Here is a 72,089-nt window from a genome sequence, read left to right on the forward strand (position 1 = left end):
AAAGTAATTGTTGGTAGATATGTATTTATTGCCATTTTATCATTCATATTTTTTATCTTTTTCTTAAAGGAGACCCTTTAACATTTCTTATAATACTAGTTTGGTGGTGATGAACTCCTTTAGCTTTTTCTTGTCTGGGAAGTTCTTTATCTGTCTTTCAATTCTAAAGTATAGCTTTTCTGGGTAATCTTGGTATAGGGCCTAGCTATTTATCACTTTGAATATTTCATGCCAATCCCTTCTGACCTGCATTGTTTCTGTTGAGAAATCCGCTGACAAGTCTTATGGGAGGTAACTAACTGATTTTTTTCTCACTGCTTTAAATATTCTCTCCTTGTCTTTAACATTTGGCATTTTAATTATATAATGTCTTGGTATGAGCCTTTTGGGTTCATCTTGTTTGGAACTCTCTGCATTTTTTGGACTTGTGTTCATCTTTGGACTTGTGTGTCTTTTTCCTTTGTTAGGTTAGGAAAATTTTCAGTCATTTTTTTTTTTTTTTTATCCTCACCCAAGGACATTTTTGCATTCATCTTTCAGATAGAGCTGGAGGGAAAGAGGAAGAGAGAGAGAGAAACATTGACATAGAGAGACACATCAACTGGCTGCCACCCACACAATCCCAACCAGGGCTAGGAACAAACTGCAACCGAGGTACGTACCCTTAGTGGGTCTCTCTAGTCTATAGGCTGATGCTCTACCTGCTGAGCCAAATCGGCCAGGGCAGTCACTATTTTTTAAAATAGGTTTTCAATTCCTTGCTCTCTGTCTTCTCCTCTGGAAGCCCCATAATGCAAATGCTGGTACACTTGATGTCCCACTTGCCCTTTAGACTATCCTTCGTTTTTGGATTCTTTTTCATTTTTGCTGTTCTGATTGTGTGTTATCTGCTACCTTACCTTCCAAATGGTTGATTTGATTTTCTGCTTCATCTAATCTACTAACGATTCCTTCTCGTGTATTCTTCATTTCAGGTATTGTTTTCTTTATTTCTGATTGGTTCATTTTTATGTTTCCTATCTTTTTCTCAAGTTCTCATGAGTTGATATATTCTTCTGCTAAGTTTGTTGAGCATTCTCATAACCAGGGTTTTGAACTCTGCAGCTGATAGGTTGATTTATTTAGTTCTTTTTATGGAATTTTGTCCTGTTTTTTTCATTTGGGACATGTTTCTCCATCTCTTCATTTTAGTTCCCTCCTGTGTTGCTTTCTATGTATGAGGTAGAACTGCTATGTCTCCTGGTCTTGGTAGAGTAGCCTTATGTAGTAGATGTCCTCTGGGGCCCAGTGGCTCAGCCAGTCACCTGATCTAGACACTTCAGGTGTGCCACCCATGTGGGCTGTGTGCACTGTCCTGTTGTTGAGCCTTGATTGCTGTTGGCACATCAGTGGAAGGAATTGACCTCCAATCCAATCAGCTGCCAGAACCCATCTTGACTACAACAAAGGAGATGCTGTGCAAGGGCCCACCCTACAGAGCAGCACTTGCTTCAGCAGGGCTCTGGTGCCCACCGAGTATGCCCCTTGAATGTGTTTCTTATAGAGGTGGTTGGTTGGTGCTCTGGCATGGTCTGAAGCTGTCCTTTGGGTACACTTACTCTGGGGCCTCCTAGGAGGTGCAGGCCAAGGTCAGCCACTGCATGTGCCCTACCTGGAGCCACCTGGCATGAAGTACGAAGTGATCTATTGATGGCTTCTACCTGTGCTGGGCTTGTAGGTACCTGGGAGAGGCCAACCTGCCAACTGAGGTTGCTGCTTGTTTAGGGTTTATGAACCTTTGAGAGATTTTAGGAAAGTCCACAGCATGAGCAAAGACAGGCCATTTATAAAGAAAAGCTGCTGAAATAAGCTTGGATGGGCCAGAAAATTAGATGGGAGGGGGTCTCAGAGAATCACCAGGGCAAGGTGCAGGTGTTAGCCAGGTTGATGGATACTCAGGTATGGTACCCACATGTGCCTATGGGGGAAGGCCCAGTAAAGGAGCAATGTCCTCTACTAGCATTTCTGTCTGGAAGAAAGCTGCCTGTCCAACCTCCCCCTGAAACCAGGTAATTCCATTCCTCTCCATATGTCTGGTACCTTTTTAGCTGCTGACACAGTGTTGGAGCTCAGAGTCAGCAAGACTGAGTAAGTCTGTGGGCAAGCCCTTTCAGAGGAATGCCTGAGATTCCTGTAGCCCTGCATCACACTTCAGCCATCAACCCTGATGCTTTTTACAGCCCTGAGTTATGGGGACTTCTCTTCCCAGCACTGGAACCCTGAGCTGGGGAGCCTGGTGTGGGGTTGAGACCCCTTGCTTCTCGGGGAGACCTCTACAGCTAAGATATGCTTCTAGATTTTTAATAACCACACATGGGTGTGGGACCAGTCCATTCCACGTGTCCACCCCTTCTATAAGTCTCTACATGGCTTCTTTTGTATATCCTTAATTTATAGGACTTCTGTTCAGCTAGACTCTAGATGTTCATCAATGATGGTTGTTTTGTAGCTTAGCTGTAATTCTGAAGTATTTGTGGGAGTTTCCTGTTTACATACACTGCCATCTTGACTGGAAACCCTTGAATGTTATTTTTAATAGATAGTGCAAGAATGTTGCTCTAATGTACAGAGATAAAATAATTTTGAAATAATGTATTTATGACCTACCAATAAAATTAAAGCAATTTGTCAGCTAATAAATATTATAAAGTACACAATTTAAATTATTTTAATGTACTCTTTCCCTCTCAAAATTAATTGATAAATTATATTGTTATTCTATTTATTGCATATTATATTAAAAAGCAACTATATTTATATCCTAGTTAAATCTTTCATGTTACAGTAAAAAATAATTATATAACAGATTCAATGTATCTCAGACTATTAAAAGAGCCAGTATAAAACATGTTCTCTCTTCATTTCAAGTTCAATTTTTTAAATTTGTTTTTATTTTTTTAATTATACAACTTGGGGTAGAGATAGTTTATTTTCAGCCTAGGTAAACCAAAATGATTCTCATTACATAAAAGTGGGTATGAAGGAAGGATAATTTATAAAAAATTTTCAGTAATATCAAATTGAATATTAAGTCCTCATCTCATTAGGCTGGCAGAAGATGAAATCTCAGTCATTATTTGAGTTCGCTCTCTATTTATATTTTTTAGCCTTATCAATTCATTTTATGAAAATATCCCATTGTTCTATCTTATTTCATATGGATGCCTATTGAGATGCTCATGGTCCAAGTCCATATGATTTTTGAAGTTTAAATGGTTCTGTGGCTTTCAAAGTACTCAGAGAATAAGAATATTTTCAAATTTCTCTATGCCTCTAGCTATATTCTTGAATATTTTAAAAGAATAAGTGGTAAGATCTACATCTTGAAGAATCTGTGTACCTCAAATTCCTCTTCAGAGTTGGAGAAAATTCTCTTCCTTTCTCTCTTCCTGACTATATCTTTTCAAATACCCTATCTTACCCTCCTTCTCTTCTAGAATACCAAGTATAATTTCTTCAGCTTGTATATTTATAATGCTGGGGAGAGGGGTTTTCTTCAGTTCTCTATGGTAACTTTACAATTTACCTAGACGCTGAGGAACACATACGAGGTGAGCAAAAATAGGTTAAATTACTTACCAGTATTACCTAAAAGATAAACAATAAGAATACAAAATAACAATAGTAAGAAAAAGACAAATAATACAAATAAATAATACAATAATTAATGAACAATTAATTATACAAGAATAAACTCTGTGTTTCACATACTCACAACTACAAACATTCTTTTGCTCATCACTATATAGTTTGGCAACCTTGTGAACTCAGTTAGTAGGAGCAGAGCAGAAACAGTGATGTAAATACATTTTTCTACCACAGCTGTGTATGTCTTCCTCTACCATTTTATTCAGGGCTGACATGGTTCTCTTTCTCTACTGCTCACTGAGAAGAGTATACTTTTCCTCCTGATTAGGATCACATAACAGAATTTAGGTAGGAACCAAGGTTTAGAGGAAAAAAATGGTGTTAAAATCATATATACTGTTTGAATTTTCAGCGTCTGCATCTATTAGCTGTGTAAGCTTTGATACAAAACTTAAATGATCCTTAGTTCCTCATTTGTACAACAATGTAACAATTTCAGAAATATAGGTGTTTATTTATTTATTTTATTTTTTTGTGAGAAACCTGTTGAGCATTCAGTGTTTTCTGTCTGCTTTATTTCTTCCTCCTCTACCTCAGATTTGAGGTGATTTGTAGTGATGGATATAGCATAATAGATTAGGACCAAAAACACTTGTAACTTATTATTATTGTTGTTGCTTTATTATTTTTTTGTTCCAAATATATCTGGTGTTAAACCTCCTAGTTAAAAACAGCAGCAACAAAATGATGAAATCTGGACCTCGCTTATTAAAAAATTAAAACTAAAGGTCTCACTTTCCTAGTGCTAATGCTCCAGGTGTTGCTTAAGCCAAGTTTAAAAGATGTGAAACTTATCTTTTAAGTTACAAAAATTGTTTCTTCAAGCTTAGGTCAGAATTTCTGTGAAATAAAATTGGAACATATTTGTACTTTTCCACTCTTCTCAATAAACCATTAGAGCTGTGTATTGGCTATCTTGTAAAATTTATGTGTTTCTTAAATTCCCTAACACATTTATTATAAGACTATAAGGTCAAGGATGCCTGTTCACAATGGGCCTCCCCAGATTTATATTTTCAGTGTGAGGGGTAAGAGAAAATCTTCTCACTATTTTCTTAATTGGGCTTTTTCCAGATTTCCCAACAACGTATTTCTTTGCCTCTACTTCTACAATGGAAACAATCCTACCACATTCGATTGTGTTTTCTCCAGGTATTGACACACTCCCCCTACATTTAATAGTCGTATTTGGAGTATTACAGCTATGCATCCATTCTTTCTGAATTGTCTGCACTCATTTAACTCATTGGTGATATTTCCACAACATTATTACCCAGAAATGCTAAGGCAGTCAGAAAAATAGAACTGATGTGGTGTGCATTATCCCCAGAGAGCAGGGAGGAGAACAGACAGTAGATAACAACCCTCAGTGGGGTAATTGAGCTGTTTGTGGTAGATCTGGAATTTATTATTTTTCTAACCACAGATAGATGGTATTTACTCTGGGTCTTGAGTGCTTGAATGGTTGCATTATTATCCTGATATTAAGTCCAACATTGCTAATGGTTGGACCTTTACTTATAGGTATCCCTTTAAAACAAACACACAGGCCTAGCCAATGTGGCTCAGTGGATTGTGCGTGCTCCTGTGGACTGAGAGGTCAGGGCAAATGCCCGGGTTGCAGGCTCGATCCTCAGTAGGGGGTGTACAGGAGGCAGTGGGTATTCTCTCTCTAAAAAATTGATAAAAACATATTATAAATAAATCAATAAATAAAACACATGCCTGTGACAAATAATTAGTTTGACATGACTCAGAGGATGATCTTTCTTTTTCTGAAAAATAATTCTGTAGCAGCTGTTTGCTGGAGGCAATCCCGCCCAAATGCTGACCGAGCTTGACCCTGGAGGTCCTTTTCAGAAACACAGTTTTAGAGATAGTTTTGTTTTGTTTTTTTTTAGCAAATGAACTTTATTAATGTCCAGTAAGTATTTCCATACAATAGTGAAACTTAGCTGTTTTGCATCACTCTGCTTTTTAACTTTTATTCATTTAATCATAAGGGTGAAATTACCTATATTGCAATAGGTAAAATTTTAATAAATGTGTGATTATTGCTTAGTCTTTTAAGGCACTAATGAGAGGTGTGCTTTTATTGTGTCCCTCCCAAAATACCAAGGAAATTGGCATCGCTAGACTGTTTGGCCATATTTAAAAACAAACAAAAATGGGTAGTGGCTTTCAACAAGTAGAGATCTCAACAGCTGGCCCATGATCCCTGTTAGAGGCCCTTCTTGTGAACCCAGGTAGCCAGACTACCCACGGATCCCACCAACCAGCCCACCCAGAGACCCTGCCTGGCCTTACTGGTGAAGAGCTTTCCTTGCCAAAGCCATTCTGTAAGGACTGGAAGACATGACTGCTTTTTCAAATGCATAGACAGCGACACAGGGCTACAGGATCATGAAGAAGCAAGGAAATGTAGTACTACCAGAGATAAAAATTTAAGCTCCAGGAATAGATCCTAAAGAAATGGAGATCTACAGTAGCCAATGTATAAAAAGTCTCTCTTTCTCTCTCTCTCTCCCTCCCCCACCCCCCGTATGTATGTACGTTTGTGTGTGTATGTGTGTATATATAGTGTAAAACTATTATTTAGCCCTAAAATAATTGTTATATGTGACAACAGGAATGAACCTGAAGGCCTTTTGTTAAGTGAAATAGACTAGGCACATAAAGACAAATATTGGATAATCTTACTTTTACAGATAACCTACAAGAGTTGAACTCATAAGAAGCAAAAGTAAAATGGTGGGGATGGTGAGGACTGAGATAAAAAGCAGAAAATTGCAATTATGCAGGATGGATAAGTCTAAGGATGAAATTTATGGCATGATGCCTATAGTTACTAATACTGTATTAAATACTAGAATTATGCTAAGAGAGTAGACTTCAGGTGTTTCATCACACAAAAAAATGGTAACTGTAAGAAAGTTATAGTTAATTGATTGTAGTAATAATTTTTACTATGTACAGTTGATCCTTAAAGAACATGGGTTTTAAGGGTGCCAAACTCCCATGGACTCAAACATCTGCATGTAATTTAAAACCTATCTATAGTCATGTCATGGTATTCACAGTGAATTGGTTTCAGGAACTCCCTGAATACTAAAATATATGGATGCTTAAGTCCCTTATGTAAAATGACATAGAACATTGCATACAGTTGGGCTTCTGCCTCTAGAGATTCCCAAACACAGATGCGAAACCTGGAGATATAAAGGGGCACCTGTATATTTATTGAAAAAGATCTGCATCTATGTGAACACATAAAGCTCAAACCTGTGTTGTTCAAAAGTCAACTGTGTATGTGTATATATATATAAAATCATCATGTCAATACCTCAAATGTATACAATTTTTATTTTCTTAAATGGAGGTTTATGAATTTCTTGACAAAGAATTAAAATAATCATCTTGAAACTTAGTGAACTACAAGTGAACACAAGTAGACAACTACTGTAAAACATATTTAAAAAATACATGAACAAAATGAGAAGTTCAACAAAGAGAAACTCTAAAAAAAGAATGAAATAGAAATTCTGGAGCTAATACATATAATAACTGAGCTGAAAAATTTAATAGAGAGTTTCAACATCATACTTAATCAGACACCACAAGAAATGCATGAACTCACACAGATCATTTGAAATTATCCAGTCAGAGAAACAACAACAAAAAGAGTATAATAAATACTATTTTATTATTAATATAATCATATACAATGTAAATGCAAGTCATACAATGATTGTCAATAAAATGGAGAAGTTTTTTACCAAGTTAAATGTAGTTCCATATACTGAATCATGGCTCAAATGGTAATATTTGGGTATTGATTGCTGTGTCCAAAATTATCATCCAAACAACTGATAAAATTAATAATTTGCAAAATATCCAATTGATTTCATGGATGATTTACAGTGCATATATAAAATTATGCAGTATCTGTAGAGATTATCAGGAGATTAGACCAACAACAAAGTTAGAAGGCAGAATCCGTAGAATTGCCTCATCTGACAACTATACATTCAAGTGGTTCCCAAAACCACCCTCAGTTTTGATAATTCAGCAAAGACACTCACAGAACTCATTGAAAGCTGATAGACTCATTGCTAAAGTTTATTATAGGCAAAGGTTTCTTATTGATTAACATCAGCTAAAATAAGAGATTCTTTGTTTTGTTTTTTTAAATAAAGTTTTTTTTAATTAATTTATTTTTGATACAGATGTTTCTCCTTTTATTCCCCATTGACACTCTCCTCCCCGTTGCCCCCACCTCATCCCCAGCTTTGTTCTTCATGTCCATTGATTATGCGTACATGCATATAAGTTCTGTGGTTTATATTTTCCCTCCCCCTACCACTCCTTCTTCTGAGGGTTGTCAGTCTTTACCCTAGTTCCATGTCTCTGGGACTACTCTGTTCCTCAGACTGTTAAGTTCATTATGTTCTACAAATAAGTGAGATCATGTGATATTTGTCTTTCTCTGTTTGGCTTGTTTCACTTAGGATAATACTTTCCAGGTACCACCATGTCGTCTCAAAGGATAAGAGATCTTTCTTTCTTACAGCTGCATAGTACTCCACTGTGTACTATGCTTTTTCATCCATTCATCTACTGATGGACAATTGGGCTGTTTTCAGATCTTAGCAATTGTAAATAGTGCTGCTACAAACATGGGGGTACATATATTCTTTCTGATTGGTGTTTCAGGCTTCTTAGGGTATATTCCTAGAAGTGGGAACACTGGGTCAAATGGCAATTCAATTTTTAATTTTTTGAGGTAACACCATTGTGTTTTCCATAGTGGCTGCACCAGTCTGCATTCCCACCAGCAGTGTACTAGAGTCCCCTTTTCTCTACACCCTTGCAAACACTTGTTTGATGATTTGTTGATGGTGGCCATTCTGACAGGTGTGAGATGATACCTCATTGTTGTTTTAATTTGCATCTCTCTGATGAATAGTGATGAACATTTCTTCATATGTCTCTTGGCCATATGTATGTCCTGTTTGGAGAGGTGTCTATTTAGGTCCTCTGCCAATTTGTAAATTCGGTTCTTTGTCTTCCTTCTGTTGAGTTGTATGAGTTCTTTATATATTTTGGAAATTAACCCCTTATCTGATGTATCATTGGCAATTATGCTCTCCCATACAGTGGGTTGCCTTTTCATTTTGGTGGGTCTTTCTTTTGCTGTGCAGGAGCTATTGAGTTTGATGTAGTCCTGTGTGTTCATTTTCTCCTTTGTTTCTGTTGCCTTAGGTGATGTATCAGTGAAAATTCTGCTGTGTATGATGTCCAAAATTTTGTTGCCCACATTTTCTTGTAGGTTTTTTATGGATTCATGTGTCACATTTAAGTCTTTTACCCATTTTGAGTTTATTCTTGTGTATGGTGTAAGTTGATGGTCTAGCTTCATGTTTTTTGCATGTAGCTGTCCAATTTTCCCAACACCATTTATTAAAGAGGCTGTCTTTACTCCATTGTATGCTCTTGCCACCATCGTCAAATATTAATTGACGATGGATTAATAATGTTTTGGATCCATTTCTGGGTTCTCTGTTTCATTCCACTGGTTTATCTGCCTGTTCTTGTACCAGTAACAGGCTGTTTTGATTACAGTAGCTTTGTAGTATAATCTGATATCTGGTATTGTGATCCCACCTACTTTGTTCTTCTTCTTCAAGATTTCCATGGCTATTCAGGGTCTATTTTGGTTTCATATGAACTTTTGAAATATTTGCTCTAGTTCTATGAAGTATGTCATTGGTATTTTGATGGGGATTGCATTGAACCTATAGATTGCTTTGGGTAATATGGACATGTTAATGATGTTAATTCTTCCAATCCATGAAAAAGGTATGTGCTTCCACTTTTTTATATCTTCCTGTATTTTTTTTTTCCAATGTCTTGTAGTTCTCTGTAAATAGGTATTTTACTTCTTTGGTTAAGTTTATTCCTAGGTATCTTAATTTTTTTGCCACGATGGTAAATGGCATTTTTTTTTTTTTTTAGTTTCTCTTTCTTTGACTTTGTTATAGGTATATAAGAATGCCATTGATTTTGTGACGTTAATTTTGTATCCTGGTACTTTGCCAAATTCATTTATTAAGTCTAGTAGATTTTTGATGGAGTCTTTAGGGTTTTCTATATATAATATCATGTCATCTAAAAATAATGACAGTTTCACTTCTGCTTTTCCAATTTGGATCTCTTTTATTTTTTTCTTTATGTCTGATTGCTGTAGCTAAGACTTCCAGTACTATGTTAAATAAGAGAGGCAAAAGTGTGCATCGCGGTCTTGTTCCAGTTCTTTTGGTTTTTGCCCATTGAGTATAATGTTGGCTGTAGGTCTTTCATATATGGCCTTTATTGAGATATGATCCCTTTATTCCCACATTGCTTAGCGTTTTTAACAGGAATGGGTACTGGATTTTGTTGAATGCTTTTTCAGCCTCATTTTGTTTATGTGGTGTATCATATTTATTGATTTGCAAATATTGTACCACCCTTGCATCCCTGAGATGAATCCCACTTGGTAATGGTGAATAAATTATTTTGATGTATTGCTGGATCCGATTTTCTAGTATTTTGTTCAGGATTATATCTGTGTTCATGACGGATGTTGGCCTGTAGTTTTCTTTCTTTGTAGTGTCTTTTTCTGGTTTTGGAATTTGAATTAGGCTGGCCTCATAAAACAAGTTTAGAAGTCTTTCTTCTTCTTGAATTTTTTGAAATAATTTGAGGAGAATGGGTGTAAGTTCTTCTTGGAATGTTCGGTAAAACCCCCTGTGAAGCCATCTGGGCCTGGGCTTTTGTTGTCTGGGGAGAGTCTTGACTACCTCTTCAATTTCCTTAGTTGGTATTGGTCTGTTCAAGTTTTCTATCTCTTCCTGGTCCAGTTTTGGGAGACTATGTGTTTCTAGAAATTTTCCATTTCACTTAGATTGTCAAATTTGTTGGCATATAATTGTTCAGAGTATTTTTTAATGGATCCTTTGTATTTCTGTGGTGTCAGTTGTTTCTTCTCCTCTTTCATTTCTGATTTTGTATATTTAGGTGGTCTCTCTTTGTTTCTTGGTGAGTCTAGCTAAGGGTCCATCAATCTTGTTTATCTTTTCAGAGAACTTGCTCTTTGTTTCATTGATCCTTTGAATTGTTGTTGTTGTTGTTTTTTGTCTCTATGTCATTTATTTCTGCTCTAATCTTTACTATTTCCTTCCTTCTGCTTGCTCTCGGATTTTGTTTTTGTTTGCTTTCTAGTTCTTTAAGTTGTGTGGTTAGATAGTCTATTAGAGATTTTTCTTCTTTTTTGAGGTAGGCCTGTAGTGCTATGAACTTCCCTCTCAGAACTGCTTTCGCTGCATCCCATAGATTTAGTGTTGTTGTGTGTTCATTTTCATTGGTTTCAAGGAAGTTTTTAATTTCTTCCTTGATCTTCTTGGTAACCCATTCATTTCTATTTAGCCTCCATTTGTTCAAATGTCTTTGCATGTTCTTGTTGCAATTGATTTCTAGTTTCATGCCATTGTGATCTGAGAAGATCCTTGATATTATTTCAATGTTCTTAAACTTGTAGAGGTTTAGTTTTTATACTAACATATGGTCTGTCTTTGAGAATGTCCCATGTGCCCTTGAGAGGAATATGAATCCTGCAGTTTTGGGGTGTAATTCTCTGTACATATCTATTAAATATGTTAGGTCTAGCGCTTCATTTAGAGTCTGTGTTTTCTTGTTAAAATTTTGTCTAGAGGATCTATCCAGTGATGTCAGCAGTGTGTTGAAGTCCCCTGCTAAAATTTTATTGCTGTCGATTTCTCCTTTGAAGTCCTCCAGAATATTTTAAATATATGTTGGTGCTCCTATATTGGGTGCATATATGTTTACCAAGATTATATCTTCCTATTAGATAGATCCTTTTAATATTATATAGTGGGCTTCTTTGTCTCTAGTTAATTTTTAAATCTATTTTATCAGAAATGAGTATTGCTAGCCTAGCTTTATTTTTCTTTTTGTTTGCTAGAAAGATTTTTTTCCCTCCCTTCATTTTCAAACTATGTGAGTCTTTTGTTGTGAGGTGGGTCTCTTATAAACAGCATATATGTGAGTCATGCTTTCTTATCCAATCAGCTACTCTGTCCTTTTATCAGAATATTCAGACCATTCACATTTAAGGTGATAATTGATATGTACTTATTTATTGCCATTTTTGTTTAGTGTGGTTCTATTTTTCTTCCTATTTCTTCTTCTAATTACAGCAGTCCTTTTAACATTTCCCGCAGTGCTGGTTTGATGCTAATGTATTCCCTTAGCCTTTTTTTTTTAAATCTGAGAAGCTCTTTATTTGATCTTCTATTTTGCGTGGTATCCTTGCTGGGTAGTCTTGGATTCAGATCCTTGTTTCTCATAAACTTGATTACTTCATGCCATTCCCTTCTATCCTGTAGTGTTTCTGTTGAGAAGTAGGCTGAGAGCTTTATACGGGTTTCTTTGTAGGTCATCTGTTGCTTATCTCTTCCTGCCTGTAGGATTTTCTCTTTGTCTTTAATTTTTTGGCATTTTAATTACTATGTGTCTTGGTGTGGGCCTGTTTGGGTTCTTCTTACTTGGGGCTCTCTGTGCTTCTTGAACTTGAATGCCTTCTTCCTTCACCAAATTCTGGATGTTTTCTGTCACAATTTCTTCAAATATATTCTCTAACCCTTGCTCATTTTCTTCTGCTTTGAGGACTCCTATGATGCAAATATTATGTTTCCAGTTGTCCCACAGTTCTCTTAAGCTGTCTTCGTGTTTTATTTTTATTTTTTCTGTTGGCAGTTCAGTTTTTTTTTAAAATTAATTTATTTGTTTTTCTTACAGATGTTTCTCATTTTTCCCCATTGACACCCTCCTCCCCTTTCTACCCCCCATGCCCCATTCTCAGCTTTGTTGTCTATTTTCACTGGTTATGCATACATGCATGCAAGGTCTGTGGTTTATCTCTTCCCTCACATAACCCCCTCCTCTGAGGCTTCTCAGTCTATACACCACCCCTATGTCTCTGGGTCTATTTTGTTCATTATATTTCACAAATAAGTGAGATCATGTGGTATATGTCTTTCACTGATTGGCTTGTTTAGCTTAGCATAATACTTTCCAGGTCCCTCCATATTGTCTTTAAGGATACAAGATCTTTCTTTCTTACAGATGCATAGTTTTCCATGGTGTACATGTACCACAGTATTTTTATCCACTCATTTACTCTTGGACACTTGAGTTGTTTCCTGATGTTAGCTATTGTAAATAGTGCTGCTATGAACATGGGGGTACATATATTCTTTCTGATTGTTGTTTCTGGTTTCTTAGGGTATATTCCTAGAAGTGGGTTCACTGGATCAAATGGCAGTTCAATTTTTAACTTTTTGAGGTAACACCATAGTGTTTTCCACAGTGCCTGCACCAGTCTGCATTCCCACCAGCAGTGTCCTAGAGTCTTCTTTAATCCACACCCTAGCAAAAACTTGTTGTTTGATGATTTATTGATAGTGGCCATTCTGATAGGTGTGAGGTGATACCTCATTGTTGTTTTAATTTGCATCTCTGTGATGATTAGTGATGTTGAGCATTTCTTCATTTGTCTCTTGGCCATTGTATGTCCTGTTTGGAGAAATGTCTATTTAGGTCTTCTGCCCATTTTTTAATCAGTTTATCTGTCTTCCTTCTGTTGATTTGTATGAGTTCTCTATATATTTTGGAAATTAATTCCTCATCTGATCCATCATTGGTGATTATGGTCTCTCGTATAGTGGAATCTCTTTCCGTCTTGATGGTTGTTTCTTTTGCTGTGCAGAAGCTTTTTAGTTTGATGTAGTCCTATGTGTTGATTTTTTTTTTCCTTTGTTTCTGTTGCATTAAGTATTATATCAGTGAAAATTCTGCTGCATATGATGTCTGAGATTTTGTTGCCTACATTTTATTCTAGAATTTTTATGGATTCACAAGTTACATTTAAGTCTTTTATCTATTTTGAGTTCATTCTCACGTATAGTGTAAGTTAGTGTTCTAGCTTCATTTTTTTGCAAGGAGCTGTCTAATTTTATGAACACCATTTATTGAAGAGTCTGTTTTGACTCCACTGTCTGCTCTTGCCATTTTTGTCATATATTATTTATATTATTTGAGCATATTGTCTTGGGTCAATTCCTGGGTTCTGTATTCTGTTCCATTGATCTGTCTGCCTGTTCTTATGCCGGTATCAGGCTGTTTTGATTACAGTGGCTTTGTAGTATAACCTGAAATCTGGTAATGTGATCCCTCCTACTTTATTCTTCTTTTTTAAGATTGCTGTGGCTATTCAGGGTCTTTTTTGGTTCCATATAAATCTTTGGAGTATTTGTTCTAGTTCTGTGAAGTATGTGATTGGTATTTTGATGGGGATTGCATTGAATGTATAGATTGCTTTGGGTAGTATGGACATTTTAATAATGTTAATTCTTCCAACCCATGAACAAAGTATATGCTTCCACTTTTTTATATCTTCCTCTATGTTTTTTGTTGTGTTTTTTTTTTTTCAGTGACATATAGTTTTATGTGAAGACGTTATTTACTTCTTTGGTTAAGTTTATTCCTAGGTATCTTAATTTTTTTGCTGCAATGCTAAATGGGATTCTCTTTTTAGTTTCTCTTTCTGTGATTTCATCATTTGTATATAAGAGTGCCATCGATTTCTTGACAATAATTTTGTATCATGCTACTTTGCCAAATTCATTTATTAAGTCTAGTAGATTTTTGATGGAGTCTTTAGAGTTTTCTAGGTATAATATTATGCCATCTGAGAATAATGACAGTTTCACTTTCTCCTTTCCAATTTGGATCCCCCTTTTTTTTTTTCAGGTCTAATTGTTGTGACTGAGACTTCTAGTACTATGTTAAATAAGAGTGACAAAAGTGGGCATCCTTGTCTTGTTCCCATTGTTAAGGGGAATGCTTTTTTTTTTTTTTCTGTTACAGATTTTTTACCTTTTTCACCCCATTGGCAGCCCCCTCCCCACCCCACTCCCGCCCCATCCCCGGCTTAGTTGTCCATGTCCATTGGTCATGCATACAGGCATGTAAGTTCTGTGGTTTATCTCTTCCCACCTCCCCACCCCCTCTTCTGAGGGATGTCAGTCTGTGCCCTACTTCCATGTTTCTGGGTCTACTGTATTCCTCAGACTCTTATGTTCATTATATTCCATATATAAGTGAGATAATGTGGTATTTGTCTTTTTCTGCTTGGCTTCTTTCACTTAGGATAATACTTTCCAGGTCCCTCCATGTCGTCTCAAAGGATAAGAGATCTTTCATTCTTACCGCTGCATAGTACTCCATTGTGTATATGTACCACAGCTTTCTTATCCACTCGTCTACTGATGGACACTTGGGCTGTTTCCAGATCTTGGCTATTGTAAATAGTGCTGCTACGAACATGGGGGTACATATATTCTTCCTGATTGTTGTTTAAGGCTTTTTAGAGTATATTCCTAGAAGTGGGATCACTGGGTCAAATGGCAGTTCAATTTTAAAATTTTTGAGGTAACACCATATTCGTTTCCACAGCGGCTGCACCAGTCTGCATTCCCACCAGCAGTGTATTAGAGTCCCCTTTTCTCCACACCCTCGCCAACACTTGTTGTTTGATGATTTGTTGATGGCGGCCATTCTGACAGGTGTGAGGTGATACCTCATTGTTGTTTTAATTTGCATCTCTCTGATGATTAGAGATTTTGAGCATTTCTTCATATTTCTCTTGGCCATTTGTATGTCCTGTTTGGAGAAGTGTCTATTCAGCTCCTCTGCCCATTTTTTAATTGGGTTCTTTGTTTTCCTTTTGTGGAGTTGTATGAGCACTCTATATATATTGGAAATTAACCCCTTATCTGATGTATCATTGGCAATGATGTTCTCCCATACAGTGGGTTGCCTTTCCATTTTGATGATTGTTTCTTTTGCTGTGCAGAAGCTTTTTAGATTGATGTAGTCCCATGTGTTCATTTTTTCTTTTGTTTCTGTTGCCTTAGGTGATGTATCAGTGAAAATTCTGCTCCGTATGATGTCTGAAATTTTGTTGCCTACATTTTCTTCTAGAATTTTTATGGATTCATGGGTCACATTTAAGTCTTTTATCCATTTTGAGTTTTTTTTGTGTATGGTGTAAATTGATGTTCTAGTTTAATTTTTTTGCATGTAGCTGTCCAATTTTCCCAACACCATTTATTAAAGGGGCTGTCTTTACTCGACTGTATGCTCTTGCCACCTTTGTCAAATATTAATTGAGTGTATTGCCTTGGGTCCATTTCTTGGTTTTCAGTTCTGTTCCACTGGTCTATATACCTGTTCTTATGCCAGTACCAGGCAGTTTTGGTTACAGTCGCTTTATAGTATAACCTGATATCTGGTATTGTGATCCCACCTACTTTGTTCTTCTTTCTCAAGATTGCTATCGCTATTTGGGGTCTTTTTTGGTTTCATATGAACTTTTGAAGTATTTGTTCTAGTTTTATGAAATATGTGGTTGGTATTTTGATGGGGATTGCATTGAATCTATAGATTGCTTTGGGTAGTATGGACATTTTAATGATGTTAATTCTTCCAATCCATGAACAGGGTATTTGCTTCCACTTTTTTATATCTTCCTCTATTTCTTTTTTCAATGACCTGTAGTTTTCTGCATATAGTTCCTTTACTTCTTTGGTTAAGTTTATTCCTAGGTATCTTAATTTTTTTGGCGCGATGGTAAATGGGATTGTTTTTTCAGTTTCTCTTTCTGTGAGTTCATCATTGGTGTACAAGAATTCCGTCGATTTCTTGATGTTAATTTTGTATCCTGCTACTTTTCCAAATTCATTTATTAAGTCTAGTAGGTTTTTGATGGAATCTTTAGGGTTTTCTATGTATAATATCATGTCATCTGCAAATAATGACAGTTTCACTTCTGCCTTTCCAATTTGGATCCCTTTTATTTTTTCTTCATGTCTGATTTCTGTGGCTAAGACTTCCAGTACAATGTTAAATAAGAGTGGCGAAAGTGGACATGCCTGTCTTGTTCCTGTTCTTAATGGAAATGTTTTTAGTTTCTGTCTATTGAGTATGATGTTGGCTGTAGGTCTTTCATATATGGCCTTTATTATGTCGAGATATGATCCCTCTATTCCTACATTGCTGAGCGTTTTTATCAGAAATGGATGCTGGATTTTTTCGAAAGATTTTTCAGCATCTATTGATATGATCATGTGGTTTTTATTCTTCATTTTGTTTATGTGGTGTATCACGTTTATTGATTTGTGAATATTGTACCAACCTTGCATCCCTGGAATGGATCCCTCTTGGTCATGGTGAATAATTTTTTTGATGCATTTTTGGATCCGATTTGCTAATATGTTGTTCAGGATTTTGGCGCCTATGTTCATCAGGGATATTGGCCTGTAGTTTTCTTTCTTCGTAGTGTCTTTTTCTGGTTTTGGAATTAGAGTTATGCTGGCCTCATAGAACGTGTTTTGAAGTCTTCCATCTTCTTGAATTTTTTGAAATAGTTTGAAGAGAATGGGTGTTAGTTCTTTTTTGAATGTTTGGTAAAACTCTCCGGTGAAGCCATTTCGGCCTGGGCTTTTGTTTGCTGGGAGAGTCTTGATTACCTCTTCAATTTCCTTACTTGTTATTGGTCTGTTCAAGTTTTCTATCTCTTCCCGGTCCAGTTTTGGGAGACTGTGTGTTTCTAGAAATTTGTCCATTTCGCTTAGATTGTCGAATTTGTTGCTATATAGTTGTTCATAGTAGTTGTTAACAATCTTTTGTATTTCCGTGGTGTTGGTTGTTACTTCTCCTCTTTCATTTCTGATTTTGTGCATTTGGGTTCTCTCTCTTTGTTTCTTGGTGAGTCTAGCTAAGGGTCCATCAATCTTGTTTATCTTTCGAAAAACCAGCTCTTTGTTTCATTGATCCCTTGAATTGTTTTTTTGATCTCTATGTCATTTATTTCTGCTCTGATCTTTACTATTTCCTTCCTTCTACTTGCTCTGGGGTTTTCTTTTTGTTTGCTTTCTAATTCTTTAAGTTGTGAGGTCAGACATTCAATTAGAAATTTTTCTTGTTTTTTGAGGTAGGCCTGTAGTGCTATGAACTTCCCTCTCAGAACTGCTTTCACTGCATCCCATAGATTTTGTGTTGTTGTGTCTTCATTTTCATTGGTTTCCAGGAACTTTTTAATTTCTTCCTTGATCTTCTCGGTGACCCATTCATTGTTTAATAATGCTATTTAGCCTCCATGTGTTGAAATGTCTTTGCATGTTCTTGTTGCAATTGATTTCTAGTTTCATGCCATTGTGATCTGAGAAGATGCTTGATATGATTTCAATCTTCTTGAACTTGTAGAGACTTAGTTTGTGTCCTATCATGTGATCTATCTTTGAGAATGTCCCATGTGCACTTGAGAAGAATGTGTATTCTGTAGTTTGGGGTGTAATTCTCTGTAGAAATATATTAAATCCATTTGGTCTAGTGCTTCATTTAGAGTCTCTGTTTCCTTGCTAATTTTTTGCCTAGAGGATCTATCCAGTGCTGTCAACGAGGTGTTGAAGTCCCCTGCTATGATTGTATTGTTGTCGATTTCTCCTTGGAAGTCCTCCAGAAGATTTTTAATATATGTTGGTGCTCCTATATTGGGTTCATATATGTTTATCAAGGTTATATCTTCCTGTCAGATAGATCCTTTCAATATTATGTAGTGGCCGTCTTTGTCTCCAGTTATGGTCTTCATTTTGAAATCTGTTTTATCAGATATGAGAATTGCTACCCCAGCTTTTTTTTGCTTTCCATTTGCTTGGAAAATTTTTTTCCATCCCTTCACTTTCAACCTATGTGAGTCTTTTGTTGTGAGGTGCGTCTCTTGGAAACAACATATAGATGAGTCATGCTTTCTTATCCAATCAGCTACTCTGTGTCTTTTTATGGGAACATTCAATCCATTTACATTTAAGGTGATTATTGATATGTACTTATTTATTGCCATTTTTGTTTAGTGTGGCTCTGTTTTTCTTCCCGTTTCTACTGCTAATTACAGCAGTCCTTTTAACATTTCTTGCAGTGCTGGTTTGGTGCTAGTGTATTCCCTTAGGCTTTTTTGTCTGGGAAGCTCTTTATTTGACCTTCTATTTTGAATGATAGCCTTGCTGGGTAGAGTAGTCTTGGATTCAGATTCTTGTTTTTCATGACTTTGATTACTTCATGCCATTCCCTTCTGGCCTGTAGTGTTTCTTGTGAGAAGTCAGCTGAGAGCCTTATCTGGTTTCCTTTGTAGGTAACCTGTTGTTTATCTCTTGCTGCTTTTAGGATTCTCTCTTTGTCTTTAATTTGTGGCATTTTAATTACTATGTGTCTTGGTGTGGGCTTGTTTGGGTTCTTCTTACTTGGGACTCTCTGTGCTTCTAGAACTTGAATGCCTTCTTCCTTCACCAAATTAGGGAAGTTTTCTGTCACTATTTTTGTAAATATATTCTCTATCCCTTGCTCATTTTCTTCTTATTCAGGGACTCCTATGATGTGAATATTATTATGTTTCCAGTTGTCCCACAGTTCTCTTAAGCTGTCTTTCTGTTTTTTAATAGTTTTTTCCTTTTGGTTTTCTGATTGTTTGATTTTTTTCTACCCTGTCTTCTAATTCACTGATCTGGTCCTCAGCTTCCTCCACTCTGCTTTTTAAACCTTCCAATGTGTTGTTCATTTGTGATATGTCATTTTTTTATCTCTTCTTGATGGTTTTTAATTTCCAATTGGCTTATTTTCAGTGTCTCTGTCCTTCCTCATGCTGTTCAGCTTCCTCAAGATCATGGCTCTGAATTCTAGCTCTGTTAACATGCCTAATTGCTCCACATTGATCTCATCTTCAGTGGAGGTCTCTTGCTCTTTCATTTGGCTTCTGTTTCTGTGTTTCACCATTTTGGCTATCACAGTGGGCTTTGGATCCTGTCAAGTTTTCCCTTGGGTGTTGGTGTTCTGCTGTTTGTGGCTCCCTCTCCTGGGTTTAGATGAGTGAGGGAGGACCCACTTTAAACTGCACTGTCAAGTATTACTTTCCTGGTTAAAGTTGGCAGCCCAGGAAAGGTACTGTTATTCTCTAGCTTTTTGCCTGGAGGATAGCAGTCGAGGTTACTTGATGAGTTTTGGGTTGTAAGTTGATTGAAAAACTCCCTCTGGTGCTCAGCCAAGGGGCTTTCACGAGGGTGGGGCAGATACTGGTTGTTAGTGAGCCTCAATTAGCACTTCAATGGCTCACAGGGTGGGGTTGGATCTCTGAGGGAGGTGCTGCTGCCTCTCCCCAGAGCCCTGGGAAGGAGCAATCAGGCCACTGTCCTGTGTGGCTGCACTCAGCAAAAGCTCTGAGAGCCCTCCAAATCTCGAGTGTTCCAACACAGTTCCAGTCCAGTCCGCCCACCCTCTGCCGGAGCCCAAGGTGAGTGGCTGTGGCTGTTTTAGCCTCTGTCCAGGCTCTGCGCTGTGGAGCCACTTGGGAGTGTAACCCGAGGGGCCGCTCCCAGCTAAGGCCGCTGCCGAGCTGCCGACAATGGGCTCTCAGCCCCCGTTTCGTGCCTTCGCAATTCTACCAGGATCGAGTCGGTGTCCCTCATTATATGGTCCTCGCAAGCTGCTTTTCTGTTGCTTTTCCCCATCAATTTGTCTGTGTTATATTTGTAATTCCAGTTTGGTTCTGGGAGACGGTCTGTGTAGCTTTCGTTCACTCCGCCGCCATTTTTCTGGTCCAAGGGGAATGCTTTTAATTTTTGACCATTGAGTATGATGTTGGCTGTAGGTTTTTCATATATGGCCTTTATTATGTTGAGATATGATCTCTGTATTCCTACATTGCTGAGCGTTTTTATCAAAAATGGGTGCTGGATTTTGTTAAATGCTTTTTCAGCATCTATTAATATAATCATATGGTTTTTATTTTTCCTTTTTTCTATGTGGTGTATCATATTTATTGATTTGCGAATATTGTACTAGCCTTGCATGTCTGGGATGAAACCCACTTAGTCATGATGAATAATTTTTTTTGATGTATTGCTGGATCTGATTTGGTAATATTTTGTTAAGGATTTTGGCATCTTTATTCATCAGGGATATTGGCCTGTAGTTTTCTTTCTTTATAGTGTCTTTATCCAGTTTTGGAATTTGTATTCTGCTGGCCTCATAAAATGAGTTTGGACATGTTCCATCTTTTTGGTTTTTTTGGAATAGTTTGAGAAGAATTGGGTATTAGATCTTCTTTGAATGTTTGGTAGAACTCCCCCATGAAGCCATCTGTGCTTGGGCTTTTGTTTGCTGGGAGATTCTTGATTACATATTCAATTTTTTGTTGTTGTTATTGGTCTGTTCAAGTTTTTTATCTCTTCCTTGTTCAGTTGTGGGAGGCTGTGTGTTTCTAGAAATCTGTAATTTCTCCTAGATTGTCCAATTTGTTGGTGTATAATTGTTCATAGTATGTTTTGATGATCCTTTGTATTTCTGTGGTGCCAGTTGTTACTTCTCCTCTTTCATTTTTTATTTTGTTTATTTGGTTTCTCTCTTTTTGTTTCTTGGTGAGTCTGGCTAAAGTTTCATCAATCTTGTTTATTTTTTTAAAGAAACAGCTTTTTGTTTCATTGATCTTTTGAATTTTTTTTTTTTTAGTCTTTATGTCATTTATTTCTGCTCTGACCTCTATTATTTCCTTCCTCATACTAGCTCTGGGTTTTCCTTTTTGTTTACCTTCTAGTTCTTTAAGTTGTAGGGGTAGAAATTCAATTAGGAATTATTCTTGTTTCTTGGGGTAGGCCTGTAGTGCTATGAACTTCCCTCTCAGGACTGCTTTTGTTGTGTCCCATAGATTTTGTGTTGTTGTGTTTTCATTTTTATTGGTTTTGAATTTCTTTCTTAATCTCATTAGTAGCACATTTGTTGCTTAATAACATGCTATTTAGCCTCCAAGTGTTTGAATGTTTTTGTGTGTTTTTATTGTAATTGAGTCCTAGTTTTATGCTACTGTGATCTGAGAAGATGTTTGATATGATTTCAATGTTCTTGAATTTGGAGAGACTTGCTTTGTGTCCTAAAATGTGGTCTATCTTTGAGAATGACCTATGTGCACTTGAAAAGAATGTATATTTTGCAGCTTTCTGGTGAAATGTTGTGTAAATATCAATGAAGTCCAACTGATCTAGTTTGTCTTGTAGGACTCCATATCCTTGTTAATTTTTTTGTCTAGAAGATCTATCCAATGGTGTGAGTGGCATGTTAAAGTTACCCACTATTATCGTGTTGCTATTGATCTCTCCCTTGAAGTCCTCCAGAAGTTTTAAAATATATTTTAGTGCTCTGTATTTGGTACATATATGTTTACCAGGGTTATATCCTCTTGTTGGATTGCTCCTTTTAATATTATGTAGTGACCTTCTTTGCCTCTTATTATGGCCCTTGTTTTGAAGTCTATCTTGTCAGATATGAGTATTGCTACACCAGCTTTTTTTTCATTTCCATTTGCTTGGAAAATTTTTTCCATCCCTTCATTTTCGTCCTGTGTGAGTCTTTTGTTGTGAAGTGGGTCTCTTGTAGACAGCATATATGTGGGTCATGTTTTCTTATCCAATCAATTACCCCATATCTTTTGATTGGAGCATTTAAGCCATTTACATTTATGGCAATTATTGATAGATAGTTATTAATTGCCATTTTAATTTATGCCTATGTACCCACCCCCCCTTCTCTCTCCTCTCTCTCTGTTTCTTCTTCTTCTTAAACAGTCCCTTTAGCATTTCCTGCAGTGCTGGTTTGGTGGTGGTAAATTTCTTTAGCTTTTTTTTTTCCCATGAAACTCTTTATTTCTCCTTCAATTTTGAATATTAGCCTTGCTGGATAAAGTAGCCTTGGATTCAGACACTTGCCTTGCATTACTTTGTACACTCCATGCCACTCCCTTCTGGCTTGCTTCGTTTCCATTGAGAAATCAGCTGATGGTCTAATGTGAGCTCCTGTGTAGATAACTTTCTGTCTCTCTCTTGCTTCCTTTAAGATTCTTTCTTTGTCTTTAATGTTTGCCATTTTTATTATGATGTATTTAGCTGTGGGTCTTCTGGGGTTCCTCTTGCTTGGGACTCTCTGTTTCCTGGACTTGTGTGACTTTTTCCTTCAAACAAGGAAGGAAAGTTTAGGGAAGTTTTCTGTCATTATTTCTTCAAACAGGTTCTCTATTCCTTTCTTTAATTCTTCTCCTTCCAGTATCCCTACAATGCGAACGTTGTTACATTTTTCATTGTCCCACAGCTCCCTTAAACTTTCCTCCTGCTTTAATTTTTTTTTTCCATTTGCTGCTTTATTTAGTGTTTTTCTCTATCTTGTCTTCTGAGTCGCTGATTTGATCTTCAGCTTCTTCTAATCTACTATTAAACCCTTCTAAGATATTTTTCATAACAGCTATGTCATTCTTTATTTCCTCTTGATTTTTATGTATAGCTTCTACCTCTTTTTTAAGCTGAAGTAGTTCTCAGTGAGCTCTTCATAATTCTTATTAAGTTGCTTATAGTTCTCACCAAATTGTTTGAGCACTCTTAAAATCATTGCTTTGAATTCTTTATCTGACAAGTTGCTGTGTTTCATTTTCTGTAGTTCCTTTTCTGGTGATTCCTCTTTTTCTTTCCTTTGGGTGTTGTTTCTTTGTCTCCCCATTTTAGCCGTCTGGTAGCTGTGTACCTGCTGAGGGATGTTTGGATGTGTATGCAGTTCACTGTATATCAAATAAGGCTACTGTGCCTCCCAGACTGTTTTGTCACGTGTCGCCTCTTGCCTGCTGTGGATCCTGGAGGATTGACTACTGGGGGCTGGTATTGGTGTGTTCTGGTAGGTGTTGCTGTTGGATCATGTGGGCCCCTGTGGAGCTGTGTTCCCAGCTGGTATATGGTGCCACCTGTAGCTGTATAGCTCAGGCCCTGTTGGAGCCACACTCCCTGCCCGTACTGTGGGCAGCTGGATTACACAGTCCCTTTGGAGACCCAACTCCACACCTATCTTGTGGGCAGCTGGGTCGCACAGGCCTCTCTGGTGCCCCAGCACCCCACAGGTCCCATGGGCAGCTTAATTGCACAGTCCCTTTGGAAACCTGGCTCTATGCCTATCTTGTGGGCTGCTGGGTCACATAGGCCTCTCTGGTGCCTCAGCACCCCGCTGGTCCTGCGGGTAACTAGATCGCAAAGTCCCTTTGGTGACCTGGCTCTAGGCTTATCTTGTGGGCTGCTGGGTCGCACAGACCTCTCTGGTGCTCCCATCTTCTGCAGGCCCCTCAGGGGGGCAGCTGGATCGCACCAGTCCCTCTCCGTCTCCGGTTTCCCACCACTCTTGTGTGCTGCTGGTTCACACAGGCCTCTGTGGAGCCCTAGGTCCCGCTGCTGGTGGCTGCAGAATGCTGCTGTCCCATGTTGCTCAACTTCTGCTCAGCCTTTACTGTAGAATTTGCGGGTGGGTCTCAGCTGCAGGTCTGTGCTTCTGTTGCCTGAGGATGGATGTCTGCTCCCCAGCCTCTGTTGCTGGGGGTATATCTAGACTCTGATCAGTCTGCTACTCTGGGGAATGGTGCTGGGCTTCCAGCTGTCTGTGGCTTCCACGATTGGTACCTTGACAACTCCACTACTGTGCACTGGTCTGTGTTGACACAGGGTGTCCACTGGCCCGATGGTGCCAGGTGCACTGGTGGGCTCAGGTTGCTGGGCCCTAGCCGCTCCCACTGCCTCCACCCAGGGAATACCCAGATCTTCCAAAATTGTGAGACCTCCCTGCAGTGCACAGAAACTTTCTGCTCCATGTCTTTGCACTGCTCAAGTTTGGTCATCCACCTTCACATTCACTCATACTCTCTCACACACTAATTTTCTCCCTCACACACTCACCCTCCCTCTGGTCCTGCCTGCCACCATCTTTTTGCAATTCCTGTCTTCCTGTTTTTTAATAGTTTTTTTCCTTTTGGTATTCTGATTGGTTGATTTTTTCTACCCTGTCTTCTAATTCACTGATCCAGTCCTCAGCTTTATCTACTCTGCTGTTTATTCCTTCCAGTGTGTTCTTTATTCCTGCTATGTCATTCTTCAATTCTTCTGGGTGGATTTTCATTTTCAATCAGTTTATTTTTAGTATTTTTATGTCTTTACTCATGGTGTTGATGTCCTTAATCATGCTGTTGAGCTTCCTCAAGATCATGGCTCTGAATTCTAGCTCTATTAACCTGCTTAACTACATTTTAGCTATCTCATCTTCAGTAGACGTCTCTTGGTCTTTCATTTGGGATTTGTTTCTTTCTTTCACCATTTTGGCTATCTCAGTGAGTTTTGGAGCTTGCCAAATTTTCCCTGTGGGTGTTGGTGTTCTGCTGTTTGTGGCTCCTTTTTCTAGGTTTGGATGAGCATGGGAGGACCCACGTTAAACACCCCTGTCAAGTCTTACTTTCCTGAGTAGAGTTGCAAGCCCAGGGATGGTTCAGTTATCCTCTAGCTTTTTGCCTGGGGGCTATTAGTTGTGGTTACTTGAAGAGCCTTGGTTTCTCAGTTGAATGAAAAACTCCCTCAGGTGTTTCGTGTAAGGGGATTTCCAGAGGCTGGGGCAGATGCTGGTTGTTAATGAGCCTCAGTTTGCATTTCAATGGCCCACCAGGTGGGGTTGAATGTTTGAGTGAGGGGCTGCAGACTCTCCCCAAAGCCCTGGAAAGGAGTAAGGTGGCCACTGTCCTGCATGGCTGCAACTCAGCAAAAGCTCTGAGCACCTTCAAATCCTGAGTGTCCCCACACAGTTCCAGTCCAGTCCACCCTCCCTCTGCTGGAGCCCAAGGTGAGTGGCTGTGGCTATTTTAGCGCTCTGTCCCGCTCTCTGCGCTGTGGAGTGGGCTTGGGAGTTTAACCCCGAGGGCGCTGCTCATAGCTAAAACCACTGCTGGCTGCTGTGCATGGGCTCCCAGCCCCCCTCTCACGCCTCCGCAATTCTACCAGGATTAATTCAGTGTCCCTGGTTATATGGTCCTCGCAAGCTGCTTTTCTTTTGCTTTTTCCCGATGATTTGTCTTTATTTTAGTTGTAATTCCAGTTTGGTCCTCTGAGATGGTCTGTGTAGCTTCCATTCACTCTGCCACCATTTTTCAAAGTAAGAGATTCTTAAATAGGAATCTAGAAATGTTCAAACGTGAACCTTCAGTTGTCCTGTACCCCTGGAGTCAGCACACATTATTACTCTTCTAGCATTGATTTGTAACAATATTTGTGGATTATTTATGAGAGCAGCTCAGACAAGATTCAGTGTCTAGAGTTTTTATTAAGGTTTCATATGTAGGTATAATTGATTGATAGTCCTCTAGGATGATTTCAGTCTGTAGGTTCATTCATACTTCATGAACCAAAATCTCTACCCAAAGTAAAATTAAAGCTGTCTAGGATAATCCATAGGGCTCAAGTAAACAAGGGATGCCTATCATGCATAACATTTTAGGAGCCCAGAGACTAGAAAGTGAAAGCAAAGCTAGAACTCTCTTAGTATAATGCCAAACACTTTATTATACAAATAACATATAATTTTATATATTTTAATTATATTAACCCACTAGTATTAATATATTGAATAGCAATTTTGTTTATATCCATGTAAAACAAAAGATTGTGGGTTTTAATTTTATCCTTTGTAGTAATTTGCTAAGTTTCTATCACGTGATATATATCATTCATAATTAAAAGTAAACAGAATATGTGTGTGTGTGTGTGTGTGTGTGTGTGTGTGTGTGTGTAGGTAGGTAGGTAGGTAGGTAGATAGATAGATAGCCTGGCTGGTATGGCTCAGTAGGTTGAGCTTTGCCCATGAACTGAGAGGTCACAGTTCCATTCCTAGTCAGAGAACATGCCTGGGTTGCAGGCTCGATCCCTGGTAGAGGGTGGCATGCAGGAGGCAGCTGATTGATGTTTCTCTTTCACATCGATGTTTCTATCTCTATCTCCCTTCCTCTCTAAAAAATCAATAAAAACATTTTTAAAAAGAATATATATAAATAATATTGTCAGAATATTTCATTCTTCCTACTAAAACAAAATGCATCAAAAATAATCTAAACCCTCTACCTACAGGTTGGGGCAAAAGTAGTTTTGCAGATGTTAATATGGAAAATAGTGCAATAATTAATGAATAATAATACAAGAATAAACTCTGTGTTTTGTGTAATCACAACTGTAAATCTACTTTTGCCCATACCTTTATTCACAGTATTTATTCATTTAATAGATTTAAATGACAGGTATGATATATGTTGATAAAAATATAGCTGTATTTTGTTTAAATTTTTATTATTAAATCTATGGTGTTAAAAATTGAATTTTCTTTTATAATAGATTACTGAGATTTAATTATGACATTAGTTTTTATTTTTTGTTTGTTTTGTTTTGGTTATTGATTAAAATTGTTTTCAAGGATAGAAAAGACATCTTCTATTTGTTTGCATGATTCAGAATTCTGGAATACTCTTTTATTATACTCCTAAATCATAAAGTATTTCTACGTTTTATCTGAAGTACTTCTCTTATTCTTTATAAAGTCAATCTTCTTAGATTTGCTGGTCTTCTTTCTTGAAGTAGTACCCCTGACACACATTTCTGAGGTGGAGGCTGAAATACTCCACTATAATATCTTGTTTATCTCATTTGCAAGGCTGCCAAGAAAATACGAGATGGCTTTCTGTGACATTTGCCATCAATTAAATGGGTTAAGCTGAAGAATCTACTGCTTGGGCATCTGTTTATTTTCTCCAAGTTAATGTTTTCTGAAATCAGTTTATTTTGTCACCAGCTATGAGATTGTTCCTTATAAAAAAAAAATCCTCATAAGAAAAACAGACAAATTTCCCCTCAGATGTAGCTAAGAAAGTGAGATTGTTATATTCTCTCCCATTCAAATTTCCTTGTTTCATTAACATATAAACTACTTAAGCAAGTCAAATATAAATTCCTATTCCTCTTTTCAAATCAGAACATTTCCATGGCCCCATTGCATGGCAAGACTCATACACTTTGCCACAGAAGCAGTTTTATATAGGTGGGGGGCTGAGTTTTCTTCTCTCTGAGCTTTATTAGGTAAAAACTATGGCTATTACTGAAATATCCTTGCAGAGTTCTTTATTTCCTCAGGATTGAAGTACTATTTTCTTCTAGTTTTTCTTAATAAAGCCTTATTAAGCAATTGAGACTTAAGGATTCTAATGAGGGCAGGGCTTTTATTACTGTCCATATTAATGTTTTGCAACTGATTTGAACTAAACCGCAACATACACTTCCTAAATTAATTATTTCAATCTAGTAAGAAATGACTGTTCAGAGGTCAGTCAATAAAGTAGTCAGTGATCCATTAAAATGGTGGCTATTATTAGGACTGGTGAGTTTGTAGGAGGTAAAAAAAAACAGAGTGAATGTCAGTGGCTGACTGCCAAGTTCAATTGTTGATACTTTTTAACAATTAAAAAAAAAATTAAAGTTAATTTAGGACATTTTATTGGATTCATCTTGAAGCCCTGGCAAAACTGAATACATTAATCCATACTGAGTTCATGAGTTTTTTCGTAAGGAAAAAAGTGATTTATTCACAGCAAGCTGATCATTTCAGTTTAGCTTGCAGACACAGTTCTTCACCAAGTCCCTATTTTACTTTTCAGCTAAAAAAATAAAAAAATAAAAAGTGATTTGATCAGTTTGCGATTTCATACTGCCTGCACTGAAGTACATTCACCTGGTGGCAAAACCCACTTTATAATTGGCGGCTTGCTCGCTCACTGGAGCTTCTGACATGCACAAGTAACCACTAATTGTTTGGTCTTTGACTGGATTACTTGGTCTCTGACTAGTTCCCTTCAGGCACTGAGAATACAAGGTCCCTGCCTATTAGCATCCTATTTACCTGGACAATTCCACCTCTGACAAGCAGAGTGCATGAAGATGTAAGCACGACTATCTAACATTTAAAAATATCTATAAAACTAGATATTTCTGCAAAAGCAGAGGCAGACGTCCAAATCATAGGGAATAAAATCAATTATGAAAAATCAAGTGTTCTGCTGTTGCTGCTGTGTGACATCAACAGCTTCCAGAGCAGATGGTCCGGCACCTGGCAACCAGCAGAACATGAAGACACCAGGAAAAGTGTAAACTTTGCAACTTGACTCATTTTAATGACTGTTCAGAGTTCCTCTAACGAGGTCTCTCCAAAGTGCAGATAACATCTGCGCTATATGACACGAAACAGTTAACTCACTTGAACGTTTACAATGAGCACTAAATCAAGAAGCATGGGGAAAGGCTCATGATAAGAACAGAATTGAGACTATTTTATTGTTTACACCAGCTTTTATTGAACTATTTTGTTGTTCCAAACTGAATTTGAAAGCTTTTAGAAATAATTCATTTGTTGAGTTGCAGGTGGAGATACTGCTTTCGACATAGGGTAGGGAAGCTACTCTAATTGTCGTAAATACATCCTGAAGGTTAAATATGTAATAAAATCAGTATCTATAATTCTCAGGCTTCCATAGGAACAAAGGGACTTGGGGCATGAATAGAGCTGACAGCACGTAATTTCAAGTTCATTGTTTAGCTGTGAAATGCCAGATTCCGTGACATTTCTGGCAGTGGATTTACTTAACAATTATTATTGGTTTAGGTAAAGTTTAAAGTAAGCCATTTGTCCTGAGCCCATAATCACTAACTAGGGAGGGACTGGTCCAGTACATACTGAGAAGCACAAAGCAAAACCAACTGGAATTTCACATTTTTCTAGTTGTTATCAACAAAATGAACAATTTGGCTTGCAAATAAATGAGCAGCACTGAATTATTTAATTATCAAACAAATGCATGGCATTTTTCTTAAGTCATTTAAAAATCCCCTTTTGTGAATATAGATTTTAAAACAATAAAACTAAAAATATTTGGAAATTATGTTAAAATATCTTAAGATATATTTCAATTTCCTATTTTGTACAGTACTGGTGAGAGAGAGAATTGATTGGCAATTTGGCTTTATGGATCAAAAGGATTTAAATTATGCATCAACTTCACCCCAAAATTCTACCTTGAGAAATAAATACTAAGAACATAAATAGAATATGATGTGCATGAAAACATGCCAATCAGAATAATGTTTACAATAGCAACAACAACAAAAGAAAATAATCCAGATGCACACACCAATGAACTGGTTAAAGAAATGATGGTATCACCCAAATGAATGCAATGCTAATGATCACAGTTGCCATTATTGAGTGTTTACTGTGTGTACCAGGCATGGTTCTAAGTACTTTGCATCAGTTATCTCCTAAAATTCTCATAGTTTTACATTAGACCCACCATTTGAATCTCAGAATTATTATTATTTTACAAATGAGATCACTTGAAGTTGCAGAAGTTAATTAATTTGCCTAATATCATACCTATATAAGGAGAAAAAAGTAGGTTATGAACCCATGCTAATGCTGTTAACCATTACCCTCATAACCATTAAAAATATTGAGGCATTTCTACAGTGATTGGCAAACAATAGTAGCAGCATTTTCCAGTCTAAAACAAAAGCAGTTTTGAGAGTAGAACATATAATTAAGTTTTAAATTTTCTCTAGTTATTATATAAAAATTTAACTTCAAATAAGTTTGTTCTGAAACCAATAGCAGTTGGCTATATTATAATCTACTATCCATAATTTTATATACATATACTTCATCCACATACATATATTCATAAACAGAAACAGATGAACATAATGTCATAGGTATTCTGAGTAATGGTAAAATTTAGTGCACATTCCTTGTTTTATATATTGATCTGTAGTCTTGTTTTACTAGAAGATAAAACAATGCACATTGCCCAGCTGAAAGGATTGTTTTGCATCTCCCATGTTTTTTGCAACTATTTGGATAATATACATCCATAGAGAGAGGTGCACTGAAAAATTAGAAAATTATACTACAGATTTATTTAAAAATTTTTTTCTTTATTGATTTGTATAGAGAGGAAGGGAGAGAGAGAGAGAGAGAGATAGGAACATCGATTAGCTGCTTCCTGCATGTCCCCCACTGGGGATTGAGCCCACAACCTGTGCGTGTGCCCTGACCAAGAATCAAACCAGAGACTGCCTGGTGCATGGGTTGATGCTCAGCCACTGAGCCACACTGGCTGGGCCATACTACAAATTTAAAGTTGACTACCTAGACCTTTTCGAGCTGAAACCTATCTTATTTAGTCCCGCACAGTCTTGAGTATTTTATGACAAGAATCTTGATTTATAAATACACAGAGAATAAATCAAATTGTGAGAAAAGGGCTCTAAATAACAGAGTTTACAAGTTCATAAAAGCAAATCAGAAATTCAATTAATTACCCAATTTAACTAAAAAAAAATCAAAGAGAAATCATATGTATGTGTATATGCTAATATATATATATGCAAATATATCAATAGATTGGTATATGTGCATTATCTATATTTATTTATAAAGCATATATATGATTAGTTTTCCATATTTGTATACACGCACACACACACACATATATATATATATTTTTTTTTTTTTCTACAAAATGGCTGTGACATTAAGTTTTAATTAGTTTGATTAATGAATTTTAGAGTGAAAAGTTCAGTTGTTTGTGTAGCAAGGGGTGCCAGGCTAGACTCTGAATGCATTGTAGTGAGCACGTACTTTTGAGCACATGCTTTTACAAATTTTACTTTTCCTATGCTGTTAAAATATAAGGAAGACAAGCAAGTAGAAAGAAATGTTACATCATTTTCTACAGACATCATGATAATTTTACAAACTCCCTTTGACTATTTTCTCATGAAAAAATAAAGAGTAATCCAGGGCAAAGACCAGGATCACCATGCCCAGAGATCTTTCTTGGTCTTTCACCCTTGAGTGGGTACTGATGCAAGGAACAGTCACAAAGAACAGCACAGCAAAGAGCTCAGTGGGTATATGCTGAGACTGAGTAAAGGAAGCTCACAATCATTTGAAACCATCTGTTTTTTTCCCCAGGGTAGTGTCCTCCATTGCATTTAAATAAAGTCTTTATTTTATCTTCCAAAATTAGATTATCCTGGATTTTATTTCACTGAATCCAAGCTGTGAGCACCTCAGCTGGGCTGTATTGGTCAGCTGTTGGGTGCTACCTGCAGCAGCAGTAAATGTTAAAGCACCAATTGTTTCACAGGCTACTATTATGGTTTACTATTGCTACATGGCCAATTACACCAAGATGTAGTGTTGTAAAACAATAACCATTTTATTATGTTCATGAATTCTGAGGGTCAGGAATTTGGACACATCCCAGCAGGACGACTTGTGTTCCTGATTGTATTTTCCAAAAATAGTTCAGCTATATCTCCCATTTCTCATAGTCTTCTCTTCTGCAAGGTGACCTTGCTATGTTCTCATCAACATGTGGAGTTTAATTCTCATCATATGTGTCTGGGCTAGCCTTTGGGACTACCTTTGGAAGCTAGATCAGTAAGGACCATACCACTTCTTTCCAGAAGGTGTCCTCTCAGGACCTGTTTGCTATGCAGTGGGAGGCCCAAACCACGTGGAGAGACCACATGTCTCATCTTTGTTTGATAGTCACAGTTCAAGCCCTACCTTTTCTTCTTGTGTCTTATACTCTGGTTGAATACAAATTTAGTTATTGAAGAAAAACTGAGTGGGCACAGCACCATTTGTTACCATGGAGGGGGTTATGTAATTAAATTCAGACAAGGGGGAAATGCTCTCTTTATGAAATAAAGTCAGGGTTACTATTTTGTCAGCAGTGGGATCAAGGTTATGTTAATAGGAGGCATTTCTCGCCTAGAACAATAAGGAAGACATTAAAAGAAAGAATTAATCTTCAGAAAATTAGATCTGTTTTTAAATTGTAGTTACTATAAGATAAACCCAACCCATACCAAAAAAGAGACCTTGGCCTTCCCACCATTCCTGGCCTTGTCCCTCACTCCTATGGTGTACAAAACTCATCTTCTTACCTCCAGGAGAGCCAATGACTGGATGGAGGCACCAGCCCTCATAGCATCTCATCTTCTTACCTCCAGGAGAGCCAATGACTGGATGGAGGCACCAGCCCTCATAGCATCTCATCTTCTTACCTCCAGGAGAGCCAATGATTGGATGGAGGCACCAGCCTTCATAGCATCTCATCTTCTTACCTCCAGGAGAGCCAATGATTGGATGGAGGCACCAGCCTTCATGGCATCAAAACTGAGGGTAGAGACAGATGCAAGAGGCTAAGACATTTGTAAGAAGTAGGAAGTGCCTGAAGGAAACCGAGATGGGGTTACATTTTAACAGCAGGAGTTAGCACAGCCTAGTTAAAGAGGAGGTGGGGAATGGGGAGTAGAGAATGGAACAAAGAGGGAAGGTTGTAATAGGGAAGAGCCATGGGAAGTGAGCAGGGACTGACTTGGGAAAGAAGACAATGCAAAAGAGCGAGTACTTTTTGGACCTAAGTAATGGGGTGTATTTCTTAGGAAAGTGGATAAGGGCACAAGGCTAGTTCTCCAACCCCACCAATCCTCACTTCCACCTTTCCACAGCATTGGGAATATTAATTTTATAAACAAATGACAAACAAACAATAAATACAACTGCTGCTCATTCTTTAGGTTGTTTTTATAAGGGAAATTAAGCAAACAGTATTTAAAGTAGATATGGAACAAACTCCTCAACAGACATGGAGACTTCACTAGCACCCCTTCACTGACTAGTATAGAAAATCCAGCCCCACATGACAACCCACCTACAGAAGCGACTAGGTGGGTTACAGCTGTGGCTGCCCTAGTACCAACATATAACTACAACCAGATATGTTACCTATGTTAGAAATTTTCCATGGTATTATGACAACATCGAAGGCCAAGAATGTCACTATAGCTTTTTATCAGCTTTGTAGACAAAAAGGTGTAGGCATTGAAAACCAGGTAGAGTACACTGATAAAATGTTTCTAATTAAACCTTTTTTTTCTATATCTCATTACTAATGATATGAATGGAAGCTATTCTGTCTCTTTAAGTCAACTCTGTATCTCTGATTTTATCTCCATATTGATTTTATAGGTTAATCTGATACTCATTTTATGTCCAAATTTCATATTGTTTTGTCAGAGGGGGCATAGTGAGATTTCAAATTCACATTTCCAAATCAACTCTTCCTGTGTGCAGCGAGGGGAAAATGTATGTAATTGTGTGGCAGTAAGATCAAAGGAAAGGTAAACAGTTCTAGCCGGAAATGGAGGCAGGTCCTACAATAGACCAGGATCAGATGTTCAGTCTAAACTCTTACACAAAAAGCAAATAGCAAGGTGAGAAGTTGATCAGAAGACTGAGAGCAAAATAAAAAGAAGAGGACTCCAAGACAGAAAGAAATAGAAATAATCTAATCATATATAAAGAAACCAGTGGAAAGGTTACAGTCATAGCAGGTCCAAGGTCCCAGGGACAAAAAAACCCAGCATTGTTTATATGTCCCCTGGGTGACCTGAGTGGACCTCCATGGTTGCCTGAGAACCCCTGAAACAGTGAGTGAATACAGCTGCTGAGTGTCAGAAGTATTTATTTGTTCAGCTCTTTCATTGCTATTTCCATCTATTCTGTAACAAGAAAAACCGAGGCTGCAGTGGGTACTTAAAAATAAATTGTGATGAATAGGATTTTGTCTCTAATGCACAAACTACAAATGAACATAACAAATAATCTATATGACTTGATGAATAGCAAATGGCTTCTGAATCTCAAAACCTAAATTTCTTTAAGGTCTTGGGTCAGTGGGACAGCACTAATTTGCAGGTGCTCTGTAATATATTAAGATTTATATACTATTATATTTAAAGTATTTAAGGTTATATTCAGTGATAAATATGAGTATGAGATTTCACTAAGAAACATGGGAAATGTTTTTTTAATTTATTTTCTATGCCCTGATAATTTTGAAAAGGTTATCTATTTTAATAATGCATGTGCGTGCGTGTGTGTGTGTGTGTGTGTGTGTGTGTGTGTAATAGCGACTATCAGGGGAAGTTGAGCTGAACTTTAAAGCTATAAAAAATAGCAATATGTCTTTTAAGATTCCAGTAACTTCTTTGGCACAGTAAAGCCATTATTAATTATATTACGCATTCTTTATAGTATAGATATATTAATGTATTAGAAATTTAGTTCATTTCATAAATCCCATGTTGAATTGACTTGTTTATTTTGAATATTCACATTATTTTTTAATAAATAATTCACATATTTACTCTTTCTAATTTTGAACATTCGTTCATTTATCTGAATTTTTAATTACAGTGTTAAAAATCCAACACTTCTTATAAATTTTCTATATTAAAGTGATAAGTACATTTTATTTTTTGTAGTTATTAGAACTGTAGATTCTTCTGCCTGGGTTAAATTCTGTGTTGTACAAATTATTAGGTACAAGACCTCAGGCAAGTGATTATCTCTGAGTCATAATTTATTAATCTGTAAGATGAGAATAATAATCACAAAAACTCTCAGGTTTATTTGTGAAAAAAATTTAATAATCCATGTAAAACTCTTAGCATAGTACACGATAAATTTCAGGCACTGGTTAAATGTATTTTTGATTACTAATAATTGATTTTTGAAAGGTGGAAAGGTTATGGTAGAGGAGGTGGATGTAAAAAGTGCGGAGTTGCTGGAGAGAACTTGAGAGAAGAAAACAGAATGCTTGGGTAAAAGAGAATGTCAACTTTAACACAAATAGGAGAGAGTTACGGGAAATATATGCCATCTTAAACACCTAACACACGGGGCAGCATGAAACCCTTTGAGAGCTTAAGCAAGAATAGGACAAGATCTTATTTCATTTGAGAAGGCTAAATATTACACTGTAATGAAAGCTAGTTTACCTTCAGAATGCAGAAAATGACTTAAGAATGGATAATAATCTTAGAATCTAAGTAGATGATGAAAAGTATAAGGCAATGGTAAAGAATAGGCAAGTAAATAGCTATAAAAAAATAGAACTCAAGATTTAAAAGATGCCTAGCTCGTGTGGCTCTGTGGGTGAGTGTCGACCCATGCACCGAGAGGTTGTCAGTTCGATTCCTGGTCAGGGCCCATGCCCAGGTTGTGGGCTCGATCCTCAGTGGGGGGCATGCAAAAGGTGGCCAATCAATGTTTTCTCTTATCGATGTTTCTATCTATCTCTGCCTCTCCCTTCCTCTCACTCTAATATCATTAAAAAAAAAAAATTTTAAAAGACTTCAAAGATAAGGGTAATGAGAGAAAATGGGTAGTTAAGGATCATTTTATTTTATTTTATTTATTAGTTTTTAGAGAAAGGAAGGGAGAGGGAGAGAGAGATAGAAACATCGATGAGAGAGAACATCGATTGGCTGCCTCCTACATGCCCCCCACTGGGGATAGGGCCCACAGCCTGAGCATGTGCCTTGACCAGGAGTTGAACCGGTGACCTCTCAGTGCATGGGTTGATGCTCAACAACTGAACCACACCGGCAGGGCTGAAATATCATTTCAAAGGATCCAGTTTTGGTGACTAATTATGTAGGGATGATGTCAGAAAGAATGGTGACATAAAATAATAAAGATATTTGGAGTAAGAAAGAATGGGCTTTAAGTGTTAATCTACAATTTCGAAGACCGTGTTTTTTTGGGCCAGCTCCTTCTCAGAATTTTCATAGGTGCATTATAGAGTGGATGGCATTATTGAGAAAAGATATAGGAGAAACAATACACTGCTACAAACATAGTAGCAATTTTAATATATCTTTCCATGAGCTGAGGGAAGGAATGCATAATAATATTTGTAAAAATAAGAAAGAAGAAATAACATTTTTAGGAAAACAGAGCAGTTTACTTTTAGGTAGTTTACATTTGAATAAATTATCTAAGATCTATACAGACAAGATATTTGTATCATAAAATTGATGGTGAAACTCAGAAAGGAATTAGCCCTGAAGCTATATTCTGAACTTATATTTATTTGGGATTCATAGAATTTGGAAGTGCATAGAATCATGGACTTGCATTCATTCAGAAACAGTTTGAAAAACAATGCAATATCAAGGATCTTAAAGTAAGTCAAATTGTTACCTTAGAACCAAATAATTAAACCAATGTATAAATTATCCAATCAGCACAATGTAAAAATCACTATAAAAAGGTTCTAAGTCTCCCAGGTCTTCCTAAAAAAAGAAAGAGGGTAGGTTGGTGAATAACTGAAAATACAGAAAAAAAAAGAAGTGAAACTAAGAAGCTCTCAATTGATTATTATCCATGGAAGTTACATCTTGGTTCAGATATTTAACTTGTATGTGGTAGGTGCATCTCTGTTTCCCAGACAAATGTAGCTGACTGTCCTTAGCTGGTGGTATTAAACATTAATATAAAAATGAATCCTTCTGTTGGGGATATTGGCTCACTAAGCAGTCTGCCTATTAAATTTGCATCTTCCATCTATTTGTATAGCCAGTGGTTAGAGAAGTTCAGCACATCCCCCGTTCTTTGGAATTTATAATTCTCAGTGTAAATGAACATATTCATATTCTAGCCTTGGTACTTTAGTTCCTGCGAGAGAAGTTAATGTCTGTCCTTCAGCAAAGATAGCTCCTCTCTGAAGTCATGACAAATCAGGTTTCTTAGCCAACAAACTGCATGGCTTGAGGTTGAACTATGGTGAATTCACCTGGGAATTGCTACCCTGTGGGTTTTCTTTGGAATCCAGTCAGTCTTATCTAGGCATCAACAGAACTTGATCCATATGTTTTCCAGTTTATCCTAGGTGGGGTTCTTAAGACCTTTTTTAAAGTTTTGTTTTTTTTAAAAACCTTGATGAAGTTTGTTCATTTCTTGTGCATATGACTGTTTAGGTTAGTTAAAACATCTGGTAATTGTATCTATATTTATATCTGTGGTTTAGTTCATACCAGAAGAAAGCTATTATTGATTATTGTTGATATCACAGGATGATTGACAAATACTTCACAAACCAAGCATGAACACAAACCAGTTGATCAAATATAACCTAAGTAGGGTTGTGTAGTATATGAACAAACATAGACATGAATTCAGAATGACACACAGTGAAAATATTATGTAGCATTTAAGCATATTATAATCATGACTATACTACTAATCGTTTTACCATTGCTTATACTTTATATCCTTGGGTAAAATTTGGAAATTCAGCAAGAAAAATGGAAGTGCCAAAGCCACTGATAATTTAATGAATAATTCTTAAAATTCAATACATTCACAAATAATGTTTCCTCTAAGAAAACAGGTTAAGAATCACTGCAAGATCTTAGAGTGGGAAGATCTCTGTTTAATCTCCCTATATAAGGAGAACAGTTTGAAAATGCTTTTTAATAAAGTGAGAAATCAGGTGGGGGTAAAAGTGAACAGAATTTTAAGAACACATATCTGTTCTAAAGAGGCCAAATAAGATGAAAATTCAAGTACAATTGTTGATAGATATGTATTTATTGCCATTTTATTAATCATCTTTTTATCTTTTTTTTTCCTTCTTTTTCTTAAATAAGATCCTTTCACATTTTATGTAATACTGCTTTACTCAGTCTACCAATTCAAGTATGAATCTCATGTTTAAGCATCTTCACAGACACACCCAGAATAACATTCGGCCAAATGTCTGGGCACCCAGTGACCCAGTCAAGATGACACATAAAATTGGTAAACTCATCACAGGTAAACTATATATGATTTCTGAAATAGTATATATCACTTTAGAAATGAATAAGGCTGTGAATGATTTTTTAAATCTTTAATTCGTATTAGATTCACAAACCATGTGCTGCTTCTGACTTGTGATAATTAAATGACACCCTACTAAAAAGTAATCAAAATAACATCATAATTCCAAATTATTGTCATACAAATGAAAGAAATATTTTTTTAAAAAATTACCATTGTTAAACAACAAGTGTTGGCGAGGGTGTGGAGAAAAGGGGACTCTAGTACACTGTTGGTGGGAATGCAGACTGGTGCAGCCACTATGGAAAACAATATGGTGTCACCTCAAAAAATTAAAAATTGAACTCCCATTTGACCCAGTAATCCCACTTCTAGGAATATACCCTAAGAAGCCTGAAACACCAATCAGAAAGAATATATGTACCCCCATCTTTGTAGCAGCACTATTTACAATCGCTAAGATCTGGAAACAGCCCAAGTGCCCATCAGTAGACGAATGGATTAAAAAGCTGTGGTACATATACACAATGGAGTACTACGCAGCAGTAAGAAAGAAAGATCTCTTATCCTTTGAGACTACATGGAGGGACCTGGAAAGTATCATCCTAAGTGAAACAAGCCAAGCAGAGAAAGACAAATTTCATATGATCTCACTGATTTCTGGAATATAATGAACATAACAGTTTGAGGACAATCCCCTAAGGCGTGGGGAGCTGAGAGAGGGATGAACAACAGAATTTATAAGCATGTAGGCATGAACAGTGGACATGGACAACAATCGGGGGAAGGGGCAGGGAGGGAAGGGGGAGGGGGGAATCACTGGGGGAAAAAAGGAGAATCATTTGTAACAAAAATTAATCAATAAAAAAAAATAATAATAAAAAAAAAATTACCATTGTTTATAAAATGTTTACATGTAGCAAAAGAAAGAGATTTGTTTTATGCTATTAATTCCAGAAGGAAGACTCTACAGATAGAATTTACTAGGGGGTTGATTTTTAACTCAGTGGAAGCAACTACCATCTAAAAACTGTGAGCAACAATGGAGCACACTTATCAAGAACAGGAGAACTGTGGTCATGAAGCCTAAATGTACTCGGGGGACCACACACAGTGTCCTGTTATGTACTAGATTCCAGGGCCAGGTAAGATGATTTAGAGCAGATCACTTTCTATTCCTCTAACAACTGTGGAATTGAATGTTTGAAAAAGATTTCTGGTATCTAGTTTGAAGTTTGTAAAACAAAACAAAACAAAACAAAACAAAACAGCCATATCCTAGGTTGTAGAAGTAAGAGCAAATCAAATATTAAGTGAATTATTTTGAAGATGACAAACTGGGATTTGGTGTGTAAGTACAATAGCAACAACAGCATTGCCCAGTTCCATGAGTGTCCTTGTGTGGCAGCGTCTCTCAAAGTATTCTAGGTACCCCTCCCCTAAACTGGGCAACATTTCTTTCAAGTGTACATTATTAACTACATTTTAAAATGGGTAAACCAAGGTTTACAGAAATTATGTAAATTATCTAAAGTTACAAATTAACAAAGACAAAACTTCTAATTAGTGATGTAATATTATCTTATATGAATTTAGACAAACATCTTACTAATTATAGGAGAAAATTATTTTATAATCAATAAATTTTAGAGTTATAGGGACATCAGGCTTTATTTTGTACAGATTCTTACAGAATATCTATCAGTAGGCTTTAAAGTTTTATTAACCTCTCTTACATTTTTTGAGCAATATTGTTGTATGAGTGTATTTGTGCTTCTCTAAGGAGACATTACATATATTTTAGTAGATTTATCCTAAAGGCCTATGACCTATACAAAACTGAAGATCACTGAATATTGTTACAATATGTTCACTTAACAGAGGAGGTAATGAAGATATAAAGTGGTTAAACAATTTAATAACATTTAAAAGCAGAGCTGGGCCTAGGAGAAATGGCTGATACTAAGACTGGGCTAAGAAAAATACAAGATGATTCTGTAGTATTTTCTATTACCAGCAAGTAAGAAGCAGTGAGAAGTATTAAAAAAAAAAAAAAAAGTGGGTCATGTCAAGGGACATGGGAACCAATCTGAAAGAACTCCCAATGGCCAAACCTAGAATCATCTAGAATGAATAACTCAATGTTGATTTATAGTTCAAAGTATAAAATAAATATTTGTGGGTCCATTCTAATATAAATAAATAATTCAATCAATTAATCACAGGGGGAGAACAGACAAATCTTCCTTAAAGAAGAATTTCAAATAATACATAGAGAAACTCTCTCCTCCTGAGGTGGAATTTCTTTGTCATTGAGTATAGCTTAGACTTAATTACTCACTTTGAAAGAACACAGTATAGAAAGGGAAAAGAGTAACTTTAGAATAGAGAAAGCTGGCAACATGAATAATTATATTTAAAATGCATGCTGATTTTAATCTTGTCTCTGATTTTGTAAAGCAACCAACCTCAGAAGTGCTGTTCTTATTGGCAGAAATGGTCAGGGATATAATAAAAGACACACTTTGGTTACAACCTAAATCTCTTGACACTTTCAAATAAAATTTAAAGTTTTTCAAAAACACTTGAATAATAGTAAAAGGATATCCCCAGAAAATGTCTTTGATAAATTTTGTTTTAGTGCCTCTTTTTCCCTTTTATATCACACATTTTTAATGACAGTAGCTTATTTATATCATGAAAAAACACATTGTTTACATTATCTAAATAATGGTGCCATATTAGAAATAAATGAAGTTTAATTCTTAAGCTTTTCATTTGGTGGACACTGGAATTGGCATGCCTGGTAGTAATTCAGGGCATAAATAGCAGAATATTTGGCTTTCAGTTAGAGTCCATAGATAAGACCTGGGTACTGTGATTAAGTCAGCAATAATATATTTTTGAAGCACAGAGACTTGGTAAAATGAGATATGGTTCTATTAAACAATGAAACATAAATAAATTCAACAGTATGCATTATAAGAAAACTTCTGAGTTAGTATAAAAGGTTCTAAAATATAATTAATACTGTGTATTAATTAATTCAAACTCTATAAACATTATTTGATACTATGAAAATTTGAAGTTATCCATTATATTGGTTTTAATTATTTAAAACTTTTCAGATAAGGGCTGAAACAATTTCAGATATAGAAATTCTAGGGCTTACTAGTATTGCTGCAGACATAAAGCAGTATTCCTACCCAACATTTTTTATGCAAAGAAAGGACGGGAAAAGCCTATTATCTTTATGGGTAAAAATATTTTTTCTCTGTGCTTGAATTTAGGATGAACATTAAGAAATTAGGTTATATAAACCTTTAAGAGAGTAATAATTTTCGGTACACATTATTATCTTTTGCTATAAGATTTACAGCTGTTCTTTCAGTCTGCATTCAGCAAGAGTCTCAGACCATCTTTCAGACAGAAGAAGAAGCCATTACATAAGGATATTGTCTACAGCTTATAACCTAGAAATGATATAATTTTTCATACTAATTAAAGAAAAGCAGGTATAATAATTGCCTTTGCATATTACTAAAAATAAAAATATTGAAAATTTTTTTCATAAAAAACTATTAATTGATATTATTAGAGCTTTGTCAATATTTTTCTGGAATATTTGACATTTGCCATTCCTGTTGATTTTTTCTATTTTATTCTTTCATTCAGTCTCTGCTATCCTATACAATATTTTAACCTTATCTTTTCCCTAACATTCATTACTTCATAACCTGCATCTTTCCATAAATATTTTTAAAACTGTTGTTGTTGTTTGCATAGCTGGTTTAGCTATCTAACAATTGATGGAAAAGTTTACGAAAAGAGATCTTATGGCCTAGCTTCAGATCTCTGAGCATAATAGTACCTAGATGATTTAGGACAGGTGATTGTTTTCTTATTTCTCAGATAATCTTCACTTTTACATTTTTAATTATTTAACAAATATTGTAAAATGCCAAGAATAAACATTTTTCATGACCAAAAACAATTAAAAATCTAAGAACCATTCTGGACTGTATCAATAGCATTTAAAGAGAACTATCTTCTATTACGTCCACTCTTGGAATGTAATTTTTAAAATATGTTTTCATTGATTTTTAGATAAAGAGGGAGGTGGAGAGAGAGAGAAATAGCGATGAGAAACATCCATTGGCTGCCTCCTGCGCGCCCCCTACTGGGGATTGAGTTCACAACCTGGGCGTGTGCCTGTACTGGGAATGGAGCAGGAAACCTCTTGGTATATGGGATGATGCTCAATCCACTGAGTCACACGGAATGGGCAAGAATTGTAATTTTAAAAAAATGTATTTTATTAAAGAATAGTTGGTATACAATTATATTAAATATATTAGTTTCAAGTGTGCATTATAGTGATTCAACATTTTTATACCTTACAATGTGATGACCTCACTAATTCTATTAATATCTGTCACTGTGTATACTTAGCACAATATTGTGGATTATATTCTCCTTCCCCTTTTCACCCCCCTCTACCCCCTCTCGTTTGGTAACCATCTCTTGGTCTCTGCTTCTGTGAGTTTTTTGTTTGTTTCTTTCTTTCGTTTTGTTTTGAAATTCCACATATGATCCAGCAATCGCACTTCTGAGTACTTACCCAGAGAAAACAAGAACACTAATTTGAAAAGGTATATGTACCCCTATATTAATTGCAGCATATTTATAATAGCCAAGATATGGAAGCAACCTAGGTGTCCATCAATTGATGAATGAATAAAGAAGTGATATATGTATACAATAGAATGTTATGCAGCAGTAAAAATAATAAAATTATATCATTTGTGACAACATGGGTCGATCTAGAGGGTATCATGCTAAGTGAAATAAGTCAGACAGAGAAAGACAAATACAATATGAAATTGCAATTTTGAATTATAGCATTTTAGAAAAAAAAATTTAATTTTAATTTTATTTTTTTTAGTCATGAGAAAACTGTTTATGTAGTCCAAGTCATCCACAGTCCAAGTTATTGTAGTCCAAAGGTATCCATAGTTCAAGTTACCATAAAGCTGACTGAATTAGGGCATCAGAATTTGTTTAATAATCACCAAAAGGCAAAATTTAAAATCTTGGTTTCTACTATGTAATTTGAGCATATAAAAATCCATAAAAGACTAACAAATCAATATTTTATGGACCTAGGTATTCCATTTCTTGTTGGTTTGTAAATAAATATTCAAAATTCAGAATTTCTATTCTCCCATTAATAACTGTTTAAGTAGATTTGTTTTAAATGTCAATAATGATTTTTTCTTTTCTTTTACTTTAATTAATTAATTTTGTTACAGATGTTTCTCATTTTCCCCCATTGACACCCTCCTCCCTGCTCCTGACCCCTCAAATGTCAATAATGATTTTATTTTATTTATTTATTTTTATTAATTAATTTTTGTTACAGATGTTTCTCCTTTTTCCCCCACTGATTCCCCCCTCCCCCTCCCTCCCTGCCCTTTCCCAAGTTTGTTGTCCATGTCCACTGTTCATGCATACATGCATATAAGTTCTGTGGTTTATCTCTCCACCACCACCACCCTCTTTAGGGGATTGTCAGTCTGTACCCTACTTCCACATCTCTGGGACTACCCCATTCCTCAGACTGTTATGTTCATTATATTTCACAATAAGTGAGATCATGTGATACTAGTCTTTCTCTGTTTGGCTTGTTTCACTTAGGATGATTCTTTCCAGGTCCCTCCATGTCGTCTCAAAGGATAAAACATCTTTCTTTCTTACCGCTGCGTAGTACTCCATTGTGTATATGTACCACAGCTTTGTTATCCATTCGTCTGCTGATGGACACTTGGGCTGTTTCCAGATCTTAGCTATTGTAAATAGTGCTGCTGCAAACATGGGGGTACATATATTCTTTCTGATTGGTGTTTTAGGCTTCTTAGGTTATATTCCTAGAAGTGGGATCACTGGGTCATATGGAAGTTCAATTTTTAATTTTCTGAGGTAACACCATATTGTTTTCCATAGTGGCTGCACCAGTTTGCATTCCCACCAGCAGTGCACTGGAGTCCCCGTTTCTCCACACCATCGCCAACACTTGATTGATGATTTGTTGATGGCAGCCATTCTGACAGGAGTGAGGTGATACCTCATTGTTGTCTTAATTTGCATCTCTCTGATGATTAGTGATGATGAGCATTTCTTCATATGTCTCTGGGCTATTTGTATGTTCTGTTTGGAGAGGTGTCTATTTAGTTCCTCTGCCCATTTTTTAATTGGATTCTTTGTCTTCCTTTAGTGGAGTTGTATGAGCACTCTATATGTATTGGAAATTAACCCCTTATCTGATATATTATTGGCAATTATGCTCTCCCATACAGTGGGTTGCCTTTCCATTTTGATGATTGTATTTTTCGCTGTGCAGAAGCTTTTGAGTTTGATGTACTCCCATGTGTTCATTTTCTCCTTTGATTCTATTGCCTTAGGTGATGTGTCAGTAAAAATTCTGCTGCGTATGATTTCTGGAATTTTGTTGCCTATAGCCTCTTTTAGGATTTTTATGGATTCATGAGTTACATTTAAGTCTTTTATCCATTTTGAGTATATTCTCGTGTAGGGTGTAAGTTGATGGTCTAGTTTCATTTTTCTGCATGTAGCTGTCCACTATTCTCAGAACCATTTATTAAAGAGGCTGTCCTTACTCCACTGTATGCTCTTGCCACCTTTGTCAAATATTATTTGAGCATATTGCCTTGGGTCCATTTCTGGGTTCTCTGTTCTGTTCCACTGGTCTATATACCGGTTCTTGTGCCAGTACCAGGCTGTTTTGATTACAGTGGCTTTGTAGTATAACCTGAAATCTGGTATTGTGATCCTTCCAACTTTGTTCTTTTTTTTTCAAGATTGCTGTGGCTATTCGAGGCCTTTTTTGGTTCCATATGAAATTTGAAATAATTGTTCTAATTCTGCGAAGTATGACGTTGGTATTTTGATGGGGATTGCATTGAATCTATAGATTGCTTTGGGTAATATGGGCATTTTAATGATGTTAATTCTCCCAATCCATGAACAGGGTATGTGCTTCCACATTTTTATATCTTCCTCTATTTCTTTTTTCAATGACCTGTAGTTTTCTGCAAATAGGTCCTTTATTTCTTTGCTTAAGTTTATTTCTAGGTATCTTATTTTTTTGTGCTGTAATGATAAATATGATTGTTTTTTTAGTTTCTCTTTCTGTGAGTTCATCATTGGTGTATAAGAATGACATCAATTTCTTGACGTTAATTTTGGATCCTGCTACTTTGCCAAATTCATTTATTAAGTCTAGTAAACTTTTGATGGAGTCTTTGGGGTTTTCTATGTATAGTATCATGTCATCTGCAAATAATGACAATTTCACTTCCTTCTTTCCAATTTGGATCCCTTTTATTTTTTCTTCCTGTCTGATTGCTGTGGCTAAGACTTCCAGTATTATGTTAAATAGGAGTGGCGAAAGTGGGCATCCTTGCCTTGTTCCTGTTCTTAAGAGAAATGCTTTTAGTTTTTGCCCATTGAGTATGATGTTGGATGTAGGTCTTTCATATATGGCCTTTATTATGTCTAGATATGATCCCTCCATTCCCACACTCCTGAGCATTTTTATCAGAAATAGGTGCTGAATTTTATCGAAGGCTTTTTCAGCATCTATTGATATGATCATGTGGTGTTTATTCTTCATTTAATTTATGTGGTGTATCACATTTATGGATTTGAGAATATTGTACCAGCCTTGCATCCCTGGGATGAATGCCACTTGGTCATGGTGGATAATTTTTTTGGTGAATTGCTGGATTTGATTTGCTAGTATTTTGTTGAGGATTTTGGCATCTATGTTCATCAGGGATATTGGCCTGTAGTTTTCTTTCTTTGTAGTGTCTTTTTCTGGTTTTGGAATTAGAATTATGCTGGCTTCATAAAACAAGTTTGGAAGTCTTCCTTCTTCTTGAATTTTTTGAAATAATTTGAGGAGAATGGGTATTAGTTCTTCTTTGAATGTTCGGTAAAACTCCCCCATGAAGCCATCTGGGCCTGGGCTTTTGTTTGCTGGGAGAGTCTTGATTACATCTTCAATTTCTTCTGTTGTTATTGGTCTGTTCAAGTTCTCTATCTCTTCTTGATCCAGTTTTGGGAGACTATGTGTTTCTAGAAATTTGTCCATTTCACTTAGATTGTCGAATTTGTTGCCATATAATTGTTCATAGTAGTTGTTAACGATCTTTTGTATTTCTGTGGTGTCAGTTGTTATCTCTCCTCTCTCATTTCTGATTTTGTGTATTTGGGTTCTCTCTCTTTGTTTCTTGACGAGTCTAGCTAAGGGTCCATCAATCTTTTTTATCTTTTCTAAAATCCAGCTCTTTGTTTTATTGATCCTTTGAATTGTTTTTTCAGACTCTATATCATTTATTTCTGCTCTGATCTTTACTATTTCCTTCCTTCTACTTGCTCTGGGGTTTTCTTTTTGTTTGCTCTCTAGCTCTTTAAGTAGTGAGGTTAGATAATCTATTAGAGATTTTTCTTCTTTTTTGAAGTAGGCCTGTAGTGCTATGAACTTCCCTCTCAGAACTGCTTTTGCTGCATCCAATAGATTTTGTGTTGTTGTGTCTTCATTTTCATTGGTTTCCAGGAAGTTGTTGATTTCTTCCTTGATCTCCTCGGTGACCCATTCATTGTTTAATAACATGCTGTTTAGCTTCCATGTGTTCAAATGTTTTCGTATGTTCTTCTTGCAATTGATTTCTAGTTTCATGCCATTGTGATCTGAGAAGATGCTTGATACGATTTCAATCTTCTTGAACTTGTAGAGACGTAGTTTGTGCCCCAACATGTGGTCTCTCTTTCAGAATGTCCCATGTTCACTTGAGAAGAATGTGAATTTTGTAGTTTGGGGGAGTAATTCTCTGTAGATATCTATTAAATCCATTTGGTCTAGTGCTTCATTTAGAGTCTCTGTTTCCTTACTAATTTTTTGTCTAGAGGATCTATCCAGTGATGTCAGTGTGGTGTTGAAATCCCCTGCTATTATTGTATTGCTATCGATTTCTCTTTTGAAGTCCTCCAGAAGTTTTTTAATATAGTTTGGTGCTCCTATATTGGCTGTGTATATGTTTATCAAGGTTATACCTTCCTGTTGGATAGATCCTTTCAATATTATGTAGTGGCCTTCTTTGTCTCTAATTATGGCCTTCATTCTGAAATCTATTTTATCAGATATGAGTATTGCTACCCCAGCTTTTTTTTGCTTTCCATTTGTTTGGAAAATTTTTTTCCATCCCTTCACTTTCAATCTATGTGAGTCTTTTGTTGTGAGGTGGGTCTCTTGTAAACAACATATAGATGAGTCATGCTTTCTTATCCAATCAGCTACTATGTGTCTTTTTATGGGAGCATTCAATCCATTTATGTTTAAGGTGATTATTGATATGTACCTGTTTATTGCTATTTTTGTTTAGTGTGGTTCTATTTTTCTTCCCATTTCTCCTGCTAATTACAGCAGTCCTTTTAACATTTCTTGCAGTGCTGGTTTCTTGTTAATGTATTCCTTTAGCCTTTTTTTTTGTCTGGGAAGCTCTTTATTTGACCTTCTATTTTGAATGATAGCCTTGCTGGGTAGAGTAGTCTTGGATTCAGTTTCTTGTTTTTCATGACCTTGATTACTTCATGCCATTCCCTTCTGGCCTGTAGTGTTTCTGTTGAGAAGTCAGCTGAGAGTCGCATGGGTTTTCCTTTGTAGGTAACCTGTTGCTTATCTCTTGCTGCTTTTAGGATTCTCTCTTTGTCTTTAATTTTTGGCAGTTTGATTACTATGTGTCTTGGTTTGAGCCTGTTTTGGTTCTTACTTGGGGCTCTCTGTGCTTCTTGAACTTGAATGCCTCCTTCCTTCACCAAATTAGGGAAGTTTTCTGTCATTATTTCTTTGAATATATTCTCTAACCCTTGCTCATTTTCTTCTTCCTCAGGGACTCCTATGATGCAAATATTATTCCGTTTCCAGTTGTCCCACAGTTCTCTTAAGCTGTCTTCCTGTTTTTTAATTTTTTTTTTTCCTTTTGGTTTTCTTATTGGTTGATTTTTTTCTAGCCTGTCTTCTAATTCACTGATCCGGTCCTCAGCTTCCCCTACTCTGCCTTTTAGACCTTCCAATGTGTTTTTCATTTCCGATATGTCATTCTTCATTTCTTCCTGTTGGTTTTCAATTTCCAACTGGTTTATTTTCAACATTTCTATGTCTTTACTCATGGTGCTCACATCCTTACACATGCTGTTGAGCTTCCTCAACATCACGGCTCTAATTTCTAGTTTGTTAACTTGCTCTACTGCACCTCATTTATCTCATCTTCCGTAGAGGTCTCTTGTTCTTTCATTTGGCTTTTGTTTCTGTTTTTCACCATTTTTGCTATCACAGTGGGCTTCGGAGTCTGCCAAATTTTCCCTGTGGGTGTTGGTGTTCTGCTGTTTGTGGCTCCCTCTCCTGGGTTTGGGTAATCCAGGGAGAACCCACTTTAAACACCACTGGTCAAGTCAGCTTTTCTGGTTAGTGTTGCTAGCCCAGGTAATGGTAGTTATCCTCTAGCTTTTTTGCCTGGAGGCTATTAGTAGAGGTCACCTGAAGACCCTTGGTTTCTGAGTTGCCTGAATAACTACCTCAGGTGCTCAGTGTAATAGGATTTCCGGAGGGTGGGCAGCTGCTGGTTGTTAATGAGCCTCAATTAGCATTTCAATGGCTACCAGGTGGGGTTGAATCTCTGAGGGAGGGGCCTCTGCCTCTCCTCAGGGCCCTGGGAAGGAATAAAATGACCACAGTACTGCGTGGCTTCACTCAGCAAAAGCTCTTAGCGCCCTCCAAAACGCGAGTGTCCCCACACAGTTCCAGTCCAGTCTGCCTTCTCTCTGCCGGAGCCCAAGGTGAGTGGCTGCTGCCAATTTAGCCTCTGCCTAGACTCTGCGTTGTGGAGCCGCCTGGGACTTTTAACCCGAGGGTGCTGCTTCCAGCCAAGGGCGACCGTGGCTGTGACACCAGCTGAAGGCATTTTATTCAGCAGAAACCCCAGGACTAAGCCGCAGTAGCGGGACACTGAGGTGGCAGCAGCTTCCAGCAGAGTCCCTTGGTCCTAGCGAGTCCATGCGGCACCAGCCAAGGGCTTAGCTCGCAGAGTTCGCAGCACTCAGCCTCAGTAGCAGTGTCTCACCGAGTCCCCTGGTCGCAGCCTGTCCAGGCCAGTCTATGTGGCACCAGCTGAGGGCTGAGCAGGCAGCAGAGTTCGCAGGACTCATGCGGGGTCGCAGCCGAGGCTACAGCAACTTTCCGCTGAGCCCCCTGGTCCCCGCCCAGGCTGCTGCGTACCATGGGCTCCCGGCCCCCTCTTGCGTCCTCACAAGCCTACCAGGATTGAGTCGGTGTCCCTGGTTATGTGGTCCTCCAAGGTGTCTTTCGGTTGCCCCTTCCTGAAGATTTGCCTTTATTTTCTTTGTAAATCCAGTTTGATCCTGGGAGATGGTCTGTGTAGCTCCATTCACTCCGCCGCCATTTTTCCTATCAATAATGATTTTAAAAGATAACATACACAATGGGGTACTATGCAACTGTGAGAAAGAAAGATCTCTTATCCTTTGAGACAACAAGGAGGGACCTGGAAAGTATTATCCTAAGTGAAACAAGACAAGCAGAAAAAGGCAAATACCCCATGATCTCACTTATTTGTGGAATATAATGAGCATAAAAGTCTGAGGCATAGGGTACACCCAGAAACATGGAAGGAGGGTACAGACTGACAACCCTCAGAAGAGGGGTGGTGGGGAGAGGAAAGAGATAAACCACAGAATTTACATGCATGTACGCATAACCAATGGACATGGAAAACAAAGCTGGGGACGGCGCGGGGGTATGGGGAGGAGGGTGTCAATGGGGTAAAAAAGGAGAAACATCTGTAACAAAATTAAATTAAAAATAAATAAATAAATAATAATTGATGTTCTCAATTAGGGCACCATATAGGACCACTTATATTTGGTCAATGTGTAAAATGGATAAAACATTTCTGTCAGTGTTTATTGATGAACTTCTACATGTAAAGTAGCATTTCTGTGTTCCACTGGTAAACACAGTGAAGAAAGCCCAAGCTATATGCTTGAAAACTTCACAACATACTAAGGAGGATTTGTGAAATACGCAAAACTAACTATAATAAAATAAAGTGGTGCAAAATAAGCAATATGTTTTTAAAAGTCTACAGAGGCTTAAAGATAGTGGAAATTTCATGTGGTTGTGTGTGGGAGATAGAATCAGAAATTGATTAAATGAAGATTCAATGATGTCGATTGGGATCTTGTGAGGTGGATATGAGTTTTACAAGTTATGGTTAGAAGAAGAGCCTTTTAGGCAAACAGATAAACAAGGGTAAAAACATGTGACAGCAGTATTTAAATTGTGTTGTTGGGGAATTTAGGATAGAGAGGCCAGTTAGGAAGTTATTATGGTTGTATATGCTGGAAATAATCAAGTCTTGAAAAGGATAAATGCAAGTAAAAATAGATAGAAGAGTACAGATATTACAAAAGGGGAATATTTCTAACTTTAAGAAAAAATATAGGAGAGAAAATACATTTTGTTAGTGGAATGGGACTGAAAATCACATTACTTTCAATATATACTATGACTTCCAAATCCATAACCGTAATCTACACATTACTCTTGGTCTTAGAAACAATTAGACATTTGCGCTAGAATGTTTCACAGATATTTCAAACTAAGTATGATCAAGGCTTAGCTCCATCATTCTCTTTTTCTAGGTCCATTCTATTTTTTTGTTTACTTTTTTCGGTTAAAAGCTCTACTCTCTATCCAGTTTTTTAAGACAAAACCCTGGACATAAATCTTTTATTAATCCACATGTTTCCACTGTTAACATGCAATCATTCTCTAATTTCTAGAGAAATTTAGAACAGGTTGCTAAATCTCTCCCAGCCCTGTGCCCACTACACTTTTTGTCCTATTACCAACTTAGTTCGGGTCTCATCATTCTTCCCCTGAGCCATAGCAACAGCCTTCTGACTGGTCTCCCTTCAGTCTTATATTCTCCAGTGAATTCTCCCCACTGCCTCCGGAAAATTTGGAAATGTGAATTGTATCAAGAATCTTGCTCATTAAAAATCCACTGATAAGCTCCTCATTGCCTTTAAGGTAAAATAAAAACTTGGAGCATATCAGTCAAAATCTTTCTGACATGATTTTGTTTCTCATTGTTAGCCTCTGCACACACTGTACTTCATCCATCCAAAATAAACTGTAGGTTACAAATTGCCAAACATGTTGGTAAAACTGATGAACACTTGCACATCAGTGGTTGCCAAAGACCAGACTAGGGGAAGGAAATTGATTAGAAAAGTGCATGAGGACAATTTTGAGGTGACAGCTATGTTCACTCATGATTTTGTCATTGGTTAGATGACTATACATTTGGAACACTTACCAAATTTTACTTAATATTGCTGAATTTTATTGGGCTTATTTATGCATCCTGAAAACTGAAAAGAATATGTCAATGGAATGTGTAACTGAAGCTTGAAAATGAATATAAGGAAAGTCATCTATATTAAAATAATATGCATTGCTATATGTAAATTCTCAGGCATACTGTATCTCTATCAGAAGACATAAATGCCTGTACAAATATTCAAAATTACCACTGGGGGCAGTATCACCTCCCTGAGATCTACTGGAATAAATCATTTAGTACTTTGCAGTATAGAGCGATTTGAGGAAACTAAGACTCTTTTCAATGTCAGGGAGAAGGCAGAGAGAGAAATGATAATGATCTAAACTATATCAAAATTTTGGGAGATGGAGGAAAGATCTTTTTCAGAACATGAAGCTTGTAATTATAACATCTTTGGGATCAAGTGTACATCAAAACATCACTTCTTTATAAAGCAATGATAACATGTTTCTAAATGCATTTACCATTATAATATAGTCACTAAGCGTACATTAAAAATGCAGGCAAATATTAATGCACTGCAGGGTCTATAATCACTTCTCATCTCACTATGATATGTTATTTAATTCATTAATTTCATAAAGTCATGTCAAATTTATACACACATGCACACACATATGTATATATGTCACCAAAATGTATATTTCTATATACATATATGCATATGTATGTGTGTGTGTATATCTCCAAAAGGCAGAAATTAATGTGTTATATATATGCATATTAATCACCAAAAGTAAAAAATAATGTGCTCCAACACAGATAACTGGCATATTTTAATTAAATTATATAATTTTAAGATGAAAAATATGTCTGTCTTTATTATCAACTTCATGTATTTGCCTCATATATATGCAGCAGTACAGAGTCTCTTATCTCAAGAAATTATTATTATAAATCTATGTTATAATCCATTTACCAAAATATAGGGATGTTTTGGGAAATTTAAATGACAATAGGAGTTAAAGCCAGCTATTTACATTTTAAATTATTTAAAGATTACTCTTGTTTACTAAAATGTAAGCTTTGTGTAAAAGTGTAGTAAATGGTGTTTAGATAAACTATGTGCAAATAATATTAATTCCAATAAATGTCTAACCTCTGAATTTACTATAGAAGTATAACAAATCAACTGAAGAACCTTTCATAGTATTAAAGAGAAACCCACAGGTCCAAAATGGCATCACTTGTGCTAAATCCTAGATTTAATACATGACCTAATTGCTGTTTCAACTTCTAGAAATATCCCAAATCCACTTTGGGATTGTCTGGTCAACAACGAGTTACTCTCACATGGGCCCTCTCTATCCCCATAGAAAGAAGAAGTAATCTGCGTGATAAAGAAACCTTGCATTTCTTTTCCTTCCCCTCAAAGGAAGATAATTTGGTCTAGAAATAATTTGTTTTCCTTCAAATTTTGTTAATAGCTCTCTTACCCACCCTTCCACCTATAAAAACCTTCCATTTTTGTACAACCATTTGGAGTATTGCTATAGTGTTGCTATATCAGATACTTCCTGATTCATGAATTGCTTAATAATTACCATTGGATCTTCAAATATACTCCATTGGATTTTTTTTTTAACAAGAGATAACATTTGAGTTGACATTCCCAGTTGATTGTCTGCGAAGAGGTCTACAACAATTCCCCCGATCCCGCAAACACTTCTGTAGTGCATAGGATGTGATGCTAATTCTTCTCCCATCTGGAAGAGGTCTGTTTCCAAACCTTGAATCCGGGCTGGCTGATAACTTGCTTTAGAAAGTAGAATGCAGGGGAACTTGGGCTGTGGGGCTTAGAGGCTAGAATTAAAGAGGTCTTGCAGCTTCCACTTTTGCCTCTTAGAACCAAGCAACTCTGTCTAAAACCTTGGAGAATGAAGGGCCATGTAGAGAAATAGCGAGGCCACATGAGGGAGACCAGGAGAAATCATCAAGGAAAGCACCATGGCTTCTGCAGAATTATGAAAAATAATTCTTGCTGTTCTAAGCAGATTTTCGATGGCATATTACATCAAAATGAATGACGAGGACACTAAATCAGGAGTAGGATACAGCCATTACAAAAGCCTGAGACATGTGACATTGACTTTGGGATTAGGCAGGAATCGAGGTGGGAGGATGGCAAGAAGATTGGTAGTGGAGCCTGGAAAGGCAATGAGAAAGCTGCTACTGGAGGCGACAGAAAAGGAGACCCATGCCCTGTAGAGGCAAAAAAATGGCACCTGTGGTAACTAAAATTACAAAATTTATATTACGAACTGGTGTATTTGATTAAAGGGAATTTCAGGTCGACTGTTGATAAATGTCAACTGTTTTTGGTTTTGTTTTTCTCTTAAAACTGCGTATTACCAGGTATGATAATCAAAGAAAATGTTCAGTTAACAGTTAGAATTTTTGGAAGAAATATAGAAGTTCTGAGTCCAAGAATTGTGCGAAATAAGAAATTGTTGTTTTAACCAGTGTGTTTTGTGGTGTCATATAAAAAGAAAATTGCCATAGCATCCCTCACTGACTATAATAACAGAAGACAAAGTGCATTTGTCCTTAAATACAATCATTTAACTTAAGATTATAAAAAATCAAGTAAACTGTTGTGTTATTTGCATTAGCTGCAACCATATGAACTTGCATAGACTCAACCATCTCGTCCCACAAAACTGGCAATTTCACATGGTTCAACCTCCAAGTTTTCGTAACTTCAGCAATGTGTTTCATGTTGGCATGCTACTCTTCCTTCTTTCCTTCTTTTCATTCACTTAACAAATATTTAGTCAGGACCTGTAAAGACAAGTACTGTGGTAATATAAAAATCCATTAGGCTCAATGTCCCCCTGAAGACATTTACAGTACAATAAAATATAATCTTTTTTATAATCCTTTTTAATTTTTTTTTTTTAATCCTAGAGAGAGAAGGGAGAGGGAGAGAGAGAAACATCCTTGAGAGAGAACATCGATTGTCAGCCTCCTGTAAGCCCCCCACTGGGGTTTTGGTCCACAACTTGGGCATGTGCCCTGACTGGGAATCGAACCAGCAACCTCTTGGTTCATGGGTCGACACTCAACTTATGAGCCACACTGGCCAGGCAAAATACAATAATTTTATGGTAGTGTCTCTTACATCTGTAACATATTTCATAGTACACAAAAAATTTCTTAATTTTTTTTTTCAATGTAATCTTTACGTAGTCACTCTGAGGTGGATGGGGAAAACAAAGAATAATGTTTCACAGCCTTCTGATCTAAGTTATATGAGAAAATACAAATAAATGCATAATTTGCTGTATTCTATTTCCTCATTTGAAATTTACATTTCTCCATATATAAAAATAAAAATAATATTTTTGTTTCAAACTTTGTAAAGATTTATAAAAAATAATTCATGTAAAAAGTACTTAACTTAGAACCTGACTCATTAAGTCTTCAAAATGTTAGATAGATTATTATTATTAATATTGATGTATTGGCATTATTTCATTGTTATCACCATATTACTGATGAGAGAAGCAGAACCCAGTGAAATTAATCAAAAGTCATATAGTAGCAAATCTAGGTACAAAAAGCAAATCTTCTGAGTACCAGCCCAATCTTTCACTCTATCATGAGCATCATCCTGGCCTCCTGACAGCTCTGTTCAATATTGTACTTAGGTGCATTATCTTTTAAATACTCTTTAAATTTAACTTATGTGTCAGAATCTCTAATACTTGCTTCCTTAATTTTGAATAACAATTAGCTCGAGAAAAACCTGCACGTTTGTCATTTTATGGACTTTTAAATGAAAATTGCATTTTTGATAGGAAAAGTGATGAATTAAGGTTTCATAGGTTTTTTTTTTTTTTTTTTTTTTGACACTTTGAGAAGAGATAACCAATTGAGATACAGCATTTTTTTCTTTTTTTTTATTAATTAATTAATTTATGCTTGTTACAGATATTTCTCCTTTTCCCCCACAGATTCCTGCCTTCCCCTCCCTCCCTGCCCTGTCCCCAGCTTTGTTGTCTATGTTCATTGTTCATGCATACATGCATGTAATTCTGTGGTTCATCTCTCCCACCCCTTCTGGGGATTGTCATTCTGTACCCCACTTCCACGTCTCTGAGACTACCCCATTCCTCAGGCTGTTATGTTCATTATATTCCACAAATAAGTGAGATCATATGATACTTGTCTTTTTCTGTTTGGCTTGTTTCGCATAGGATGATACTTTCCAGGTCCCTCCATTATGCCTCAAAGGATAAGAGATCTTTCTTTCTTACAGCTGCATAGTACTCCATTGTGTATATGTACCACTGCTTTTTTATTCATTCGTCTACTGATGGACATTTGGGCTGTTTCCAGATATTAGCTATTGTAAATAGTGCTGCTATGAACATGGGGGTACACATATTCGTTCTGATTGGTGTTTCAGGCTTCTTAGGGTATATTCCTAGAAGTGGGAACACTGGATCAAATGGCAATTCAATTTTTAATTTTTTTGAGGTAACACCATATTGTTTTCCATAGTGGCTGCATCAGACTGCATTCCCACCAGCAGTGTCCTAGAGTCCCCTTTTCTCCACAGCCTTGCCAACACTTGTTGTTTGATGATTTGTTGATGGCAGCCATCCTGACAGGTGTGAGGTGATACCTCATAGTTGTTTTAATTTGCATCTCTCTGATGATTAGTGATGTTGAGGATTTCTTCAAAAGTCTCCTAGCCATTTGTATGTCCTGTTTGGAGAGATGTCTATTTAGTTCCTCTGCCTATATTTAATTTGGTTCTTTGTCTTCCTTTTGTTGAGTTGTATGAGCACACTATATATATTGGAAATTAACCCCTTATCTGATATATCATTGGCAATTATGCTCTCCCATAGAGTGGGTTGCCTTTCCATTTGGTGGTTGTTTCCTTTGCTGTGCAAAAGCTTTTGAGTTTGATGTAGTCCCATGTGTTCATTTTGCCATTGTTTCTGTTGCCTTAGGTGATGTATCAGTGAAAATTCTGCTACGTATGATGTCTGAAATTTTGTTGCCTACATTTCTTCTAGGATTTTTATGTATTGGATTAATGAGTCACATTTAAGTCTTTTATCTATTTTGAGTTTATTCTTGTATATGGTATAAGTTGATGGTCTAGTTTCATTTTTTTTTTTTTTTCATGTAGCTGTCCAATTTTCTCAACATCATTTATTAAAAAGGCTGTCTTTACTCCATTGTATGCTCTTGCTACCTTTGTCAAATATTAATTGAGCATATTGCCTTGGGTCCATTTCTGGGTTTTCTATTCTGGTCCACTGTTCTATCTGTCTGTTCTTGTGCCAGTACCAGGCTGTTTTGATTACAGTTGCTTTGTAGTATAACCTGAAATCTGGTAATGTGATCCCTCCAACTTTGTTCTTCTTTTTTCAAGATTTTTGTGGCTATTCAAGGTCTTCTTTGGTTCCATATAAACTTTTGAAGTATTTGTTCTAGTTCTGTGAAGTATGTCATTTGTATTTTGATGGGGATTTCATTGACTCTATAGATTGCTTTGGGTAGTATGGACATTTTAATGATGTTAACTTTTCCAATCCATAAACAAGGTATGTGCTTCCACTTTTTTATATCTTCCTCTATTTTTTTTTTTTTCAATGACCTGTAGTTCTCTGCGAATAGGTCCTTTACTTATTGGTAAAGTTTATTCCTAGGTATTTTAATGTTTTTACCATGTTGGTAATTAGGATTGTTTTTTTAGTTTCTCTTCCTGTGAGTTCATTATTGGTGTATTGGAATGCCATCAATTTCTTGACTTTAATTTTTTATCCTGCTATTTTACCAAATTCATTTATTAAGTCTAATAGATTTTTGATGGAGTTTTTGATTTTTTTACATATAGGATCATGTCATCTGTGAATAATGACAGTTTCACTTCCTCCTTTCCCATTTGGAGCCCTTTTATTTTTTCTTCCTGACTGATTGCTGTGGCTAAGACTTTCAGTACTATGTTAAATAAGAGTGGCGAAAGTGGGCATCCTTGTCTTGTTCCTGTTCTTAAGGGAAATGCTTTATTTTTTGCCCATTGAGTATGATGTTGGCTGTAGGTCTTTCATATATGGCCTTTATTATGTTGAGATATGATCCCTTTAATCTCAGATTTCTGAGCATTTTTATCAGAAATGGGTGCTGGATTTTGTCAAACGGTTTTCATCCTCTTTTGATATGATCATATGATTTTTATCTTTCATTTTGTTTATGTGGTGTGTTACATTTATTGGTTTGCGGATATTGTACCATCTTTGCATCCCTGGGATGAATCCCACTTGGTCATGTGAATAATTTTTTGATGTATTACTGGATTTGATTTGCTAGTACTGAGTTTAAGATTTTGGTCTCTATGTTTGTCAGGGATATTGGCCTGTAGTTTTCTTTTTTTTATCCTCACTCGAGGACATTTTTCCATTTTTTGTTCAGATAAAGTGGGAGGGACAGAGAGAGAGAGAAACATCGACGTGAAAGGGACACATCGAGTGGCTGCCACCCACACGGCCCAACCAGGGCTAAGGACAAACTGCAACCAAGGTATGTGCCATCAGTGGGAACCGAACCTGGTTTGTCTGGACCGCAGACTGACGCTCTAACCGCTGAGCCAAACCGGCCAGGGCGGCCTGTAGTTTTCTTTCTCTGTCGTGTCTTTTTCTGGTTTTAGAATTAGAATTATGCTGGCCTCATAAAACGAGTTTGGAAGTCTTCCTACTTCTTGAATTTTTTGAAATAGTTTGAGGAGAATGGATATCAGTTCTTCTTTGAATGTTTGGTACAATTATCCCGTAAAGCCGTCCGGGCATGGGATTTTATTTGCTGGGAAAATCTTGATTACATCTTCAGTTTCTTTTGTTGTTATTGGTCTGTTTAAGTTTTCTATCTTTTCCTGGTTCAGTTTTGGGAGACCATGTGTTCATAGAAATTAGTCTATTTCACTTAGATTGTTGAATTTGTTGCTGTATAATTGTTAATAATATTTGTTGACGATCCTTTGTATTTCTGTGGTGTCAGTTATTATTTCTTCTCTTTCATTTCTGATTTTGTGTATTTGGGTTTTCTCTCTTTGTTTATTGGTGAGTCTAGCTAAGGGTCCATCAATCTTGTTTATCTTTTCAAAGAACGAGCTCTTTGTTTCATTGATCCTTTGAATTGTTTTATTTTTTGGTTTCCACGTCATTTATTTCTGCTCTGATCTTTACTAATCCCTTCCTTCTTCTTGCTCTAGGGTTTTCTTTCCGTTTGCTTTGTAGTTCTTGAAATTGTGAGGTTAGATACTCTATTAGAAATTTTTCTTGCTTCTTGAGGTAGGCCTGTAGTGCTATAAACTACTCTCTCAGAACTGCTTTCTTTGCATTCCATAGATTTTGTGTGGTGCGTTCATTTTCATTGATATTCAGGAAGTTTTTAATTTCTTCCTTGATCTCCATGGTAACCCATTCATTGTTCAATAACATGCTATTTAGCCTCCATGTTTTCAAATGTCTTTGCATGTTCTTCTTTCAATTGATTTCTAGTTTCATGCCATTGTGATCTGAGAAGATGCTTGATATGATATTAGTCTTCTTGAACTAGTAGAGACTTAGTTTGTGCTCTACCATGTGGTCTGTCTTTGCGAATGTCCCATGTGCACTTCAGAAAAATGTTAATTCTGCCGTTTTTTGGTGTAATTCTCTGTAGATATCTATTAAATTCTGTTGATCTAGCACTTCATTCAGAGGCTATATTTCCTTGTTAATTTCCTCTCTAGATGATCTATCCAGTGATGTGAGTGGATATTGAAGTCCCCTGCTATGATTGTATTGCTGTTGATTTCTCCTTTGAAGTCCTCCAGAATATTTTTAATATATTTTGGTGCTCTATATTGGGGATATGTATGTATATATATATATATATATATATATATATATATACACATACACCAAGTTTATATCATCCTGTTGGATAGATCCTTTCAATATTATGTAGTGGCCTTCTTTGTCTCTAGTTATGACCTTCATTTTGAAATCTACTTTATCAGATATGAGTATTGCTACCCCAGCTCTTTTTTCCTTTCTATTTGCTTGAAAGATTTTTTTCCATCCCTTAACCTTCAATGTTTGTGAGTCTTTTGTAGTGAGGTGGGTTTCTTGTAAGCAACAAATATGTGAGTCATGCTTTCTTATCCAGTCAGTGACTCTGTGTCTTTTAATGGACCATTCAAACAATTCACATTTAAGGGGATAATTGATATGTGTTTATTTGTTGTCAGTTTTGTCTAGTTTGGTTATATTTTTCTTCCTATTTCTTCTACTAATTACAGCAGTTCTTTTAGCATATCTTGCAGTGCTGGTTTGGTGTTAATATATTCCCTTAGCCTCTTTTTTTTGTCTGGAAAGCTCTTTATTTGACCTTCTATTTTGAATGGTAGCCTTGCTGGGTAGAGTAGTTTTGGATTCAGATCCTTGTTTTTCATGACCTTGATTACTTCATGCCACTCCTTTCTGGCCTGTATTGTTTCTGTTGAGAAGTCAGCTGAGAGCCTTATGGGGTTTCCTTTGTAGGTAACCTGTTGCTTATCTCTTGCTGCCTTTAGGATTCTCTCTGTGTCTTTAATTTTTGGCGTTTTAATTACTGTGTCTTGGTGTAGGCCTGTTTGGGTTCTTCTTATTTGGGGTTCTCTGTGCTTCTTGAATTTGAATGCCTTCTTTCTTCACCAAGTTAGGAAAGTTTTCTGTCACTGTTTCTTCAAATATATTCTCTAACCCTTGCCCATTTTTTTCCTCTTCGGGACTCCTATGATGCCAATGTTATTACGTTTCCAGTTGTCCCACAGTTCTTTTAAGCTATCTTCCTGTTTTTAAATTGTTTTTTCCTTTTGGTTTTCTGATTGGTTGATTTTTTCTACCCTGTCTTCTAATTCACTGATCCGGTCCTCAGCTTCCTCTACTCTGCTAGTTTGTCCTTCCAATATGTTCTTAATATGTGCTATGCTATGTCATTCTTCCTTCCCACTTTGTTGGTTTTTAATGTTTCTATACCTTTACTCATGGTTCTGATGTCCTTACTCATGCTGTTGAGATTCCTCAGGATCATGGCTCTGAACTCTATCTCTGACAATTTGCTTAACTGCATTTTATTGATCTCATCTTCGATAGAATTCTCATGTTCTTTCATTTGGCATTTGTTTTTTTGTTCACCATTTTGGCTATCTCAGTGGGTTTTGGAACCTGCCAAATTTCCACTGTGGATGTTGGTGTTCTGCTGTTTGTGGCTCACTCTACTGAGTTTGGATGAGCCTAGGTGGGCCCATGTTAAACACCACTGCCAAGTCTTACTTTCCTGGGTAGATTTCCAAGCTCAGGAAAGGTTCAGTTATCCTCTAGCTTTTTTCTGGTGGTTAGTAGTCTCAGTTACTCAGTGCCTTGGAATGTAGCCCTGGTGTTCTGCATAAGAGGATTTCCAGAGGGTGGGATAGATGCTGGTTATTAATGAGACTCAATGTGCATTTCTTTGCCTCGCCTGGGAAAGGCTGAATCTCCAAGGGGCGGGATGCTGCTTTTTTCCACCACTCTGGGAAGGAGCACACTGGCCACAGTCCTTTGTGGCCGCAACTCAGCAAAAACTCTGAGTGCCCTCCAAATCCCAGGTGTCCCCACCGAGTTCCAGCCCAGTCTGCCCTCCCTCTACAGTAGCCCCCAGGTGAGTGGCTGGGGCTATTTTTGTGCTCTGTCCTGGATCTCTGGACTGTGGAGTGGGCTTGGTCTTTATTCCCCAAGGGCACTGCTCACAGCAAGACTGCTGCTATTCATGTGCTCCCAGCCCTCCACCCTCTTATTCCTCCACAGATCCTACCAGTGTCCCTGGTTATAGTGTCCTGTCCTGCTGCTTTTCTGTTTCTTTTTTTCCGAGGATTTGTACTTATTTTAGTTTAATTCCCTTTTGGTCCTGGGAGATCGCTGCATAGCTTCCATTCACTCCACCTCCATTTTTCACATCCTCTATGCCTATCTTGTGTGCAGCTGGGTCACACAGGCCATCTGGTGCGCCAACACCCTGCGGGGCCCGTGGGTATCTGGATCGCACAGTCCCTTTGGGGACCCGGCTCTGTGCCTATGTTATAGGCTGCTTGGTTGCCCAGGCCTCTCTGGTGCTTCAGCACCCCACAGGCCTCGTGGGTAACTGTATGACACAGTCCCTGCTGGGTCACACAGGCCTCTCTGGTGTTTCAGCACCCCACAGGCCCCGTGAGTAACTTGATCGCACAGTCTCTGCTGGGTCGCACAGGCCTCTCTGGTGCCCCTGCACCCTGCAGGTCCCATGGTCGGTCAACTGGATCACAGTAGTCTCTCTAGGGCTCTGGCTTCCCACTGCTCTTATGAGCTACTGGACCATACAGGCCTCTCTGGAGCCCCAGGTCATGCCACTGGCAGCTAGGGATGGCCAAAGCATTTTTTTTCTATAATAATTTTATGTAAGACTAGTTGTTTTACAGTAACTGGCTTCTGTCAGTTACGACACATATTCTTAAAGACTGATTTTGACATTATGAGATCTAACAGATATTATTGTGTGTTTGAAATTTAGATAGGTTGATAAAATATTTTGGTCTCATCACAGATTACAGCTCTGATTTTATAGAATATCCTAGTAAAACATTTTAAAATAAATGCTTAATATAAATTTTCTGATATAAATCTGATATTTTAGCATATTAAAACTAAAGGCACCATTTATGTATTTTTTCTGGTTTCATTATAAAGCATTAAAATCCAACTAGAAATATATGGTAATAATCTATCAAAATTCTAGATATTTTATTGGTTTGGTATGGTTCTGTTTCTAAACCATAAAAAAAAAAAGGAGAAGAAAGGATTGTCTTTTTTTTCATGGTATTTTCTTCACAGCAGTTTGCCCTCTTTGCAATTTCATCTCTATCCAATTTATTCCAATACTTTCATCTTCCTGTATGTTTGAATTAATTACCTTGAAATTGTCCTCTACCCTAAAACTTCGTAGATCTTTGACATTACTACATTTATCTCTCCCCACTACTTCAAACCAATTTAGTGGTTGCTAATCTTAACTGACTTAAATCAAAGCCACCCATGTGCATTCCACTCTTACCTAATCAATTTTATCTTTAACTGTCCAAAATGTACCATATTCTTAGACATCATCAGTGTCTGTCACATAAATAGCTTCCATTTTCATCTTAGGACTGGATGGTGACACCTTCATTCATGTTGGCTTTCCCTTAAATCCCTTTTACTAAAAGGAATATTCCAAATAATGCCCTCAAGATTGGTGTTATGCATGCATTTGACACTTAAAAAAAATTCTTGGTAGTTGACTGATTGAATTTTTCATGAATTTTCTGACTGAAAATTAGATTCTAATAAGAATATTCAATTAAGCATAGTGCCAAGAGTTTTACATTTAACTTTGGGTTTCCTAATTTGAGATGAACCTTTGTGGTTGACTAATGTTTCCATTTCTAAAATAATACAAATGATATTTAACTGACTTGAGCCTAAGAACATTCAATTAAGTATGTTATTAGAAATATTTATTTTCCCACCCATATGTGGGCATGCCCAGGACCACAACAGGCTTAGGTGGAAACCAGATTAAAATAGTCTTATTATCTCACATCATCACTGTTAGAATATTATGATGTGTATTTACTTCTTTATAACATTCCCTGAGGTATTTATTCTTCATTCTTTTCAGATATCCCACCTTGTCTCCATCTCTTTCATGTGACTTTTCTTGTAATTTCAGTTATTAAAACTCCTAGGTTCGATATGTTGCCTTTAACTTTATCTGTATATTCAAACACCCTTACATCTATCCAAGTCAGAGAAAGCAATAAGCAGACTTATATCAAAAAATTATTCTTTTATCTTTATTTGTATTTATTTTTAATCCTCACCCAAGGATATTTTTACATTGATTTTCAGATACAGTGGGAAGGAGGGAGGGATAGAGAGAAAGAGAAAGAGAAAGAAACATTGATGTCAGAGAAATAGATCGATCAATTGGCTCCCGCATGACCGCAACCAGGGCTGGGGACTGAACCACAACCAAGGTACATGCCCTTGACTGGGAATCAAACCTGCAACTCTGTGGTCCATGGGTCAGGCTCTATCCAAACTGGCCAGATCTATTCTTTTATCATTAATGTTCATCTTAGTGCTTTTAAAAATACTAAATGTTCCTATTTCATTAATTTTTTTCTATACTTCTCTACATTTGTTTCTTTCTCCCTGCATATAAATATATTTTATAAATACAATTTGACATTAACTTTCTTCAATGCCATCAGATATTTCTTTTTAAAAGTTGTGAAGGAAAAGCCTAGACTGTAAGTATCTCCTAGTCACTCTGTGATTTATTTCAGTCTGAATTTTGACCTCATCACCTCACTAAAAAATTCTTGCTAAATTTCTACTAGAGATATCCAATGAACATTTTTCAGACCTTTATGTTCTTGATTTTGTGGCAAAAATTGAATTCCTCTTTAGCTATGCATCACATAAAAGTTAACGTCCTGGAGGATTCTATATTTTAAATCTCTATTACCCCATATTCCTCCTGGGCATTGATCAATGTCTAAGGAACAAGCACATTCTATATTTATAACAGCCAAATAAATCTCATCTCACTTGCAAACATGAATTGATTTGGTAGATTTATTTCACATTTCTTTAAAAACAATATATGTTCAAAATCTTTAATATCTGTTCAATAATCCTAACTATTTAGTATCTGTTTCAGCAGTTTAGATGTACAACTACATCTTGTTTGAAACTTTAAAACAGTCTTCATCCAATCCTTTACTTCTCTAGTTTCAGCTCCCTTCTCTCTGCCCTACCTGCCATGAATGACATGCTTCTGACACCAAAACATGTTCTTCCAGTAGAGTTCTTCAGTTTCTGCCCATTGCCTTCTGATGAAATTCTAAATGATTATACTTGGAATGCAGAGGAATTTTCACTGATATATCATCTAAGGCAACAGAAACAAAGGAGAATCTGAACACATGGGACTACATCAAACTCAAAAGCTTCTGCACAGCAAAAGAAACAACCACCAAATGGAAAGGCGATCTTCAAACAAGATGTATGGGAGAACATAATTGCCAATGATACATCAGATAAGGGGTTAATTTCCAATATATATAGAGTGCTCATACAGCTCAACAAAAGGAAGACAAAGAACCCAATTAAAAAATGGGCAAAGGAACTAAATAGATACCTCTCCAAACAGGACATACAAATGGCTAAGAGACTTATGACGAAATGCTCAACATCACTAATCATCAGAGAGATGCAAATTAAAACAACTATGAGGTATCACCTCACTCCTGTCAGAATGGCCACCATCAACAAATCATCAAACAACAAGTGTTGGCGAGGGTGTGGAGAAAAGGGGACTCTAGGACACTGCTGGTGGGAATGCAGACTAGTGCAGCCACTATGGAAAACAATATGGTGCTACCTCAAAACATTAAAAATTGAATTGCCATTTGACCCAGTGATCCCACTTCTAGGAATATACCCTAAGAAGCCTGAACACCGATCAGAAAGAATATATGTATCCCCATGTTTATAGCAGCACTATTTACAATAGCTAGTATCTGGAAACAGCCCAAATGTCCATCAGTAGACAAATGGATAAAAAAACAGTGGTACATATACACAATGGAGTACTATGCAGCTGTAAGAAAGAAATATCTTTTATCTTTTGAGATGACATGGAGGGACCTAGAGAGTATTATCCTAAGCGAAATGAACCAAGCAGAGAAAGACAAATATCACATGATCTCACTTATTTGTGGAATGTAATGAACATAACAGTCAGAGGAACGGGGTAGTCCTAGAGACGTGGAAGTGGGGTACAGAATGACAATCCCCATAAGAGGTGGGGGGAAATAACCACAGAACTTATATGCATGTGTGCATGAACAATGGACATGGACAACAAAGCTGGGGACAGGGCGGGAAGGGAGAGTGAGGGGGGTATCAGTGGGGGAAAAACAAGAAACATCTGTAACAAAAATAAATTAATTAACTAAAAAAATTTAAATTATATATACTGTTTAAACCTTTAATATTTCCAATTAAAGTCAATACTGATTAAAAAATAATAAAATAAATGATTATGCGTGGCATTAAAAGCCCTTCAAATCTGATCCTGGTATCTCACCAGCTCAATCTCCTCTGGCTTCCCAACTTCCCATGTTATACTATGCAGATCCCAACTGGGCTTTGTGTTTTGTGCTTCTGAGCTTTTGCTGAAAAGCTCTAATGTCCCTGAGACTCCCTAACTGTTTCTTCTCCTATATCCCTACCCTTCATTCTTAATACCAAAAAATATAATGTTGTAACATTATAATATTATATTTTATGTTCATATGCTTTTATCTTCAATAAAATGTTCTCTAATTCCAAGTCTTGTCTTTTTTATTTATTTATTTAAAAATATATGTTTATACACACACATACATACATATATGTATATATTTATATTCTTTTTTTTTTTTAATCCTCACCTGAGGATATTTTTTCATTGATTTTCAGATAGAGTGGGAGGAAGAGAGAGAGAGAAACATTGATGTGAGAGAGACACACTGATTGGTTGCCTCCCATAAAACGCTGACCAGGGCTGGGGACTGAATCACAACCAAGGTATGTGCCCTTGACTGGAATCAAATCCACGACTCTTTGGTCTGAGGGCCATCGCTCTAACTACTGAGCCAAATTGGCCAGGGCCAAGTCTTGTCTCTTTTAATTCTTAAGTATGACATAATTCTACAAGTGATATTGCATATAGTGAGAGTTTTAATCAATGAATACTAAAAGTACAATTATTATGAAGAATTGTCATCTCTATATTCTTTAATTCTAAAAATGAATCCCTACAACATGCTCAAAATATTTGAGAAGTAAGCCTGATAGAAATAAGTCTGAGTTGAGAAATGGGATTTGTGGTAATCTAATCTAGCCCTCCTTATTAACCATCAATTTTCAAAAAGTTAGTTATTCTCTCTTATTCCTAGTTTTCTCCTCTAAAAAATTATATTAAATGGAAAAAAATTATGTTGTTTTCTCTTATTTAAAATGAGAAATTATCACCTTTAACCAAAAATGTGTGTTTATAGTGAACATTAAAACATATTCTTAATAACTGTCCAATTTTCTAATAACATTTTTTATTCTGTGAGAATTATGGATATTTTAAATAAAAAATTACCTTCCTTTGGTTGTACATCTGATTCTACCCATGACTTTTTTGTAAATATAAATGCATGAGATGACAAACTCTCCGGATGACTTACATTTCACTGTAGAACAAAGAAAACTTTGGGGACTGACTTTACTTTCTCTGGCTGTGCAAAGGTAAAAAAATATTTAGAATTATCTTTAATGTTTTTAAGTTGGTAGCATCTTTTTTATATGTCATACAATTGTCTGTCCGTGAAGTTGTATAATCTATCCAAGTGAGTCTGATAAAATGACTCACATTCTATTAATCATGTAGATTCCAGTTGATTGCCTTTTTCTACTTCACATTTCACTGTGAGTCATGTGTATAATGACAGAATAAAAATGATGACAGAATAACTAAAAGCTTGTAGACCAAGTGTGTTGGATTTATGTAATAATTATTTTGTCACTCATTTTTGTTATATTTTTTAGAAGTCACTGGGGGTACATTTTGTCATATATATACACTCACACTAATATCAGATTGAAATGTGTGAAATTGTTAAAATAATATAACACCTGATGAAATCATTTAAATACATTTTGTCCCAAATATTAAAACTGTATTTATCAAATATAATGGTCCTCTACCTGGCTTTGCTCTCTGTCACCCCAACATTTTAATGAATAATCAAGGTAATATTTATCTCAATTAAAAATAGCAAGCAAGCCCTGGCTGGTTTGGCTCAGTGGTTAGAACGTCGGCCCATGGACCAGAGTCCCGGGTTCGGTTCCTGCTAAGGGCATGTACCTCAGTTGCAGTTTGTCCACAGACCAGGTTGGGGTCAAGTGGGTGGCAACCAGTCGATGTGTCTCTCTCACATCGATGTCTTTCTCTCTCTCTCTCCCTCCCACTCTATCTGAAGATAAATGCAAAAATGTCTTTGGGTGAGGGTGGAAAAAAAAAGCAAGCAATTTAGGGTAATACTGATAGAAAAGAGTAATTTTTCAGAAGAATAAATGAAACAGGATGTTTACCTGTCAAGAGCAGACATTTATAAGGATTCTTCTGTAGCTCTAGACCAAACTCTGGAAACAGATGTTAGAAGAAACAAGCCTGTGATGAGAAATAATGGACTTGGGTTAGTCATGTCTTTCACTGTGGATTTACTGTGCAACTTCTGCAGAATCACTTATACTTCCTGACTTTGGTTTCCTCTTCCAAGAAGTCATAGTTCAAGTTGGAAGTCAATAGATAGAGAAATAGGAAAAGAAAATAATTATACTGGGTGGGGCAAAAGTAGGTTTACAGCTAGAAAAGAATACAATAATTAATAAATGAAATACAAGAATAAACTTGGTTTTGCATACTCATGACTGTAAACCTACTTTTGCCCTACTGTGTATAAGGAAACATTTAACTGACACATATTCATATCATTTATATAATAATTACATGTTCCAGGACTGAGGAGAAATACGTCAATAGGTAGGAACAGAGAAAATAGCAATGATTTCCTCAAATAGGAGTCTTTCATATCAAGTCTTTCTAGATAATTTTAGGATGACTCATAGAAGAAATGATATATAAGAAAATTTTAACAATAGAGAAGGTAATAATAATGTCCCAGATACCTGGAATGCACTATGGAGTGTCCAATAAAGAATAAGTTTATAGAATGGACTGAATGAGTGAACATAGAAATTTCACGATTGTTTTATAAAATTTTAAAATTATTTCTCTTTTAAAGCTTATATTCTTAAAACTTAGTGTAATTATGAAAAAGTTAAACAGATTTCCTGGGAAGAGGCCTGAATCACAACAGAGGCATGGCAAGAGTAGGAATTCAAGTCAGATCCAGAGGGTGAAGAGCAAGTCTGTTCTGTTTATATTCAGGCTTCCATAGGGAGAGACCAACATTGTGCGTCCAGTGCCTCACATGATGCATGCTCACTGGTGGCTATTAATGTAAAATGTGTTTCTCTAGAGTACGGTAATGACTAAATAGCCCCAATATTGCAAAAGTCTGACTAATTGTGTAGGGCTCTTGAAAACTGGGATTATAAATGTGGTATTTGCATGTTTTATTTTGCAGTCTGTATTGTTTATAGTAAACTAAATTTATTTGGGTGAGCATAAAAGGGAAATTTGTGAGTTATGAGTAGTTACTACCTCCCAGAATCAATCACTTGCAATGTTGATAATTGTTGTATTTTATGGTACTCATCTATGTTTTTCTCAATAACTTGCTCAATATATATAGCTTTATTTGTTAGTAGTAGTTATTGATAACAGTTTTCACCATGAAAGGTCAGAATTGTTCTCTTTTACAATTATTATTTTAATAATATTTTAGATCTAGTTTTAATTATAACGTTTTATTGAAAGAATACAGACAGATTCTATAGTGCTATATATGTACTACTTCTTGGAGTAATAATGCTCATATTCTGGTTTGATAATTTTATCTTCCAAAAATAAAAACTTGCTCTCAATGTTCTTCAATTCATGAGATGATGTATAGTTTTTTGTTGTTGTTTTTCCTTTTGGTAACATCTCTCTTGGAAGTTCAAATGATTTTTTTTCTAGACCCGTTGCACAGTTGCTATGCTGTAATCTGCCTTCACTGTTATCCTGTCAAATCTTTTAGCCTTTTTTTTTTTTTTTTTTTTTATTGGATCCTCTGTTTGCTGATTCCCTTGACTCCCTTGTTCTTGATATATTCTCTTGTTTTGGTAGCACACATCATTTAGTAGTTGCTGAGGAATGAGTATATGCTTGGAGAAATTTTTGAGAGCCTGAGTGTATGAGAGTATCTTTGGCTACCCTCAGTTTTGATTCTTTGACCAAGTATAGAATTCCATATAGGAAGTAATTTCCATTAAATCCTCAGGCATTGCCTCATGGTCCTAACCTTACATCTTGTCTGTTTGCTGATATTTTAAAGTCTGATTTCTGTTTATGCTTATTTATCTCTTATCTCTAGAAAAATGTAGGGTCTTCCTTTAGGCATGAGAGTTCTGAAATTTCACAATAATGAGCCTTAGTGGAGCTAAATCCATTCATTTTACTGGGCAGTAAGTAAACCCTCTCAGTGTAGAAACTTAACACAGTTTAACTTTTATATTGTGTATCTGAATTGTTTCATTGAAAGTTCTTTGTCCTTATTCTCTCTGTTCTCTATTCCTGGTAATTTCATTATTTGATTATTGGGTTTCCTAGATCATCTTTTCATTTTCTTCTATTTTCTCCCGTTTTAGTTTTTCCTGATAGATTTCCTCCATTTTATCTTTTATTGAGTTTTTTATTTCTTTAATTGTATTTTGATTTTAAAGACATAAGTTTATTCTCTAAATGAGATTCTTAAAGCCCTGTGTTATTTCATGGTTGCAGTCTTTTACCTAAGCTATTGGATGATATTGATTTTAACTTTTAAAGTTGTCTTTCATTCTAAGAATTGCCTTTATTTTAAATTCTTTTGACATCTTCAAATTTTTTGTTTGTTATGTCCTTTCACGTGATTCCTTTTTTAATGAGACACTTAAAAGCTGACCATATGTACCCACTGTTTGCATAGTTTCTTATGCGTCAGTTAAGGGTGGAGGAGCTTGGCAATTGTGAGAGGAGGGCCCCAAATTTCAGTTTTACTACTTTTTTTTAAACTCAGTTTTCCCAGAGAAGATATAGCAATCTCCTGCCTGGCTAGGAAAGGAGTAAGTAAGTCTGGCTGCCAACTTTCTCAATGCCAAGTGTAAAAAGGAAGCTGAATTTTGCCATTTGGTACATATATGTATATCTAAACATTAACAAATTAAACAACTTAAATAATTTGTGTTATTTATGCATGTTTAATTACTTTTTCCCTCTATGTGATGCTTTGTTAAAATAACCAATTGATGGAGCCAATCACAAGGATAAGAGAAATGCTGCAGAATTTATGTATGTTTGTATGTATACCATATCCAAGGATTTCTTTATCATTGATCTTATTTACAAAATTTCACACTCAGAACATAACACAATTTCTTGTAAGAACCATACAGATCCATCTGCAAGAAGAATATGATTTACATAAAACTCAGTTGGCTCTCTTGAAGAGTTGCAAACTAGGGTTTCAGCTGACTAGATTTAAGTGTATATGACCTCTATACCCTTACAGAACAATACTGTCTCTATAAGGGCAAAGTTTTTAATATATTATTGATATAATTTGGATGATGTTGGCAATGATATACAAATATATCACCATGCTTCCTCCTTCATCAATGCATGTGTGCAAATGTGTGATATATATTTGGATATATTAATTATAAAACATACAAATAAACAAGAAAAAAATAAATGCATTAGTCAAGGTCCTTTCAGGAAAGATGATCTTGGAAATTTGAAAACAATGAAGAGATTGTTCACAGAATTGTGAGTAAAATTAAAGTGATCAGCAAAGATTGTTGATGTTAGCATAGACTTGTAACACCAGAAAGTGGTACCACTCGTAGCTCTGTAGGCACCATGGAAGGAACTGGAATTGCCAGGGCCAAGGGGAAGCAGGAACCTTGGAGGAGCATCTGTAACTGTAGAGGAAAGAAGCCACTGCTATGATCCTGGTGCCCAAGCAGAGAGAAAATGGGAGCCAGAAGGGAAGTGCTTTAACCTGATCCTCATCTTCTGATCTCCATCTGGTCCCTTCCATTGATTGACTAAACCCAACCAGAATCTAGAGGGCAATGAGCCCAGGTGATTGTGCCCTTAGAGGACAGCCTACTCATGGCACAGAGCAGGGCATAAAAGATCCATTATGAATCTTTGGGAGACAAGGAGAGAATAATCTATTTAGTGGCATTTTAAAAATAGTATGTAAATAGAACTTCCAGTATTTTCTTCTCACACTAAGACTGATTACTCTAACTATCCTAC

The sequence above is a fragment of the Molossus molossus genome, unplaced genomic scaffold, assembly GCF_014108415.1.
Source record: "Molossus molossus isolate mMolMol1 unplaced genomic scaffold, mMolMol1.p scaffold_m16_p_17, whole genome shotgun sequence".
Lineage (NCBI taxonomy): Eukaryota > Metazoa > Chordata > Mammalia > Chiroptera > Molossidae > Molossus > Molossus molossus.